This window comes from Triticum aestivum, chromosome 3D (genome assembly GCF_018294505.1).
Source record: "Triticum aestivum cultivar Chinese Spring chromosome 3D, IWGSC CS RefSeq v2.1, whole genome shotgun sequence".
In the NCBI taxonomy this organism is placed as follows: domain Eukaryota; kingdom Viridiplantae; phylum Streptophyta; class Magnoliopsida; order Poales; family Poaceae; genus Triticum; species Triticum aestivum.
This window is the reverse complement of record NC_057802.1, coordinates 597,032,799-597,104,887: the sequence shown is the minus strand read 5'-3', so window position 1 is coordinate 597,104,887 and position 72,089 is coordinate 597,032,799. Positions and strand designations below refer to the sequence as shown.

The window sequence follows — 72,089 nt, the reverse complement described above, 5'->3', positions numbered from 1 at the left end:
TCCCTATAAATAGAGGGGTGAGGGGAGGGCTGCAGCACGACATCCTGTGACACCCAAAAATTTTGACCTTGTTTTATTAATTAAAATTTTGCCAGGAAATTAAACTTTTCCATTTGTCTAGATTTTCCCTTTTGATATTGTGGGTTTTTACCTCAAGTGGAAACTTTCCAAAAGTATTATTGGACTTGTATACTCTCCCTATAAAACAATTCTTTATCAGTGGATTTAATTGCAAGATTTGCTTTTCCCTAAGCTTTATTCTTTTAAAATGACTTTCATAAAATTGGAGCCTCTTTTGCACTGCAACCATTTGATTAATGCATTTAAAAATTTCACCAAAATTTGGGGATGTCATGTGATGTTTCCACATCACTTTTATGCAAAAATATCTTTTGGTTATTGGAGATTTTGAGCTCTACATCAACTTTTCAAATCTGGTCCAGTAGGCATTTTTGAACTACAACCTATTTAAATATTCCTTTAAAAATTCTTCCAAGTGTTTGGAGATTTCAGTAGATACATATAATTCAAATTCATGCAAAAACCCAGTGTTGTTCTTTGAAAAATTTGAGTGAATCAACCTCCTTTTCATTCTGGTCCAGTTTGGTGATTTGTACTGCAACCCTAGTTTATTTTGCTCTAGTGCTCCTGAGCTTTTTCCTGCTTGTAGCCCGCCCTACAAAACCCTTAAGTCCAGGAGAGTGGACCCATTGGAGGATTTTAGGTGCATGCAATGAGACCTTTTTCTTTCTGTCCAAAACTGAAGTTTTGCAAAACTTGCACTAGCAAGTTTCTGGTTTTGCCCAAATGATCTTGCCATCATCACCTACATCCAGGGAGACCCTGACCTGGAGTTTTTGGCCACTCCAAGAGTTGCCTAGGTACACTTAGCATTCTGTCGAACACTTGGTGTGCACAGTCAGTTTTGACATGAGTTTTAGTTTGCACTGTGTACTTGATCCTCTGACCCAGCAACCTTGTCCACTAAGATCCTAGCTACTCCTAACCTAGTCCTGTTATTTGCCAGCCTCCCTCTAGCACTCTAGGCTGCCCTGGCCTTTCGTCGAACACGTCCCGTGCGTGCTCTGGGCGCGCCCAGAGCGCGCGTTTTGCACGTGCGTGCGCACGGGTCGCCGCGTCGCCCTGCCCTCGCCCACTCGCCAGAACCCTCCAAGCCCCCCTGGCGCCCTACAGCGTCGCCGTCAGGGCTCCCTTGGCGGCACGCCGGCATCAGCAGCAGGCTCTGCCATGGACGGCGCCGCCCAAGCCACCCGCGCGCGCCAGCTGCCCCCTGTGGACAGCCCGAGATCATCCACATGCTCGTCGGCACGCGCTCGTCGCCGCCACGACGCCCTGCAGCTACAGAACGGCAACTCGCCGTCGTTCTTATCCACCACCGCGGAGCCAGCCCCGTCGCGCTATAAAAGGAGGCCCCGAGCCCCTCCGAGCACTCAGACGACCCCAGGCCACCCCCATAGCTTTCCCTTAGCCAGCAATCGGCGGATGGTGGCCGTCTTCCTCGACTCCGGTCGGTTCGGCCGTCGCCGCCCTCCGGTCCCGCGAGTCGCCAACCGGGCCTCCCCAGCTCAGCTAGCACCACCACTCGACTCCCCTCGACCTCACGGAGTCGCCCATCCTCTTAGCTTCGATCGAAAGCCACCACGGCCCAAACCCCCAATCATGCCCGAAACCTCCTCCGCCGCGGAGCTCGCCGCCGGCGACTCCCTTCACCCCCACAGCCCCCTCGACCACCAGGAGGACCGCCCTAGAGCCATGGATCCATCCCTGCCCTCCGGAGCCCGCGAGGAGCCGCCAATCGCCGGCGGCAATCGCCGGAGTTCCGCCTCCGTTTGGGCAGAGGAAGAGGAGGGAGGAGAGACTAGTCAAACCTGATCAGTGGGCCCGCTGGACCCACTGTCAGCGACCCAGCCCCGCCGACGCGTGTTTTAAGTGGAGACGTGTTTCAAAAAATACGTTTTCGCTGAACAGAAAGCGTAAGCCCCTCCGAAACGTTTTCTTTTTCTGTTTTATTTTAAAACAGAACTTTGACTGGCTATATCTTTTAAAATAAAACTCCAAATGAGTTGATTCTTTTTCCTACCTCTCTCAAATTTCATCTAGTTTATTTTAAGATTTATTTAAAAAATATTTGGGACAACTTTTTGTACTGTTTTTGAAATATTTGTTATATTGAATATTTTTTTAAATAGGAAATGGAGAGAGAAGAAAATTTCAAAAAGTGCACCCCCTTGCATACTCTTGAAGGCAAGCATTCTGAACTCTGGCATAATATTTTTGTGAGGTGTTTTGATACGGTTGCAACACCATTTTGACTTGGAGCATACGTTATTTTTATGTGACAATAAAGTCACACACATAAGTGCATATTGGAGATGCTTTACTGTTAAAAATTGATATGCTGGTGATAGTGATCAGCCTCGCGAGCTTTTCATGCATACCGGCAGGAAGCCGGGAAAGTCGTGGTCTTGGGTAGACACTTGCTTGTCCCTCGTTCCTCGTCGAGACGAGCGTGTCCGGTATGGCATGACGAGGTTTGATGAGCAGTGAGCCTGTCTGTTAATGGAAATATTTTTGGTTATGCTAATCATTCGGAGAATACTTGGACCTCCTGAGTCGGCCGTAAGTCGAGTCTTGTTCAGTAGCTTCCCCTACTTGTTTTGTACTACCACTTGTCCCTGCCGCAGGTAGGGTACGGTTCAGTAAGTTGTCAACCCCTTACCAAAGCACACACCGTACAGAGAGGCCATGGTGGAAGATACCGGAGGCCTCCGGTAGGCATGCCATCTGGTCCGGGGGCATGGGTGTTTCCGGTTGGGACCGAGAGGGGGGCACCCCTTAGAGCGCGCGATATAAATTTGATCCCATGCTACGTCGAGGTTGTAGCCTCCCCACTTAGAGTTTGGCTTGACAGGTGTTGTGGGTGATTCCAGACACCAGTAAGTTAAGCTGGTGTGTGCAGGTCAGGCGTGTTTGCAATTAAAAGGCCGTAGGCGGGATTAGTCCCGATGGACTAAGTAAATCCGTTACTCGTGGGTATAGAGTACACCCTCTGCAGAGGTTAAATCTATTTTGGATAGCCATGTCCATGGGAAAGGACTACAGTCTGAGATGGATTTTAGTGACGGTCTTCGGATGGAGAAACGGCTAAACTAGAACCTGGTGACGGTCTTCGGATGGAGAAACGGCTAGACTAGAACTTTGATTATGACCTATGACGCATGAGGATTGTGATTATTATTATTGTGAACTAACCAGTACTTTATTTGAATTATTGAGTATCCCTGGGACGGTTCTACCTCCTGGATATTCCAGGTGATTATTCTTATATAAGCCCTCTCTCTGGTGTCGCTCAGACGCCCGACTGCGGCATACTTGTTATTTAATTATTCTTTATAAGCCCTTTATGTGGTGTCGCTCAGACGCCCGACTGCGGCATGCTTCTTATTTAATTATTCTTTATAAGCCCTTTATGTGGTGTCGCTCAGACGCCCGACTGCGGCATACTTGTTATTTAATTATTCTTTATAAGCCCTTAATGTGGTGTCGCTCAGACGCCCGACTGCGGCATACTTGTTATTTAATTATTCTTTATAAGCCCTTTATGTGGTGTCCTCAGACGCCCGACTGCGGCATGCTTGTTATTTAATTATTCTTTATAAGCCCTTTATGTGGTGTCGCTCAGACGCCCGACTGCGGCATGCTTGTTATTTAATTATTCTTTATAAGCCCTTTATGTGGTGTCGCTCAGACGCCCGACTGCGGCACTGTTAATTTATTTGCACCCTTTCGAGGAGTCATTTCAGACACTCGATCAGTGCATTCTATTTTTACTCCCGTATTGCATGTTCATATTTTTCCTGCATGCGTGCAACACGGATTTTCGTTTATTTCGTGACAGACGTTATGATCACGAATACTTCGGAGCATGATTATCCCTTGTTACATTATACCCGTGTTCTTGATGTTTGCGAGCACATTCAAACGTACTCACAGGCTTGTCCCTGGCTATTGTCTTGGCCAGATTCCTTGCGTGGAGAAGAGCGTTACAACAGCAGCCCCGGAACCCTTGTAAAGGTCATAGCAGCCTCGCGAAGATAGGAGTTATCCTGGTCAGCTGTTCTTGTGGGAAATGGAGTCCCATAGACGCAGATGTACCACAAACCGCTTCCGCCATCAACTACTAGAAACCAAGTGTTGTACTCATAGGCCACAATGGTCTTGTACCACATATTTTGTACTTTGCTTGGAATCCTTGTATCAAGTTGGTGCCTCATCAGCTAACAGAAATCCTGGGGCTGGTGAGCACAAAGGCCATTTTCTGGGAAATTAATATCCCGAAAATCCGGCCCTTACACATCCAAGGCGCAGCCCCTCCCCTCCCCAACACCTCTCCTCCTCCGCGTGTGCTTGGCGAAGCCCTGCCGGAGAACTGTCACTCCACCACCACCACGCCGTCGTGGTGCTGTTGGAGCCTTCTTCCTCAACCTCTCTCTCCTCGTTGCTGGATCAAGGCGTGGGAGACGTCACCGCTCCGTACGTGTGTTGAACGCGGATGTGCCGTCCGTTCAGCGCTTGTATCATCGGTGATTTGGATCACGACGAGTACGACTCCATCAACCCCGTTCTCTTGAACGCTTCCGCTCGCGATGTACAAGGGTATGTGGATGCACTCCTCCCCTCTCGTTGCTAGTAAACTCCATAGATTGATCTTGGTGATGCGTAGAAAATTTTAATTTCTGCTACGATCCCCAACACCCCCTCCCTTCCCCAAGTTGAAAACCTACTAGGAATAGGATTCCTAGTAGGAATCCTACTTGGGGTGCGCCCTACAGGGGTCGGTCGGCCACCCCCTTGCTCCTTTATATACGGGGGCAGGGGGCACCGTAGAACACACAAGTTGACAATTGTCTTAGCCGTGTGCGGTGCCCCCCTCCACAGTTACACAGCTCGGTCATATCGTCGTAGTGCTTAGGCGAAGCCCTGCGCCGGTAACTTCATCATCACTGTCACCACGCCGTCGTGCTGACGAAATCTCCCTCGGCCTCAACTGGATCAAGAGTACGAGGGACGTCTCCGAGCTGAACGTGTGCTGAACGCGGAGGTGCCGTACGTTCGGTGCTTGGATCGGTTGGACCGCAAAGACGTTCGACTACATCAACCGCGTTAACTAAACACTTCCGCTTTCGGTCTACGAGGGTACATGGACACACTCTCCCCTCTCGTTGCTATGCCTCACATAGATAGATCTTGCGTGATCATAGGAACTTTTTTAAAATTACCGCGTTCCCCAACAGTTTCTGCTTAAAACCTCGCGCGGATGGGCGTAAACGAACATAGCCTCAAGCAGCCATGGTCAAGTTAGGAATACGCGCATCGCATATGTTTTAGGTTGTTTGAAGGACCTCACCAAGAGTTTGTCGAAAATAAGCAGATTGGGGAACCTTTACTCTTATTCTGTCTATGTCACATCTAAGATGATGCCATTCTTTTTTAATTGTCCAGCCAACCTGATGTTTTCTTGTTTGTTTGTTTTTTTATAGGAAAAGGTTAGGTTCAACTGGTGGAAAACTCCAATGCGTCATCCGCCTCACCTTAACAACAACACGTGTCTCATGTGGGTCCACTCACATCTCCCTTCCCAACCTTATCTCTTATCGAACCTCTTCCCTCCACTCATTTCCTTCCTTTATTTTGCAACCGCCTGGGCATCAGTACTCTTCTACAAACCACAAATGTTATTTGCTAGGGCCGGTGGAGTCCTAGGTCCAACCATCGGTCATGATAATGGCGGTGAGCTGCATGCCTGGAGCATTGAAGCTGGAAGCGGCACCACCACGAGCATCACATCCACGACAGGCGAGGCGCCTGAAACATGGGCGACTGCCATCCGACGCCAACGCCCACCTCGGCCGTGGCCGGGCATGGCCACCACCACCTCAAGTTCCTCCTGCCACCATCTCCTTCATGTCACGGTCACTGTTTGCAAAAAAAGTTCTGCAACATGACCGTTGTTGCAAAAAATTCTGGAACATGACCCTGTTGCAAAAGGATTTTATCGGTCTTTAAAATTTCTGCAACAAGACCTTTATTGTGAGAAAATTCCGCAACAGCACCTCTGTTGCAAAAAATAAAATTAAAAATACTTGTGCAAAAATTTCTGCAACATGCCCTCTGTCGGATAATTTCTGCAACAAGACCTTTGCTGCAAAAAGTAAAAACATATAGGCTTGGGTAATTGCGTTGCTGCAAAGGAGCCGGTGCTTACGCGGATGGATCGGACGGTCACAAATGTGTCCATCTAATGGTCAGCGTGGCGGCGGATGCTTTCTTATTATCCATCGGCCGACGCGTAGCATTGCCCTTTTTTATTCGGCTCAGTTTCTGCAAAAAAAACCCCGCAAATAATAGAGTGCACGTACACGTGTTGAACTTCCGACCTCCTACTCCTAAACGCTAACTTATAGCGGCTAGAAATAAGGGATGTTCTCGAATAATCATCTTTACTCCTAATGTCTCAGTCCGTAGCTCGTTCGTTGGTTTCGTTCATTTTCCACCAAGCGATCGATATATACCCCACCAAGCGATCTCCCTTCCATCGATTTTCCACCTCCATCCGAAAACCAACACCGGTTTTAATTCATCATCAGACCCACACGTCCCATGCCAAAAAAAATCAAACCAACCCTTCCATCCTTCTAGTGATCGCGCACTTCCATATAAGACATCATTCAAATCATATCGAAGGGTGGGTTTAAAACCTTCCATCCAAAACATATCGCACCTCTCGCCGTTGAGGTTCAAGGACGAGAAAATGGCAAGACAACTTCATGAAGACACGATGATGGAGATCATGGTGTCATGCCGGTGACAATGATGAACATGGCGTCCCGAAATGGAGATCAAAAGGAGCTAAATGATATTGGCCATATCATGTCACTATTTGATTGCATGTGATGTTTATCATGTTTTACATCTTATTTGCTTAGAACGACGGTAACATAAATAAGATGATCCCTCGCTAAAATTTCAAGAAAGTGTTCCCCCTAACTGTGCATCGTTGCGAAGGTTCATTGTTCCGAAGCACCACGTGATGATCGGGTGTGATAGGTTCTAACGTTCGCATACAAAGGGTGTAAGCCAGATTTACACACGCAATACACTTAGGTTGACTTGACGAGCCTAGCATGTACATACATGGCCTCGGAACACAAGAGACCGAAAGGTCGAACATGAGTCGTATAGCAGATACGATCAACATGAAGATGTTCACCGATGATGACTATTCCGTCTCACGTGATGATCGGACACGGCCTAGTTGACTCGGATCATGTATCACTTAGATGACTAGAGGGATGTCTGTCTGAGTGGGAGTTCGTTAATAATTTGATTAGATGAACTTAATTATCATGAACTTAGTCTAAAAAAACCTTTACAATATGTCTTGTAGATCAAATGGCCCACGCTAATGTTGCCCTCAACTTCAACGCGTTCCTAGAGAAAACTAAGCTGAAAGACGGTGGTAGCAACTACACGGACTGGGTCCGTAACCTGAGGATTATCCTCATAGCTGCCAAGAAAGCATATGTCCTTGAAGCACCGCTAGGTGATGCACCTGTTTTCCCAGCAACTCAACACGTTCTGAACGCCTGGCAGTCACGTAGTGATGATTACTCCCTGGTTCAGTGCGGCATGCATTACAGCTTAGCACCGGGGCTCCAAAATCGTTTTGAGCAGCACGGAGCATATGAGATGTTCCAAGAGCTGAAAATGGTTTTCCAAGCTCATGGCCGGGTCGAGAGATATGAAGCCTCCAACAAGTTCTACAGTTGTAAGATGGAGGAGAATAGTTCCGTCAGCGAACACATACTCAAAATGTCTGGGTTGCACAACCGCTTGTCTCAGCTGGGAGTTAATCTCCCGGATGATGCGGTCGTTGACAGAATCCTTCAATCGCTCCCACCTAGCTACAAGAGCTTTGTGATGAACTTCAATATGCAGGAGATGGAAAAGACCATTCCTGAGGTATATTCAATGCTGAAATCAGCGGAGGTGGAGATCAAAAAGGAACATCAAGTGTTGATGGTGAATAAAACCACGAAGTTCAAGAAAGGCAAGGGTAAGAAGAACTTCAAGAAAGACGGCAAGGGAGTTGCCGCGCCCGGTAAGCAAGGTGCCGGGAAGAAGACAAAGAATGGACCCAAGCCTGAGACTGAGTGCTTTTATTGCAAGGGAAACGGTCACTGGAAACGGAACTGCCCCAAGTACTTAGCGAATAAGAAGGACGACAATACCAAAGGTATATGTGATATAAATGTTATAGATGTGTACCTAACCAGCGCTCGTAGTAGCTCCTGGGTATTTGATACCGGTGCGGTTGCTCATATTTGTAACTCAAAGCAGGAGCTGCAGAATAAGCGGAGACTGGCGAAGGACGAGGTGACGATGCGCGTCGGGAATGGTTCCAAGGTTGATGTGATCGCCATCGGCACGCTACCTTTACATTTACCTACGGGACTAGTTTTAAACCTCAATAATTGTTATTTAGTGCCAGCTTTGAGCATGAACATTGTATCTGGATCTCGTTTAATGCGAGATGGCTACTCATTTAAATCCGAGAATAATGGTTGTTCTATTATATGAGAGATATGTTTTATGGTCATGCCCCGTTGGTCAATGGTTTATTCTTAATGAATCTTGAACGTGATGTTACACATATTCATAGTGTGAATGCCAAGAAATGTAAGGTTGATAATGATAGTCCCACATACTTGTGGCACTGCCGCCTTGGTCACATTGGTGTCAAACGCATGAAGAAACTCCATGCAGATGGACTTTTGGAGTCTCTTGATTATGAATCATTTGACACGTGCGAACCATGCCTCATGGGCAAAATGACCAAGACTCCGTTCTCCGGAACAGTGGAGCGAGCAACCAACTTATTGGAAATCATACATACTGATGTGTGCGGTCCAATGAGCGTTGAGGCTCGCGGTGGCTATCGTTATGTTCTCACCCTCACTGATGACTTGAGTAGATATGGGTATGTCTACTTAATTAACACAAGTCTGAGACCTTTGAAAAGTTCAAGGAATTTCAGAGTGAGGTTGAGAATCAACGTGACAGGAAAATAAAGTTCTTACGATCAGATCGTGGAGGGGAATATTTGAGTCACGAATTGGGCACACACTTAAGGAAATGTGGAATTGTTTCACAAATCACGCCGCCTGGAACACCTCAGCGTAATGGTGTGTCCGAACGTCGTAATCGCACTCTATTGGATATGGTGCGATCTATGATGTCTCTTACCGATCTACCGCTATCATTCTGGGGTTATGCTTTAGAGACTGCCGCATTCACTTTAAATAGGGCTCCGTTGAAATCCGTTGAGACGACACCGGATGAATTATGGTTTGGAAAGAAACCTAAGCTGTCGTTTCTTAAAGTTTGGGGATGCGATGCTTATGTCAAGAAACTTCAACCTGAAAAGCTCGAACCCAAGTCGGAAAAATGCGTCTTCATAGGATACCCTAAGGAAACCATTGGGTATACCTTCTACCTCAGATCCGAAGGCAAGATCTTCGTTGCCAAGAACGGGTCCTTTCTGGAGAAATAGTTTCTCTCGAAAGAAGTAAGTGGGAGGAAAGTGGAACTTGATGAGATGACCCCTCTCGAACCAGAAAGTAGCGCAGCACAAGAAAATGTTTCTGTGGTGCCTGCGCCGACTAGAGAGGAAGTTAATGATGATGATCATGATCAAGTTACCACTGAACCTCGCAGGTCCACAAGGACACGTTCCGCACCAGAGTGGTACGGCAACCCTGTCCTGGAAATCATGTTGTTGGACAACGGTGAACCTTCGAACTATGAAGAAGCAATGAAGGGCCCAGATTCCAACAAATGGCTTGAAGCCATGCAATCCGAGATAGGATCCATGTATGAAAAGAAAGTATGGACTTTGACAGACTTGCCCGATGATCGGCAAGCGATAGAAAATAAATGGATCTTTAAGAAGAAGACGGACGCGGATGGAAATGTTACAATCTATAAAGCTCGACTTGTCTCTAAGGGTTATCGACAAGTTCAAGGAGTTGACTACGATGAGACCTTCTCACCCGTAGCGAAGCTGAAGTCCGTCCGAATCATGTTAGCAATTGCCGCATTCTACGATTATGAAATATGGCAAATGGACGTCAAAACGGCATTCCTTCAGGAAGAATTGTATATGATGCAGCCGGAAGGTTTTGTCGATCCTAAGAATGCTGACAAAGTATGCAAGCTCCAGCGCTCAATCTATGGACTGGTGCAAGCATCTCGGAGTTGGAACATTCGCTTTGATGAGATGATCAAAGCGTTTGGGTTTACGCAGACTTATGGAGAAGCCTGTGTTTACAAGAAAGTGAGTGGGAGCTCTGTAGCATTTCTCTTATTATATGTGGATGACATACTATTGATGGGAAATGATATACAATTCTTGGAAAGTATAAAGGCCTACTTGAATAAGTGTTTTTCAATGAAGGACCTTGGAGAAGCCGCTTACATATTAGGCATCAAGATCTATAGAGATAGATCGAGACGCCTCATAGGTCTTTCACAAAGCACATACCTTGACAAGATGTTGAAGAAGTTCAATATGGATCAGTCCAAGAAGGGGTTCTTGCCCGTATTACAAGGTGTGAGATTGAGCACGGCTCAATGCCCGACCACGGCAGAAGATAGAGAAAAGATGAGTGTCGTCCCCTATGCCTCGGCCATAGGGTCTATTATGTATGCCATGCTGTGTACCAGACCTGATGTAAACCTTGCCGTAAGTTTGGTAGGAAGGTACCAAAGTAATCCCGGCATGGAACACTGGACAGAGGTCAAGAACATCCTGAAATACCTGAAAAGGACTAAGGATATGTTTCTCGTTTATGGAGGTGACGAAGAGCTCGTCGTAAAGGGTTACGTCGATGCTAGCTTCGACACAAATCTGGATGACTCTAAGTCACAAACCGGATACGTGTATATTTTGAATGGTGGGGCAGTCAGCTGGTGCAGTTGCAAGTAAAGCGTCGTGGCGGGATCTACATGTGAAGCGGAGTACATGGCAGCCTCGGAGGCAGCACATGAAGCAATCTGGATGAAGGAGTTCATTGCCAACCTAGGAGTTATTCCCAATGCATCGGGGCCGATGACTCTCTTCTATGACAACACTGGAGCTATTGCCCTTGCAAGGAGCCCAGGATTCACAAGAAGACCAGGCACATCAAGCGTCGCTTCAACTCCATTCGTGAAAATGTTCAAAATGGAGACATAGATATTTGTAAAGTGCATACGGATTTGAATGTCGCAGATCCGTTGACTAAACCTCTTCCACGAGCGAAACATGATCAACACCAGAACTCTATGGGTGTACGATTCATCACAATGTAACTAGATTATTGACTCTAGTGCAAGCGGGAGACTGTTGGAAATATGCCCTAGAGGCAATAATAAAATGGTTATTATTATATTTCCTTGTTCATGATAATTGTCTATTGTTCATGCTTTAATTGTGTTATCCGGAAATCGTAATACATGTGTGAATACATAGACCATAACATGTCCCTAGTGAGCCTCTAGTTGACTAGCTCGTCGATCAATAGATGGTTACGGTTTCCTGACCATGGACATTGGATGTCATTGATAACGGGATCACATCATTAGGAGAATGATGTGATGGACAAGACCCAATCCTAAGCATAGCACTAGATCGTGTAGTTCGTTTGCTGAAGCTTTTCTAATGTCAAGTATCATTTCCTTAGACCATGAGATCGTGCAACTCCCGGATACCGTAGGAATGCTTTGGGTGTACCAAATGTCACAACGTAACTGGGTGGCTATAAAGGTGCACTACAGGTATCTCCGAAAGTGTCTGTTGGGTTGGCTCGGATCGAGACTGGGATTTGTCACTCCGTATGATGGAGAGGTATCTCTGGGCCGACTCGGTATTGCATCATCATAATGAGCTCAATGTGACTAAGTATTTAGTCAAGGGATCATGCATTATGGAACGAGTAAAGTGACTTGCTGGTAACGAGATTGAACGAGGTATTGGGATACCGACGATCGAATCTTGGGCAAGTAAAGTACCAATTGACAAAGGGAATTTTATACGGGATCGCTTGAATCCTCGACATCGTGGTTCATCCGATGAGATCATCGTGGAACATGTGGGAGCCAACATGGGTATCGAGATCCCGCTGTTGGTTATTGGCTAGAGAGGTGTCTCGGTCATGTCTGCATGATTCCCGAACCCGTAGGGTCTACACACTTAAGGTTCGATGACGCTAGGGTTATAAAGAAGGTTTGTATGTGATTACCGAATGTTGTTCGGAGTCCCGGATGAGATCCCGGACGTCACGAGGAGTTCCGAAATGGTCTGGAGGTAAAGATTTATATATGGGAAGTCACCATACGGTCATCGGAAATGTTCGGGGGTGTACCGGTATTGTACCGGGACCATCGGAGGGGTTCCGGGGGTCCACCGGGAGGGTCCACCTGCCCCGGAGGGCCTTATGGGCTGTAGGTGGAAGGGAACCAGCCCTTAGTAGGGTGGGCGCCAACCCCCCTAGGGCCCATGCGCCTAGGGTTTGGGGGGAACCCTAAAGGGGGGCGCCCCCCTTGCTTGGGGGGCAAGCTCCCTCCCCCCTTGGCCGCCGCCCCCCTCTAGATCTCATCTAGAGGGGCCGGCCCCCTTCCCCCTTCTCCCTATAAATAGAGGGGTGAGGGGAGGGCTGCAGCACGACATCCAAGGCGCAGCCCCTCCCCTCCCCAACACCTCTCCTCCTCCGCGTGTGCTTGGCGAAGCCCTGCCGGAGAACTGTCACTCCACCACCACCACGCCGTCGTGGTGCTGTTGGAGCCTTCTTCCTCAACCTCTCCCTCCTCCTTGCTGGATCAAGGCGTGGGAGACGTCACCGCTCCGTACGTGTGTTGAACGCGGAGGTGCCGTCCGTTCGGCGCTTGGATCATCGGTGATTTGGATCACGACGAGTACGACTCCATCAACCCCGTTCTCTTGAACGCTTCCGCTCGCGATCTACAAGGGTATGTAGATGCACTCCTCCCCTCTCGTTGCTAGTAAACTCCATAGATTGATCTTGGTGATGCGTAGAAAATTTTAATTTCTGCTACGATCCCCAACACCCCCTCCCTTCCCCAAGTTGGAAACCTACTAGGAATAGGATTCCTAGTAGGAATCCTACTTGGGGCGCGCCCTACAGGGGTCGGTCGGCCTCTCCCTTGCTCCTTTATATACGGGGGCAGGTGGCACCCTAGAACACACAAGTTGACAATTGTCTTAGCCGTGTGCGGTGCCCCCCTCCACAGTTACACACCTCGGTCATATCGTCGTAGTGCTTAGGCGAAGCCCTGCGCCGGTAACTTCATCATCACCGTCACCACGCCGTCGTGCTGACGAAACTCTCCCTCGGCCTCAACTGGATCAAGAGTACGAGGGACGTCTCCGAGCTGAACGTGTGCTGAACGCGGAGGTGCCGTACGTTCGGTGCTTGGATCGGTTGGACCGCAAAGACGTTCGACTACATCAACCGCGTTAACTAAACACTTCCGCTTTCGGTCTACGAGGGTACATGGACACACTCTCCCCTCTCGTTGCTATGCCTCACATAGATAGATCTTGCGTGATCATAGGAACTTTTTTAAAATTACCGCGTTCCCCAACAGTTTCTGCTTAAAACCTCGCGCGGATGGGCGTAAACGAACATAGCCTCAAGCAGCCATGGTCAAGTTAGGAATACGCGCATCGCATATGTTTTAGGTTGTTTGAAGGACCTCACCAAGAGTTTGTCGAAAATAAGCAGATTGGGGAACCTTTACTCTTATTCTGTCTATGTCACATCTAAGATGCCATTCTTTTTTTTAATTGTCCAGCAAACCTGATGTTTTCTTGTTTGTTTGTTTTTTTATAGGAAAAGCTTAGGTTCAACTGGTGGAAAACTCCAATGCGTCATCCGCCTCACCTTAACAACAACACGTGTCTCATGTGGGTCCACTCACATCTCCCTTCCCAACCTTATCTCTTATCCAACCTCTTCCCTCCACTCATTTCCTTCCTTTATTTTGCAACCGCCTGGGCATCAGTACTCTTCTACAAACCACAAATGTTATTTGCTAGCGCCGGTGGAGTCCTAGGTCCAACCATCGGTCATGATAATGGCGGTGAGCTGCGTGCCTGGAGCATTGAAGCTGGAAGCGGCACCACCACGAGCATCACATCCACGACAGGCGAGGCGCCTTAAACACGGGCGACTGCCATCCGACGCCAACGCCCACCTCGGCCGTGGCCGGGCATGGCCACCACCACCTCAAGTTCCTCCTGCCACCTGCCACCATCTCCTTCATGTCACGGTCACTGTTTGCAAAAAAAGTTCTGCAACATGACCCTTGTTGCAAAAAATTCTGGAACATGACCCTGTTGCAAAAGGATTTTATCGGTCTTTAAAATTTCTGCAACAAGACCTTTATTGCGAAAAAATTCCGCAACAACACCTCTGTTGCAAAAAATAAAATTACAAATACTTGTGCAAAAATTTCTGCAACATGCCCTCTGTCGGATAATTTCTGCAACAAGACCTTTGCTGCAAAAAGTAAAAACATATAAGCTTGGGTAATTGCGTTGCTGCAAAGGAGCCGGTGCTTACGCGGATGGATCGGACGGCCACTAACGTTTCCATCTAATGGTCAGCGTGGCGGCGGATGCTTTCTTATTATCCATCGGCCGACGCGTGGCATTGCCCTTTTTTATTCGGCTCAGTTTCTGCAAAAAAAAAACCCCCGCAAAGAATAGAGTGCACGTACACGTGTCGAACTTCCGACCTCCTACTCCTAAACGCTAACTTTTAGCGGCTAGAACTAAGGGATGTTCTCGAATAATCATCTTTACTCCTAATGTCTCAATCTGTAGCTCGTTCGTTGGTTTCGTTCATTTTCCACCAAGCGATCGATATATACCCCACCAAGCGATCTCCCTTCCATCGATTTTCCACCTCCATCCGAAAACCAACACCGGTTTTAATTCATCATCAGACCCACACGTCCCATGCCAAAAAAATCAAACCAACCCTTCCATCCTTCTAGTGATCGCGCCCTTCCATATAAGACATCAATCAAATCATATCAAAGGGTGGGTTTAAAACCTTCCATCCAAAACATATCGCATCACAAAAACCTTCCATAAACAACTACAATGAAATTGTCACAATCAAATCTTTTCACTATTTTCATCGCAATCAAACATATACCGATCAAACACACTCTTTCCATGACCTCTCTCTACTCCTAAAGGAGGAGTCTGCGGCCGTGATGGTTGGTTTGTAAGTCGTCCTTCTTTCGTCTCGCCCTCGCCTCATTCATTCGTCTAGCCCTCGCGTCATTCATTCGTCTAGCCCTCTCCCTCTCGTTCGGCTAGCGATCTCGTATGTATAGAAAGAAATAAAGTTTCCCGTGATAAGTGGAACTTACCTCTGGTCGAGGTCTTCCACATCTCGTCATATTCCTCACAATTCCCCACTTGCCGCTCCCCGTGCCGCCTTTGCCCAGGCTTCGTACCTGTGCATGCTAGACGGGGCTCCCCAGTCCTCTCCATGCGGCGCCTCCTCCCCTTCCATGCCGCCGTGGTCTCCACTGGTGGCTCGCCGGCAGCAGCCTCTCCACACAAATAGGATGGGGATCGTGCACTTCTTTGGATCCATATGGTGACATCGACCAAGTGCAGCAGTTGTTACATATGACTTTTCCGTCGATAGAACATGAAACGCAAGTACATGTACATGAACTGGCTGATCGATCTTGCCGGACGGCCAGAAGCAGCTGGATCATTTTTGATCTGCCGGTTGCAGGATGCACGAAACACCCACGCACATGTACGACTGTACGCATGCAGGAGACACAAGACGTTTTATGGAAAAAAAATCCACGGATCCACCTTCTTTTTGTCGTTGACGCTGCTTGCGTCGGTCATGGCCATGGCACCTCTCGCCGTTGAGGTTCAAGGACGAGAAAATGGCGAGACAACTTCATGAAGACACGATGATGGAGATCATGGTGTCATGCCGGTGACGATGATGAACTTGGCGTCCCGAAGATGGAGATCAAAAGGAGCAAAATGATATTGGCCATATCATGTCACTATTTGATTGCATGTGATGTTTATCATGTTTTACATCTTATTTGCTTAGAACGACGGTAGCATAAATAAGATGATCCCTCGCTAAAATTTCAAGAAAGTGTTCCCCCTAACTGTGCACCGCTGCGAAGGTTCGTTGTTCCAAAGCACCACGTGATGATCGGGTGTGATAGGTTCTAACGTCCGCATACAACGGGTGTAAGCAAGATTTACACATGCAATACACTTAGGTTGACTTGACGAGCCTAGCATGTACAGACATGGCCTCGGAACACAAGAGACCGAAAGGTCGAACATGAGTCGTATAGCAGATACCATCAACATGAAGATGTTCACCGATGATGACTAGTCCGTCTCACGTGATGATTGGACACGGCCTAGTTGACTCGGATCATGTATTACTTAGATGACTAGAGGGATGTCTGTCTGAGTGGGAGTTCGTTAATAATTTGATTAGATGAACTTAATTATCATGAACTTAGTCTAAAAAACCTTTACAATATGTCTTGTAGATCAAATGGCCCACGCTAATGTTGCCCTCAACTTCAACGCGTTCCTAGAGAAAACTAAGCTGAAAGACGATAGTAGCAACTACACGGACTGGGTCCGTAACCTGAGGATTATCCTCATAGCTGCCAAGAAATCATATGTCCTTGAAGCACCGCTAGGTGATGCACCTGTTTTCCCAGCAACTCAAGACGTTCTGAACGCCTGGCAGTCACGTAGTGATGATTACTCCCTGGTTCAGTGCGGCATGCTTTACAGCTTAGAACCGGGGCTCCAAAAGCGTTTTGAGCAGCACGGAGCATATGAGATGTTCCAAGAGCTGAAAATGGTTTTCCAAGCTCATGCCCGGGTCGAGAGATATGAAGTCTCCGACAAGTTCTACAGTTGTAAGGTGGAGGAGAATAGTTCCGTCAGCGAACACATACTCAAAATGTCTGGGTTGCACAACCGCTTGTCTCAGCTGGGAGTTAATCTCCCGGATGACGCTGTCGTTGACAGAATACTTCAGTCGCTCGCACCTAGCTACAAGAGCTTTGTGATGAACTTCAATATGCAGGGGATGGAAAAGACCATTCCCGAGGTATATTCAATGCTGAAATCAGCGGAGGTGGAGATCAAAAAGGAACATCAACTGTTGATGGTGAATAAAACCACTAAGTTCAAGAAAGGCAAGGGTGAGAAGAACTTCAGGAAAGACGGCAAGGGAGTTGCCGCGCCCAGTAAGCAAGCTGCCGGGAAGAAGACAAAGAATGGACCCAATCCTGAGACTGAGTGCTTTTATTGCAAGGGAAACAGTCACTGCAAGCGGAACTGCCGCAAGTACTTAGCGGATAAGAAGGCCGGCAATACCAAAGGTATATGTGATATACATGTTATAGATGTGTACCTAACCAGCGCTCGTAGTAGCTCCTGGGTATTTGATACCGGTGCGGTTGCTCATATTTGTAACTCAAAGCAGGAGCTGCGGAATAAGCGGAGACTGCCGAAGGACGAGGTGACGATGCGTGTCGGGAATGGTTCCAAGGTTGATGTGATCGCCGTCGGCACGCGACCTCTACATTTACCTACGGTACTAGTTTTAAACCTCAATAATTGTTATTTAGTGCCAGCTTTGAGCATGAACATTGCATCTGGATCTCGTTTAATGCGAGATGGCTACTCATTTAAATCCGAGAATAATGGTTGTTCTATTTATATGAGAGATAATGTTTTATGGTCATGCCCCGCTGGTCAATGGTTTATTCTTAATGAATCTCGAATGTGATGTTACACATATTCATAGTGTGAATGCCAAGAAATGTAAGGTTGATAATGATAGTCCCACATACTTGTGGCACTGCCGCCTTGGTCACATTGGTGTCAAACGCATGAAGAAACTCCATGCAGATGGACTTTTGGAGTCTCTTGATTATGAATCATTTGACACGTGCGAACCATGCCTCATGGGCAAAATGACCAAGACTCCGTTCTCCGGAACAGTGGAGCGAGCAACCAAGTTATTGGAAATCATACATACTGATGTGTGCGGTCCAATGAGCGTTGAGGCCCGCGGTGGCTATCGTTATGTTCTCACCCTCACTGATGACTTGAGTAGATATGGGTATGTCTACTTAATGAAACACAAGTCTGAGACCTTTGAAAAGTTCAAGGAATTTCAGAGTGAGGTTGAGAATCAACATGACAGGAAAATAAAGTTCTTACGATCAGATCGTGGAGGGGAATATTTGAGCCACGAATTTGGCACACACTTAAGGAAATGTGGAATTGTTTCACAACTCACGCCGCCTGGAACACCTCAGCGTAATGGTGTGTCCGAACGTCGTAATCGCACTCTATTGGATATGGTGCGATCTATGATGTCTCTTACCGATCTACCGCTATCATTCTGGGGTTATGCTTTAGAGACTGCCGCATTCACTTTAAATGGGGCTCCGTCGAAATCCGTTGAGACGACACCGTATGAATTATGGTTTGGAAAGAAACCTAAGCTGTCGTTTCTTAAAGTTTGGGGATGCGATGCTTATGTCAAGAAACTTCAACCTGAAAAGCTCGAACCCAAGTCGGAAAAATGCGTCTTCATAGGATACCCTAAGTAAACCATTGGGTATACCTTCTACCTCAGATCCGAAGGCAAGATCTTCGTTGCCAAGAACGGGTCCTTTCTGGAGAAATAGTTTCTCTCGAAAGAAGTAAGTGGGAGGAAAGTGGAACTTGATGAGATGACCCCTCTCGAACCAGAAAGTAGCGCAGCACAAGAAAATGTTTCTGTGGTGCCTGCACCGACTAGAGAGGAAGTTAATGATCATGATCATGATCAAGTTACCACTGAACTTCGTAGGTCCACAAGGACACATTCCGCACCAGAGTGGTACGGCAACCCTGTCCTAGAAATCATGTTGTTGGACAACGGTGAACCTTCGAACTATGAAGAAGCAATGGCGGGCCCAGATTCCAACAAATGGCTTGAAGCCATGCAATCCGAGATAGGATCCATGTATGAAAACAAAGTATGGACTTTGACAGACTTGCCCGTTGATCGGCGAGCGATAGAAAATAAATGGATCTTTAAGAAGAAGACGGACGCGGATGGAAATGTTACCATCTATAAAGCTCGACTTGTCGCTAAGGGTTATCGACAAGTTCAAGGAGTTGACTACGATGAGACCTTCTCACCCGTAGTGAAGCTGAAGTCCGTCCGAATCATGTTAGCAATTGCCGCATTCTACGATTATGAAATATGGCAAATGGACGTCAAAATGGCATTCCTTAACGGCTTCCTTAAGGAAGAATTGTTTATGATGCAGCCGGAAGGTTTTGTCGATCCTAAGAATGCTGACAAAGTATGCAAGCTCCAGCGCTCAATCTATGGACTGGTGCAAGCATCTCGGAGTTGGAACATTCGCTTTGATGAGATGATCAAAGCGTTTGGGTTTACGCAGACTTATGGAGAAGCCTGTGTTTACAAGAAAGTGAGTGGGAGCTCTGTAGCATTTCTCTTATTATATGTGGATGACATACTATTGATGGGAAATGATATAGAATTCTTGGAAAGTATAAAGGCCTACTTGAATAAGTGTTTTTCAATGAAGGACCTTGGAGAAGCTGCTTACATATTAGGCATCAAGATCTATAGAGATAGATCGAGACGCCTCATAGGTCATTCACAAAGCACATACCTTGACAAGATGTTGAAGAAGTTCAATATGGATCAGTCCAAGAAGGGGTTCTTGCCTGTATTGCAAGGTGTGAGATTGAGCACGGCTCAATGCCCGACCACGGCAGAAGATAGAGAAAAGATGAGTGTCGTCCCCTATGCCTCGGCCATAGGGTCTATTATGTATGCCATGCTGTGTACCAGACCTGATGTAAACCTTGCCGTAAGTTTGGTAGGAAGGTACCAAAGTAATCCCGGCATGGAACACTGGACAGCGGTCAAGAACATCCTGAAGTACCTGAAAAGGACTAAGGATATGTTTATCGTTTATGGAGGTGACGAAGAGCTCGTCGTAAAGGGTTACGTCGATGCTAGCTTCGACACAGATCTGGATGACTCTAAGTCACAAACCGGATACGTGTATATTTTGAATGGTGGGGCAGTCAGCTGGTGCAGTTGCAAGCAAAGCGTCGTGGCGGGATCTACATGTGAAGCGGAGTACATGGCAGCCTCGGAGGCAGCACATGAAGCAATCTGGATGAAGGAGTTCATTGCCGACCTAGGAGTTATTCCCAATGCATCGGGGCCGATGACTCTCTTCTGTGACAACACTGGAGCTATTGCCCTTGCCAAGGAGCCCAGGATTCACAAGAAGACCAGGCACATCAAGCGTCGCTTCAACTCCATTCGTGAAAATGTTCAAAATGGAGACATAGATATTTGTAAAGTGCATACGGATTTGAATGTCGCAGATCCGTTGACTAAACCTCTTCCACGAGCGAAACATGATCAACACCAGAACTCTATGGGTGTACGATTCATCACAATGTAACTAGATTATTGACTCTAGTGCAAGTGGGAGACTGTTGGAAATATGCCCTAGAGGCAATAATAAAATGGTTATTATTATATTTCCTTGTTCATGATAATTGTCTATTGTTCATGCTTTAATTGTGTTATCCGGAAATCGTAATACATGTGTGAATACATAGACCATAACATGTCCCTAGTGAGCCTCTGGTTGACTAGCTCGTTGATCAATAGATGGTTACGGTTTCCTGACCATGGACATTGGATGTCATTGATAACGGGATCACATCATTAGGAGAATGATGTGATGGACAAGACCCAATCCTAAGCATAGCACTAGATCGTGTAGTTCGTTTGCTGAAGCTTTTCTAATGTCAAGTATCATTTCCTTAGACCATGAGATCGTGCAACTCCCGGATACCGTAGGAATGCTTTGGGTGTACCAAACGTCACAACGTAACTGGGTGGCTATAAAGGTGCACTACAGGTATCTCCGAAAGTGTCTGTTGGGTTGGCTCGGATCGAGACTGGGATTTGTCACTCCGTATGATGGAGAGGTATCTCTGGGCCCACTCGGTATTGCATCATCATAATGAGCTCAATGTGACTAAGTAGTTAGTCACGGGATCATGCATTACGGAACGAGTAAAGTGACTTGCTGGTAACGAGATTGAACGAGGTATTGGGATACCGACGATCGAATCTCGGGCAAGTAAAGTACCGACTGACAAAGGGAATTGTATACGGGATTGCTTGAATCCTCGACATCGTGGTTCATCCGATGAGATCATCGTGGAACATGTGGGAGCCAACATGGGTATCCAAATCCCGCTGTTGGTTATTGGCTAGAGAGGTGTCTCGGTCATGTCTGCATGATTCCCGAACCCGTAGGGTCTACACACTTAAGGTTCGATGTTGCTAGGGTTATAAGGAAGGTTTGTATGTGATTACCGAATGTTGTTCGGAGTCCCGGATGAGATCCCGGACGTCACGAGGAGTTCCGAAATGGTCTGGAGGTAAAGATTTATATATGGGAAGTCACCATACGGTCATCGAAAATGTTCGGGGGTATACCGGTATTGTACCGGGACCACCGGAGGGGTTCCGGGGGTCCACCGGGAGGGTCCACCTGCCCCGGAGGGCCTTATGGGCTGTAGGTGGAAGGGAACCATCCCTTAGTAGGCTGGGCGCCAACCCCCCTAGGGCCCATGCGCCTAGGGTTTGGGGGGAACCCTAAAGGGGGGGCGCCCCCCTTGCTTGGGGGGCAAGCTTCCTCCCCCCTTGGCCGTCGCCCCCCTCTAGATCACATCTAGAGGGGCCGGCCCCCTTCCCCCTTCTCCCCATAAATAGAGGGGTGAGGGGAGGGCTGCAACACGACATCCAAGGCGCAGCCCCTCCCCTCCCCAACACCTCTCCTCCTCCGTGTGTGCTTGGCGAAGCCCTGCCGGAGAACTGTCACTCCACCAACACCACGCCGTCCGTTCAGCGCTTGGATCATCGGTGATTTGGATCGCGACGAGTATGAATCCATCAACCCCGTTCTCTTGAACGTTTCCGCTCGCGATCTACAAGGGTATGTAGATGCACTCCTCCCCTCTCGTTGCTAGTAAACTCCATAGATTGATCTTGGTGATGCGTAGAAAATTTTAATTTCTGCTACAATCCCCAACACCCCCTCCCTTCCCCAAGTTGGAAACCTACTAGGAATAGGATTCCTAGTAGGAATCCTACTTGGGGCGCACCCTGCAGGGGTCGGTTGGCCTCCCCCTTGCTCCTTTATATACGGGGGCAGGGGGGCACCCTAGAACACACAAGTTGATAATTGTCTTAGCCGTGTGCGGTGCCCCCCTCCACAGTTACACACCTCGGTCATATCGTCGTAGTGCTTAGGCGAAGCCCTGCGCCGGTAACTTCATCATCACCGTCACCACGCCGTCGTGCTGACGAAACTCTCCCTCGGCCTCAACTGGATCAAGAGTACGAGGGACGTCTCCAAGCTGAACGTGTGCTGAACGCGGAGGTGCCGTACGTTCGGTGCTTGGATCGGTTGGACCGCAAAGACGTTCGACTACATCAACCGCGTTAACTAAACACTTCCGCTTTCGGTCTACGAGGGTACGTGGACACACTCTCCCCTCTCGTTGCTATGCATCACATAGATAGATCTTGCGTGATCATATGAACTTTTTTAAAATTACCGCGTTCCCCAACACTTTCTGCTTAAAACCTCGCGCGAATGGGCGTAAACGAACATAGCCTCAAGCAGCCATGGTCAAGTTAGGAATACGCGCATCGCATATGTTTTAGGTTGTTTGAAGGACCTCACCAAGAGTTTGTCGAAAATAAGCAGATTGGGGAACCTTTACTCTTATTCTGTCTATGTCACATCTAAGATGATGCCATTCTTTTTTTTAATTGTCCAGCCAACCTGATGTTTTCTTGTTTGTTTGTTTTTTATAGGAAAAGCTTAGGTTCAACTGGTGGAAAACTCCAATGCGTCATCCGCCTCACCTTAACAACAACACGTGTCTCATGTGGGTCTACTCACATCTCCCTTCCCAACCTTATCTCTTATCCAACCTCTTCCCTCCACTCATTTCCTTCCTTTATTTTGCAACCGCCTTGGCATCAGTACTCTTCTACAAACCACAAATGTTATTTGCTAGCGCCGGTGGAGTCCTAGGTCCAACCATCGGTCATGATAATAGCGGTGAGCTGCGTGCCTGGAGCATTGAAGCTGGAAGAAGCACCACCACGAGCATCACATCCACGACAGGCGAGGCGCCTGAAACACGGGCGACTGCCATCCGACGCCAACGCCCACCTCGGTCGTGGCCGGGCATGGCCACCACCACCTCAAGTTCCTCCTGCCACCTGCCACCATCTCCTTCATGTCACGGTCACTGTTTGCAAAAAAAGTTCTGCAACATGACCCTTGTTGCAAAAAATTCTGGAACATGACCCTGTTGCAAAAGGATTTTATCGGTCTTTAAAATTTCTGCAACAAGACCTTTATTGCGAAAAAATTCCGCAACAGCACCTCTGTTGCAAAAAATAAAATTAAAAATACTTGTGCAAAAATTTCTGCAACATGCCCTCTGTCGGATAATTTCTGCAACAAGACCTTTGCTGCAAAAAGTAAAAACATATAGGCTTGGGTAATTGCGTTGCTGCAAAGGAGCCGGTGCTTACGCGGATGGATCGGACGGCCACTAACGTGTCCATCTAATGGTCAGCGTGGCGGCGGATGCTTTCTTATTATCCATCGGCCGACGCGTGGCATTGCCCTTTTTTATTCGGCTCAGTTTCTGCAAAAAAAAAAAACCCCGCAAAGAATAGAGTGCACGTACACGTGTCGAGCTTCCGACCTCCTACTCCTAAACGCTAACTTATAGCGGCTAGAACGAAGGGATGTTCTCGAATAATCATCTTTACTCCTAATGTCTCAGTCCGTAGCTCGTTCGTTGGTTTCGTTCATTTTCCACCAAGCGATCGATATATACCCCACCAAGCGATCTCCCTTTCATCGATTTTCCACCTCCATCCGAAAACCAACACCGGTTTTAATTCATCATCAGACCCACACGTCCCATGCCAAAAAAATCAAACCAACCCTTCCATCCTTCTAGTGATCGCGCCCTTCCATATAAGACATCAATCAAATCATATCGAAGGGTGGGTTTAAAACCTTCCATCCAAAACATATCGCATCACAAAAAGCTTCCATAAACAACTACAATGAAATTGTCACAATCAAATCTTTTCACTATTTTCATCGCAATCAAACATATACCGATCAAACACACTCTTTCCATGACCTCTCTCTACTCCTAAAGGAGGAGTCTGCGGCCGTGATGGTTGGTTTGTAAGTCGTCCTTCGTTCGTCTCGCCCTCGCGTCATTCATTCGTCTAGCCCTCTCCCTCTCGTTCGGCTAGCGATCTCGTATGTATAGAAAGAAATAAAGTTTCCCGTGATAAGTGGAACTTACCTCTGGTCGAGGTCTTCCACATCTCGTCATATTCCTCACAATTCCCCACTTGCCGCTCCCCGTGCCGCCTTTGCCCAGGCTTCGTACCTGTGCATGCTAGACGGGGCTCCCCAGTCCTCTCCATGCGGCGCCTCCTCCCCCGCCATGCCGCCGTGGTCTCCACTGGTGGCTCGCCGGCAGCAGCCTCTCCACACAAATAGGATGGGGATCGTGCACTTCTTTGGATCCATATGGTGACATCGACCAAGTGCAGCAGCTGTTACATATGACTTTTCCGTCGATAGAACATGACACGCAAGTACATGTACATGAGCTGGCTGATCGATCTTGCCGGACGGCCAGAAGCAGCTGGATCATTTTTGATCTGCCGGTTGCAGGATGCACGAAACACCCACGCACATGTACGACTGTACGCATGCAGGAGACACAAGACGTTTCATGGAAAAAAAATCCACGGATCCACCTTCTTTTTGTCGTTGATGCTGCTTGCGTCGGTCATGGCCATGGCACCTCTCGCCGTTGAGGTTCAAGGACGAGAAAATGATTGTGGCCACAGGTGCAAACCTTTTGATCGACGTCAAGCTGCAGCCATATATGATTCCTCCGCATGCTTTGTTGTCGCATGCCGCAACGAGCGCTCGCCTCGAAAGCCCAACTTGGCTGACCTCGGCAACGGCGGCGACCAGGCTGGACGGCGCGGAGGAGGCAGCGGCTGTACGTGGCGCGGCAACTAGACGAGGACGACCTCAAGGTGCGACCTACCGATGAGCTCGTCACGGTGACACGGCCGGCGTCGTCTGTCGGGCCCTCGATGGCGCCGATGCTATGTAGTTAAGGACGTGGCGGCGGCCGCCGGCCTTATGGACTCGCCTGCCACGATCGGCAAGAGAGAGGAAGGAGGATATGCAAAATGGATTTTATGGCGGTGCTAGGCTAGAGCCGCGGGAGGGAGATGCTCACGGCACGGGGAGCTTCAACCTGACCAACCGCTTCAGGCCCTTCACTACCAGAATGTACGTAGTTGCCGACGGCCACATCTATGCCGATGGCCCCCGTCGGCATAGATGGACATATCCCGACGGCCTAGGGCAGGCCGTAGGCGTAGAAAAGCCGTCGGCATATGTCAATCTATGCCGACGGGGGCCGTCGGCATACTACCGCCGTCGGGACCGCTCGAGATACGCCTACGGGGTCCGTCGGCATAGCCCGGGCCCGCCTACCCGGTCAGCGGTGACCGTTTGACGGCGTCGGAACTACGCCGACGGGGGCTAACGGCGGCCGTCGGCATAGATTTGCTGACATCACCGATCCACGCCGCCTCCACGTCATCGATCCGAGGCCCGTGGTGTGGCAGAGGTATGCCGACGACATAGCCGTCGGCATAGGCCTGGCCCATGCCCTCTACCACGTCATCAATCCGCGTGCTTCGCCACATCATCGATCCATGGAATTGTAGCTCCGTGTGCGCAGCTATGCCGACGGCCTTGCCGTCAGCATAGAATTTGTGCCAATTTTTTCACAACATAAATGTGCCATATCTAAACAAAAAATATACCCCAATGGTATATCGATTGCCCCCCTCACAGACGACGCTACCGCCGTGTCACGGAGGGGGGAAACGGTTGACACAGAGGGAATCTGGTTAAAGGGGGGAATCGGGGTGTAGCTATGCCACCGAAACATCGCACGGGTCCTGATGCATGTGTGAAAGTGTTGTGGCATGCGTAGACGCCCGTCTTGGAGCTCCGTGGTGTGGCCCCCCTCCACGGACGGCAATGCCGCCATCACTTGGAGGGGGGAATCATGCGGGTGCGGTAGAACCGGAGGGAATCTAGTGGTGGGTTGGGTCTAGACCGTGTTCGGGGATGTTGCTATGGGCTGACCTATCGCAACCAGGTGGAAGAGTCCATTGGTCAAAGCCCGTCCGGCGATAGTCAAAGGCCTAGATCTCCTAGTCAACTGGGATTCGGGGTGGCCTTCGGGGTGTAGCTATGCCACCGAAACATCGCATGGGTCCTGATGCATGTGTGAAAGTGATGTGGAATGCGTAGACGCCCATCTTGGGGCTCCTTGGTTAGCCCCCCCCCTCCACGGACGGCAGTGCCGCCGTCACTTGGTGGGGGGAATCGTGCGGGTACGGTAGAACCGGAGGGAATCTAGAGGTGGGTTGGGTCCAGACCTTGTTCGGGGATGTTGCTATGGGCTGACCTATCGCAACCAGGTGGAAGAGTCCACTAGTCAAAGCCCATTCGGCGAAAGTCAAAGGGCCAGATCATCTGGTCAGCTAGACTAGGGTTTAGTCCAGTCCGGTGGCCTTCGGGGTGTAGCTATGCCACCGGAACCTCGCACGGGTCCTCATGCATGTGTGAAAGTGTTGTGGCATGCGTAGAGGCCCATCTTGGGGCTCCGTGGTGTGGCCCCCCTTCACGGACGGCAGTGCCGCCGTCACTTGGAGGAGGGAATCATGCGCGTCAGGTAGAACCGGAGGGAATCTAGTGGCTGGTTGGGTCCAGACCGTGTTCGTGGATGTTGCTATGGGCTGACCTATCGCTACCAGGTGAAAGAGTCCACTGGTCAAAGCCCGTCCTACGATAGTCAAAGGGCTAGATCTCCTGGACAACTGGGATTTGGGGTGGCCTTCGGGGTGTAGCTATACCACCAAAACATCGCACGGGTCCTAATGCAGGTGTGAAAGTGATGTGGCTAGCGTAGACGCCCGTCTTGGGGCTCCTTGGTTAGCCCCCCTCCACGGACGACGATATTGCCGCTGTCACTTGGAGGTGGGAATCGTGCGGGTACGATAGAACCGGAGGGAATCTAGTGGCTGGTTGGGTCTAGACTGTGTTCAGGGATGTTGCTATGGGCTGACCTATCGCAACCAGGTGGAAGAGTCCATTGGTCAAAGCCCGTCCGACGATAGTCAAAGGCCTAGATCTCCTAGTCAACTGGGATTCAGGGTGGCCTTCGGGGTGTAGCTATGCCACCGAAACATCGCATGGGTCCTGATGCATGTGTGAAAGTGATGTGGAATGCGTAGACGCCCATCTTGGGGCTCCTTGGTGCCCCCCCTCCACGGACGGCAGTGCCGCCATCACTTGGAGGGGGGAATCGTGCGGGTACGGTAGAACCGGAGGGAATCTAGTGGCTGGTTGGGTCCAGACCGTGTTCGGGGATGTTGCTATGGGCTGACCTATCGCAACCGGGTGGAAGAGTCCACTGGTCAAAGCCCGTCCGGCGATAGTCAAAGGGCTAGATCTCCTGGTCATCTGGGATTCGGGGTGGCCTTCGGGGTGTAGCTATGCTACCGAAACATCGCACGGGTCCTGATGCATGTGTGAAAGTGATATGGCATGCGTAGACGCCCGTCTTGGGGCTCCTTGGTTAGGCCCCCCTCCACGGACGGCAGTGCCGCCGTCACTTGGAGGGGGGAATCGTGCGGGTACGGTGATACGTCCATTTTGCATCATGCTTTTATATTGATATTTATTGCATTATGGGCTGTTATTACACATTATGTCACAATACTTATGCCTATTCTCTCTTACTTTATAAGGTTTACATGAAAAGGGAGAATGCCGGCAGCTGGAATTCTGGACTGGAAAGGAGCAAATATTAGTGACCTATTCTGCACAACTCCAAAAGTCCTGAAACTTCACGGAGATCAGTTTTGGAATATATAAAAAATATTGGGCGAAGAAAGCATCAGAGGGGGGCCACCAGCCAGCCACAAGGGTGGAGGGCGCGCCCTACCCCCTGGGCGCGCCCCCCGACCTTGTGGGCCCCCTGGCAGGCCTCTGACGTCCATCTTCTGCTATATGGTGTCTTTTACCCTAGAAAAGGAAGCTTTCAGGACAGAACGCCGGCATCTCGAGGTGGAACCTGGGAAGAACCAATCTAGGGCTCCGGCAGAGCTGTTCTGCCGGGGAAACATCACTCCGGAAGGGGGAAATCATCACCATCGTCATCACCACCGATCCTCTCATCGAGAGGGGGCCAATCTCCATCAACATCTTCATCAGCACCATCTCCTCTCAAACCCTAGTTCATCCCTTGTCTCTGATCTTTGTCTCAAAACCTCAGATTAGTACTTGTGCTTGCTAGTAGTGTTGATTACTCCTTGTAGTTGATGCTAGTTTGTTTATTTGGTGGAAGATCATATGTTCAGATCCTTAATGATATTCAATACCCCTCTGATCTTGAACGTGAACATGCTTTGTGAGTAGTTACGTTTGTTCCTGGGGACATGGGAGAAGTCTTGTTATAAGTAATCATGTGAATTTGGTATTCGTTCGATATTTTGATGAGATGTATGTTGTCTCTTCTCTAGTGGTGTTATGTGAACGTCGACTACATGATACTTCACCATTATTTGGGCCTAGGGGAAGGCATTGGGAAGTAATAAGTAGATGATGGGTTGATTGAGTGACAGAAGCTTAAACCCTAGTTTATGCGTTGCTTCGTAAGGGGCTGATTTGGATCCATATGTTTAATGCTATGGTTAGGTTTACCTTAACACTTCTTTTATAGTTGCGGATGCTTGCGAGAGTAGTTAATCATAAGTGGGAGGCTTGTCCAAGTAAGGACAACACCCAAGCACCGGTCCACCCACATATCAAATTATCAAAGTAACGAACGCGAATCATATGAGCATGATGAAACCAACTTGACAACAATTCCCATGTGTCCTCGGGAGCTTTTTGCTTTATCTAAGAGATCGTCCAAGCTTGTCCTTTGCTATAAAAAGGATTGGGCCACCTTGCTGCACCTTGTTTACTTTTATTACTTGCTACCCGTTACGAATCACCTTATCACAAAACTATCTGTTATCGATAAATTCAGTGCTTGCAGAAAATACCTTGCTGAAAACCACTTGTCATTTCCTTCTGCTCCTCGTTGGGTTCGACACTCTTACTTATCGAAAGTACTACGATAGATCCCCTATACTTGTGGGTCATCAAGACTCTTTTCTGGTGCCGTTGTCGGGGAGTGAAGCGCCTTTGGTAAGTGGAAATTGGTAAGGAAACATCTATATAGTGTGCTGAAATTTACTGTCGATTGTCACTATGGAAAATCATCCTTTGAGTGGCTTGTTCGGGGTAGCTTCACCCCGACCAGAAGAGCAAAGAGTTGATCCTCAACCTACTGAACCTACTGAAAATATTTATTATGAAATTCCTTCGGTATGATAGAGAAACTGCTAGCTAATCCTTATGCAGGAGATGGAATGTTACATCCTGATATGCACCTAATCTATGTGGATGAAGTTTGTGGATTATTTAAGCTTGCAGGTATGCCCGAGGATGTTGTCAAGAAGAAGGTCTTCCCTTTATCTTTGAAGGGAAAGGCATTGACATGGTATAGGCTATTGGATGATATTGGATCATGGAACTACAACCGATTGAAATTCGAATTTCATCAGAAGTTTTATCCTATGCATCTGGTTTATCGTGATCGGAATTATATATATATAATTTTTGGCCTCGTGAAGGAGAAAGTATCGCTCAAGCTTGGGGGAGGCTTAAGTCAATGTTATATTCATGCCCCAATCATGAGCTCTTAAGAGAAATTATTATTCAAAAATTTTATGCTTGGCTTTCTCATAATGATCGATCCATGCTCGATACTTCTTGTACTGGTTCCTATATGAAGAAGGATATTGGTTGCTTCTTAGCCATTTCATATGTAACCTTAACTCGGTGTGAAGTGCTAGGAAGTGTATCCCACTTGGTTCTTCAACCTCCTTGATTGCCTTGGTTTAAAACTGAGGTTCAGTATTAGAAAATAAAAATATCATGATTTCTATGACCGTAGGGAGCAGTCCAAGGCTCAGAGCTATGTTATCTTGTATGTTTTCACACACATTGCTATCTTCATGCTTCTTATCTCTTTGATTTCGTGCCGGTAACTTTGGCTGCTGAAATTAGTTGACGTTTGAATTGCTTCTGAATTATATCATGACGGTGTCTCAGTGGATTGACTTGTTAAAGGTCATTTGATTATATATGGATATGGTACTATTTCTAGCAAGCCAGACTTTACTAGGAAAAAATGTGGATCCTTAGTTCCTCCTGCATGGTTCAGAAAAAAAAAGTGGATCCTTAGTCAGTTACTTCTGTAGACAAAAGTATGTCATCTCACTTCAATGTAGCAATTGTGGGACTTTTGTTCCTTTTCAGACGTTTCATCTAATCGTTGTTCTCTTTTTTGTAGCTGCCTTATAGCGGTCGGAACCTGTACCGCTATCACGATGAGTACCGCTCACGTTATCATACATATAAAATTGATTCTCATTATGTCAAGTACTATGCAGAAATTTCAGAGAATATCAAGGTATACATTATGTGATCAAGCCGTTGGAATTTTAAATACTACAAGTGTCCAAGGCTCAGAGCTATGTTATCTTGCAACAGTGGATTACAGAGTATTTGCATCTGGATCGCAGGACCAAGGATGTAAGTATCCCCCCCCCCCCCCAGGAAATCACGAAATTAGTCCATATACATACGCATGAAGTGCTTCTTAGCCATTTCATATGTAACCTTAACTCGGTGTGAAGTGCTAGGAAGTGTATCCCACTTGGTTCTTCAACCTCCTTGATTGCCTTGGTTTAAAACTGAGGTTCAGTATTAAAATAAAAATATCATGATTTCTATGACCGTAGGGAGCAGTCCAAGGCTCAGAGCTATGTTATCTTGTATGTTTTCACACACATTGCTATCTTCATGCTTCTTATCTCTTTGATTTCGTGCCGGTAACTTTGGCTGCTGAAATTAGTTGACGTTTGAATTGCTTCTGAATTATATCATGACGGTGTCTCAGTGGATTGACTTGTTAAAGGTCATTTGATTATATATGGATATGGTACTATTTCTAGCAAGCCAGACTTTACTAGGAAAAAATGTGGATCCTTAGTTCCTCCTGCATGGTTCAGAAAAAAAAAGTGGATCCTTAGTCAGTTACTTCTGTATACAAAAGTATGTCATCTCACTTCAATGTAGCAATTGTGGGACTTTTGTTCCTTTTCAGACGTTTCATCTAATCGTTGTTCTCTTTTTTGTAGCTGCCTTATAGCGGTCGGAACCTGTACCGCTATCACGATGAGTACCGCTCACGTTATCATACATATAAAATTGATTCTCATTATGTCAAGTACTATGCAGAAATTTCAGAGAATATCAAGGTATACATTATGTGATCAAGCCGTTGGAATTTTAAATACTACAAGTGTCCAAGGCTCAGAGCTATGTTATCTTGCAACAGTGGATTACAGAGTATTTGCATCTGGATCGCAGGACCAAGGATGTAAGTATCCCCCCCCCCAGGAAATCACGAAATTAGTCCATATACATACGCATGAAGTGCTTCTTAGCCATTTCATATGTAACCTTAACTCGGTGTGAAGTGCTAGGAAGTGTATCCCACTTGGTTCTTCAACCTCCTTGATTGCCTTGGTTTAAAACTGAGGTTCAGTATTAAAATAAAAATATCATGATTTCTATGACCGTAGAGAGCAGTCCAAGGCTCAGAGCTATGTTATCTTGTATGTTTTCACACACATTGCTATCTTCATGCTTCTTATCTCTTTGATTTCGTGCCGGTAACTTTGGCTGCTGAAATTAGTTGACGTTTGAATTGCTTCTGAATTATATCATGACGGTGTCTCAGTGGATTGACTTGTTAAAGGTCATTTGATTATATATGGATATGGTACTATTTCTAGCAAGCCAGACTTTACTAGGAAAAAATGTGGATCCTTAGTTCCTCCTGCATGGTTCAGAAAAAAAAAGTGGATCCTTAGTCAGTTACTTCTGTATACAAAAGTATGTCATCTCACTTCAATGTAGCAATTGTGGGACTTTTGTTCCTTTTCAGACGTTTCATCTAATCGTTGTTCTCTTTTTTGTAGCTGCCTTATAGCGGTCGGAACCTGTACCGCTATCACGATGAGTACCGCTCACGTTATCATACATATAAAATTGATTCTCATTATGTCAAGTACTATGCAGAAATTTCAGAGAATATCAAGGTATACATTATGTGATCAAGCCGTTGGAATTTTAAATACTACAAGTGTCCAAGGCTCAGAGCTATGTTATCTTGCAACAGTGGATTACAGAGTATTTGCATCTGGATCGCAGGACCAAGGATGTAAGTATCCCCCCCCCCCCCCCCCCCCCCAGGAAATCACGAAATTAGTCCATATACATACGCATGATGACTAACTTCTTTTCACTTCAGTGAATAGACAAGGATACTAGAGCATGGAGGCAAGCATTGAGGATTGCAACTGGCTTTCCCCATATGACTGTTCGTTTAGCTGCTTTTGCTTATAATGTAAGATATCTTGTCTTTTGTTAATTGAGGTGTTGATCGCTGGTATTACTCACAATCTGGTCAATTTGATCCAGGAGTACATTCTTGAGATGGATAAGGATGCGTCCCTCAAGGACATATGTCTTCTCTATTTTGAGATCTGGAGGCGTGTTGCTAAGAAAAATGTTGTTATCCTACTACATCAAACATTTGTGTGATAGACATGCTTTGTGAATATGCATATTTCTTACGGCTTCACAAATATTTCAGTTAAGTTACATGGAAGCTGTGAAGGAAGTATATGAAATGCACAAGTTTGTTGTACACAAAGGGGACTAGATGGTGAGCTGAAAGGGGTTCCTGTCATTGCAACAATAAAAGAATACGTAAGTTGATGTCTTAATTTGTGGCTGTTGTGCATATTTGTATACCCCCCTAACTGTGAATTTATGTTGTCAAAAAGAAATATGCAACATATTGCCAATGTCTAATTTCATCCGTTTATCTTTCAGATGCACTATGTTGCCCGACAGGGTGGCACTGATGCGAAGGTAAGTAGGGTATTGTAGATTTGACATGGTGATACATATTTAACTGCAATATGTTGCTAATATTGATATGGCCTTTGTGTAGACCGAAGAGGATAAAGCTCGGGATGTGTTTAGGGAGTTATCTGTCAGTATGGTATTGTCTTGATGAATCCGCTATGGTTTTTTGTTTTGTTTTGAGAAAAAAATCCTCCATGAATTTATATGTGGTCATGATTGTCGTTTTTATATAACTGGTTCTCTTGTTCAGCATAAAACAATGAACATGGCTTAGTACGCTCAGAAGAAGTTGGATTTAGCAGATGAGCTGAAGTTGGACAAAGAGGTATGCTAATAACTGTATTTATTGTCAAAATATGGTTGTGTCCCGAGATTTAAGGAAAAAAAGAACATAAACTTATGTGCGCGCACTTTGTAGGGTGGAGTTGTTCCGTTGGAAATACCCTTCGAGTTCTGAGTAAGGGAAAGACTAGATTTGGCACTTTTGGCCTAAAATAAATGTCTTTGATCCATTATCTCATCTCACAGTAGCACATAACTAATATGATGATTGTATTACATAACCAGCATCGCAGTCTGAAATTGCGGATGATGCTTGGCTCTAGTTTACATTTGTGGTTTCTAAAAACAAGGGAGTGCTTTGTGGTCAACAAGGTCACCTGAGTCGTAATCCTAATGCTTGCAAGTTTAACCGTGGTAGAGGGCAGTTGTATGGAAAAGGTGGACATAGTAAAGTCGTAGAAACAAAGTGGGCTATGTTGCCACTCTGTTAGTAGTGGAAGAGGCGGCATCAGACTTGGTTCAGATTTCAGCCACTGAATTATAGAGGAGCCAACGAAGCTGAAACAGAGTGTTTAAGGATTAAAGAAAAAAGACGAAACGAAAGGAACTAGCAGTGACAACTTTACAAATCATGCTCGCTCAGATCCAGGTACATCAAATCAACCTCTTGCATTTATATGAAAATCCCATTCATAATGGACACTACATTCGGGTGCATCTATGCATGTCACAGGCTCTTCAAGTGAGTTCGTATCATAGACTTCATACCCAGACACACATACAGAAGATGGCACAAACTTCTGATGGAACTGTTCAGCCTATAAGAGGCACTGGTGTAGTTAAATGCACTCCAATCAAATTACATTATCTCCGGTTTTATATGTTCCCTCCTTTTCAATTTAACTTGGTCTCAATAAGCTCTTTGGTTCATCACATGGATTGTCGAGTCTCTCTCGATCGTGAAAATTGTTTGATCTAGGAGAGACAGACTGGAAAGAGACTTGGATTGGCATCAGGCATAATGGGCTATAATCTTGGACTGAAACGCAATGGATGATGCAGTCTGCATTGCATTGCAGTGCGTTGATGGGTAATTCTACATTGTCGGTTGGGGCATGTGTCTTTTGATACTATGATGAAAGTATTCCCCGAGGGCATTAACAATGGTGACATATAATGTACAGTCACCATTCAAAAGGATGCGGAGTGGTATTACTATAAATTATTAAATTTTCATGACAAGTAACAATACGTGAGATATTATCTAATATTGAGTTAAAATGGATTTCGATAGTTTACGAAGCAAATCTTACGAGTTAAGGCGGCCGCGTATGAGCTACCTCCTTCCTGACAAGACCACGATTCCCCTCTTTCTCCATCCGTCGCTTTGATGACGGTAAAGGGGCGGAACCCTGTTGTGAGAATGTGAAGTGGTATTGTTTTTATAATACACTAATTTTGACAAATTTATTAGTAATGTAAATTTTTGCAGCAACATGCGGGATATTATTTTGCATAGAAGAAGAATGCGTGCGACCCTCGGTATAACTGGTGCCTCGGGCTTTGTGTTCTACTTCATCCATTTCTATACAAATCTTTCCAGAGATTCCAATATGGACTACTTCTACATACGTAGCAAAATGATAGAATCTACACTCTAAAAATATATCTATATATCTGTATATAGTTTATATTAAAATATGTAGAAAGACTTATATTTAGAAAAGAGGGAGTACTTATTCTATAGCAGATCTGGACCACGAAACTTTGATCGGACGGCTCACACTCACTTCCTTCTCGGTTCGAACAATTCGCACGAGTCGAGAGACCGGGATGCCTCCGCGGGCGCCGGCGCCGGCGGCGTTCCCGTCCCTGGACGGCTACTACCTCCACCACCTCCGCTCCTGCTCGACGCTGCGGCACACCGCCGCCGTACACGCCCACATCGCCCGCGCCCACCCGTTCCCCTCCCTCTTCCTCCGCAACACGCTCCTCACCTCGTACTGCCGCCTCGGCGGCCCCGCGCGCCGCCTGCTCGACGAAATGCCCCGCGCCAACGCCGTCTCCTTCAACCTCCTCATCGACGCCTACTCCCGCTCCGGACAGGCAGACGCCTCCCTCTCGACCTTCGCGCGCGCCCGCCGTTCCGCCAGCGTCAGGGCCGACCGGTTCACGTACGTGGCCGCGCTCGCCGCGTGCTCGCGGGCCGGGCGCCTGCGGGAGGGCAAGGCCGTGCACGCGCTGGCCATCCTCGAGGGGCTCGCCGGGAGCGTGTTCGTCTCCAACTCGCTCGTCAGCATGTACGCCAGGTGCGGCGACATGGGACAGACGAGGCGGGTGTTTGACGCCGCCGAGGAGCGGGACGACGTCTCGTGGAACGCGCTGGTCTCTGGCTACGTGCGTGCAGGTGCTCAGGATGACATGCTGAGTGTGTTTGCTCTGATGCGCCGGTGCGGTATGGGCTTGAATTCTTTCGCTCTTGGAAGTGTCATGAAGTGTTGTGCTGGCAGCGATGACTCTTTGAGGGATATTGCCGCGGTGGTTCATGGATGTGTGGTGAAGGCTGGGTTGGACTCCGATGTGTTTCTTGCGAGCGCGATGGTTGACATGTATGCCAAGAAGGGCGCATTGAGTGAAGCTGTTGCGCTCTTCAAGTCGGTGCTTGATCCCAATGTGGTTGTGTTCAATGCCATGATTGCGGGGCTGTGTCGTGATGAGGCTGCTGTCGGTATGGATGTCCTGAGAGAAGCGTTGAGTCTGTATTCAGAGGTGCAGAGTCGAGGAATGGAGCCTACCGAGTTCACATTCTCCAGCATCATACGAGCGTGCAACTTGGCAGGTGACATTGAATTCGGAAAACAGATACATGGACAAGTACTGAAGCATTGTTTCCAGGGAAATGACTTCATTGGGAGTGCACTGATTGACTTGTACTTCAACTCTGGCTATATGGAAGATGGGTTCAGTTGTTTCAGATCTGTTCCGAAGCAAGATGTCGTCATGTGGGCAGCGATGATTTCAGGGTGTGTTCAAAATGAGCTTTTCGAAAGGGCACTGACCCTGTTCCATGAATTATTAGCTGCTGGACTGAAACCTGACCCTTTCACTATATCGATAGTGATGAATGCTTGTGCCAGTTTGGCTGTTGCAAGGACTGGTGAGCAGATTCAGTGCTTTGCCACAAAATCTGGATTTGGTCGGTTCACTGCCATTGGAAACTCCTGCATACATATGTATGCTAGATCAGGGGATGTTGATGCTGCAGTCCGGAGGTTTCAGGAGATGGAATTACACGATGTTGTGTCTTGGTCTGCTGTAATATCAAGCCATGCACAGCATGGCTGTGCAAGGGAGGCTTTACGGTTTTTCAGTGAAATGGTAGATGCAAAGGTGGTGCCAAATGAGATTACTTTTCTCGGTGTCCTTACTGCATGTAGCCATGGAGGATTGGTTGATGAGGGACTCAGGTATGTCAGATCATCAATTTTCAATTATTCATACATACATCTTTATCTGAAAAAAAGAACTGTATATGGTCGGAACTTTGAGGTTTTTTGTGTTGCTGGAGTGTGACTTACTGTCTTATACTAGAATTATACATGTTTCTCATTTGTCCATTCCTTTCATCGTATCATGCAGGTATTATGAAATCATGAAAAATGAGTATGCATTGAGTCCAACCATAAAGCATCGCACATGTGTTGTTGATCTCCTTGGCCGAGCTGGGAGACTAGCTGATGCTGAGGCTTTTATAAGGGATTCAATCTTCCATGATGAACCTGTCATCTGGCGGTCTTTGCTAGCATCATGTCGTATCCATCGAGACATGGAGAGAGGTCAACTTGTTGCAGATAGGATAATGGAACTACAACCCAGTTCCTCAGCATCCTATGTAAATCTCTACAACATTTACCTGGATGCTGGGGAACTCTCCTTAGCTTCAAAAATTAGAGATGTGATGAAAGAGCGAGGTGTGAAGAAAGAACCTGGTCTGAGTTGGATTGAACTAAGGTCCGGGGTTCACTCTTTTGTTGCCGGTGACAAGTGCCATCCAGAGAGCAACACAATATATGCGAAACTGGCAGATATGCTTTCCAAGATTGATAAACTGACAGCCACTGATACTTCCGGCACAAAGTCAGATGACATCACTAGAAACGAGCAAAGTTGGATGAATTGGCATAGTGAGAAACTAGCTGTGGCATTAGGATTGATTCATTTACCACAGTCAGCACCTATACGAGTAATGAAGAACTTGAGAGTCTGCCGTGACTGCCATTTAGCTATGAAATTGATATCGAAGAGTGAAAACAGAGAAATAATCTTGAGAGATGCGATTCGCTTCCACCACTTCAGAGATGGCTCATGTTCTTGTGCGGATTACTGGTAGTGGCTACTGGTTGGTGCAGTGGTTCCAAAGGTGAATCCTTGAAGATAAACCTGACACGTTGGCATACCTATTTAGTTACCATAGTTAGGAGTGAAAATCATTTTTCAGCAGATGAGCAGAGGCCTAGGGAACGTAAGCTCCTGAAGCTTTATAGCCTATAAGTTATTCAGGGTGTATGGTGCCAGTGTGGTGTTCTGATTCTTTAAAAGACAGTTCTCTGTATTGCTTTGCTCCCATTTAGGATTAAAATCTGTAGGTGCATATGGTAGCCTTGCGATGATTTAAACCTATTACATTTCGTTCAGCAGGAAGAAAGGCGCCTTAAACTCCTCAAAAGCGGCCTCCTCCAAACTGAATGGTTGAGTACACTGAACCACCTCCAAGGCATCGTGCTGATTCTCCTATTCTCCATCCCCTGTTAGGCATGGTGACAGAAGACCAGGATCTCCAATTGGAAGACATCCTCTCCTTCGCCACCTATAAGGCACACGTCGCCAATGCGGTGAGTTTTGGAAATTTCATTCTTGTATCTAAGGTATTGTAATATACTGAGGAATTGCTGACACTAGTCTCGCAACTGCCACCTAGGAGGGTTTGTGGCAGCTCATCACCTCGTAGGTACTCACCTGGGCCTCTTAAAAGGCTGTAAGTAAATTTAAGCTTGTTTTATTGCTTGAGTTTCTTGTATAGATCGCTTATGTGCAATCTGCCTACCTTGTCCAGGAATACAAAAGTATGCTATACATGGTTTGAGGCCTCTGTATACTACAGTATAATTTACACTGGCTTGATGTGTGCCATGTGTCAGGAAGCATTACCTTCAGTTACGCATAGCGTTGCCTTGCCATGTTTATACTTCACTATGCGATTTTGCTCAAGATCATGTCATTATTGTGTTCGTTATTGCTAATGCCTGAACATTTGGATGGGCACGGTCCATAACCATGTGCCAGTTATCTGGGTTTGCTAATTGTTTCACAGTTTTGTGTGTGTTGACCAATTGGGTGCTGTACTTGTGTTGTGTGAGAAGGTGTTAACTTGCCATTTCTTGCAGGTGGAACTTATCTTGCTTTTATTAGCAGTTACGGAGGCTGAGGAGCCCTTCGAGAAGGTCACCACCACCACCACCACCTCCACGTCGTCATAGTCGCTCCCCTCACTTTTCACACTTTGTCCAGATCAGTTCTCCATATAAGTAATGAAATCGTTGCTGCCCCTCTGCATGGTAAAACTTTTTTATTTTTGAAAGATAATTTTTTTTTGAACTGACTCTGCCTTGCAAATCGTACAACGGAGTCCATCTCCTTTTGCAAATGATATACCTAATTCTCTCTGTGGTAGCAGAACCAGAGGACCTCCTCCATTGGGGCTCGCGTGGAAGGTGAGATACTGAGATTCATCCAACTCTACATCACCTAGTCCTCCGAGGAAGGTGAGTGCAAACATGTGTAGGAAACATGAGTAGTTGAATGCTTGCTTGTGTTTTGTTGGTCATGTGATGCAACCATAGAGCGCATCAAGGAGCTGCAGTCCTAGAAGGTCGGTGACTCTTTCTGGTTTTCTCATGTTTTATATAAAAATAAAAAATAAAACACACCAATGTACTACGGATCTACGGATCTTGAAAGAATTATTTTTTCTTCTTGTGAAACTAGAAGGAGCATCTCGAGCGACAGTGAGCAGCTCTCGCCTTCCCCGAGGCATAGGTACTAGAAGGAAAATTCCCTGAAAACCCTGCTGGTACACACACTAGTGCCAAATAAGGCCTGGCGTGTGCCTGTACCTTGCTGTGTGAGCTCAGGAGGTGACCGAGGGGGCGAACGATGACGGATCTGGCTGGATATGCTTGGCGGAGTCTTGGATTTTGTACCAGAGACTTTGACTGTGTATTGATTGATCAGTCTAGCTAAATCTAAATCTCAGTCGACTGAGACTTCAGTCGACGCTACACTCGTTAGATCTTACATTGAGATCCGTGCAAAATTTTCTTCTCAGTTTTTTCTTTTTCTTTCTTACATGTTATATCGCTTGACTGAGACTTTGTTAAGCCTCGGTAAACTGAGAACTAGCCACACCCTTGATTGATATTTGAAGTTGTTTCCACTCGTTTGAAAATCTGGACATTATTCAGTCTGTCACATTTGAAGATCGATGAGTTTTTTTTACTAGTTGATCGTTCGATCTGCTCGTGTGTGAAGTTGATTTTATATTTTTGTTCATGTGGATTGTTGGTGTCACATTTGGAATGCGTTTGGTTCTTCATGTACCAGTGCTGTTGCTGTTGTGTTTCGCTCGGATGTTTGGTCAGCGTTGGGAGCAACCAAACCTGTCTAATGTTTTGTTCTGGTATATGTACCCACGTGAAAAAGATGCCCGTGGAGGTTCAGTTTTCCTTTGGAATTCGTGGAGGTTAAAGTTGGGACCGGACTCGGAGAAAAACCAAACCGAGCTCGTCGCATCGCATCACATATATATGTACGTACCCTACATCAAAGAGAACCACAGATATCTCCCAAGTTCCTCCCATCGCATTGTCGCTTTTCACCTGCGCGTGCCACCGATCCATCAAGATGGACGCCGGCGACGGCGATGGCAATGGCAATGGCATCTGCTTCCCCTACGACGTGCTCCTCGACATCCTCCGCCGCCTGCCCGGGCACGACATCGCCGCGTCCCAGTGCGTGTGCCGCTCGTGGCGGGCCATCGTCGACGCCCACGGGCTCTCCCTCGAGCGCTACTTTCCCCGCCGGGCCTTTCCGGGCATCTTTGTCAACAAGAGCGGGTGTCGATCCGAAATGTCCTTCTTCGCCCCGCCGGGCACGCAAGGCAAGCCTGGCTTCCCGCGCCCTTCCTACCCACCCAAGGGCACCGTACGCCAGTCCTGCAACGGCCTCCTGCTTCTCCATGAGGAGGGAGAGTACTACGTGCTCAACCCGGCGACGGCACACTCTGTTCACCTGCTGTACCCATCGGCCTGGCGGAATCATGATTTCATGTCCCTCGCCTTCGACCCGGCCGTGTCGCTGCACTATCATGTGTTCTTATTACAGAAGGGGAAGACGTTTAAAACTCAGGCAAGGTTCTATCACTCGGGCAAGTACAAGAGGAGAGGGCGAGGAGCCGAAAGAGAAGGTGGTGCCTATGTTAGTGTACTCGTCCCTCACAAGGCAGTGGGAGCACTGGGAGTTCGCACCTGGCTGTTGTGCCCCGGGGCACAGGGGCGGAGCCAGGATTTAGACATAGGGGGGGCCAAATGACGACGTTGAAGCCAAAAAAAAATTGCATCACAAAACTACCCAATAGTTGTATCCAAATATCATTCATATTTCAATTTGCCTGGACACACAGTTTTTTATATGCCGGAGGCAATGTCTCTATAGCTAAATAGGTCAATAATGTCCAACCTCAACCTGCCGCATCAAGAGTTATGACTCGGTTGCAGAAAGGTATAAAAAACCCTAAGGTGCGGAAAGATGGTACTATACCGTATGGCATGTTGTGTGTTTCAGGTGAACCAACAAGATTGGACGATGCATTAAGAGATCAAAGGTGGAAAAATGCCATGGATGAAGAGTACAATGCACTCATGAGGAACAAGACTTGGCACTTGGTACCGAATCAGAAAGGAAAGAATATCATTGACTGCAAGTGGGTGTACAGAATCAAAAGAAAGGCAGATGGCTCCATTGACAGGTATAAGGCACGTCTTGTTGCTAAAGGCTTTAAACAACGTTATGGCATTGATTATGAGGATACCTTCAGTCCTGTTGTAAAGGCTGCAACTATAAGACTTGTGCTAGCTATTGCTATATCTAGGGGATGGAGCTTAAGACAGCTAGATGTGCAGAATGCTTTTTGCATGGTGTTCTGGAAGAGGAGGTCTACATGAGACAACCACCGGGTTATGAAAACAGGCAAAAACCTCACTATGTGCGCAAACTTGATAAGGCTCTCTATGGTTTGAAACAAGCACCTAGAGCATGGTACTCCAGGTTGAGTATGCAATTGAAACATCTTGGTTTTATTGCATCAAAGGCTGACACGTCTCTCTTTATATATAACAAGGCAAATACTGTTATTTTTGTGCTCATATATGTTGATGATATTATAGTTGCAAGTTCTTCAAAGAATGCGACTGATGCTCTTTTGCGTGACCTGAGTTCAGAATTTGCCTTAAAGGATCTTGGTGATTTGAACTTCTTTCTAGGCATTGAAGTTAAGAAGGTTCAAGATGGCACAATGTTGAAACAGGAAAAATATGCCACTGAACTTTTGGCTCGGATGGGAATGAAGGACTGCAAACCTTCACCCACACCATTATCCTCTTCAGAACAATTGTCAGCACATGAAGGGGAGCCACTTAAAGAGGAAGAAAGCACTAGATATAGAAGTGTGGTTGGAGCTTTGCAATACTTAACCTTGACACGACCAGATATTTCATTTGCTGTTAACAAAGTATGCCAATATCTGCATGCTCCTACCTCAGTTCATTGGACAGCTGTTAAGAGAATCATACGGTATGTTAAGCACGCTGTAGGATTGGGACTACAAGTCAGATGTTCAAATTCTACACTTGTTAGTGCTTTCTCTAATGCAGATTGGGCAGGCTGCAGTGATGATAGAAAATCAACAGGAGGTTTTGCTGTTTTCTTTGGTTCTAATCTTATTTCATGGAGTGCCAGGAAACAAGCAACTGTGTCAAGGTCAAGTACTGAAGCTGAATACAAGTCATTGGCAAATGCTACTGCTGAAATTATTTGGCTTGAATCTTTGCTCGAGGAATTGGGAGTGAAGCGACGTCGTATCTCATGTCTATGGTGTGACAATTTGGGTGCTACTTATTTGAGTGCCAATCCAGTCTTCCATGCCAGAACTAAGCATATTGAGATAGACTTTCACTTTGTACGAGAAAGGGTTGCTGAGAAGAAGTTGGAGATACGTTTTATTCCATCCAAGGATCTTGGCAGATGGGTTTACTAAAGCTCTTCCAGCAAAACCGTTTGAGGAGTTCAAGAGAAATTTAAATATAGGGTAGTTTAGATTAAGGGAGGCTGTTAGAATACCGTTTAAACCTTTTGTAATCTAAACTTCCCTCTATCTCTTCTTCTCTTTTCCTATCCTGATTCCTCATGTATCGATGAGTCCTAGCGATCATCGTAGACTTGTACGCCATGACAGGGGCTGTTCCTGTCTTCCATAAATAAACGCACGCGGCTCCCATCGGGAGTAAGAGTGCTTCCATCAAATCTTACAATGGAGTCTTGGATGAGGGAGCCAACGCTGGCCGGAACCACCAGGCTGGAAGGGGGTAGGTGGGGCTGCACCTGCCGTCGGAGGGTGGCACCGCCTCCGGACCCGCGAGCATTGGATCTAGCAAAAGGAGGAGGCTTTGAGGCGTACAGGGTATGGTCGACGACGAGGCAGAGACCACCGCGAGGGGAGACGACGGCGACAGGCGACGACGGCAAGCTGGGACTGGAGGGACGTAGATCCAAACTTCCGTGGCCGTAGCCGTGAGGACATTGACGAGCCAAGCAAGTTGGAAGGGACGCAACCGCTGGTCGCCGAGGCCGAGGCCACCCGGCATAGAACGCCGGCAAGCCTAGGACACCGGAAAACGTGGGTACAAGGCTGCCAGGGCCGGAGCAGCGCCGGCAAGGACCTGTCACGGGGTGCCCCACGCCTGCCAATACCACCGAAGCCTCGCCACCGCCGCACGAAAGCTATCACCGGAGATGCCTTTTGCTTGAAACCTGATAATTAAGTCCCACACGTGTGGCATGAAAATATGACAACTCCAAATGTTTTTTATGACAAGTTTAGTGACGTGAGGATGGCAACTTTAGTTGTCAAGCATAGGAACTTTCAGTTTTTTTTTGTGTGTGTTTTCTTTTCTTTACGGATGGCAATTTTAGTTGTAAAAAGTCAGACTGGGGTGTTTCGTATATACCACACATATCACACTTATCATTTGGGTTTTGTTTTGCTTAGTCGAGGGGTTCGCATCCGACGCTGGAGAGCTAACATGAAAAGTGTCGAAGCTCCGAAGAAAGCCCTGGCTGGAGGCGGCCGACGATGCGCGCCACGTCACGTGGTGGCAGTCTCCATGTATTCCGGTATGATTACATGGCTTCATCGGTGTTGAAGAGGAAGCTGTATAGACAACTCAAAAGAAAAAAAGGAAGCCGTACATGTTAAGGTTTGTTTAGATGCCGTGGAGATTAAGTAATTTGTTTATACATATACCTCATATATATATGAAGCCCCCGGAACGATCAATGGTCTTCCACGGAACTAGCCGCTAGCTCAAGGACCCAATCCGTCACCGATATGGACGTACGCTGGCGGCGACGGCGATGGCCTGTGCTTCCCCTATGACGTGCTCCTCGACATTCTCCGCCGTCTGTCCGGGCGCGACGTTGCGGCGTCACAGTGCGTCTGCCGCTTGTTCCCCCGGCGGGCCTTTCCCGGCCTGTTCGTCAACAAGATTGGATGTTGCTCTGAAATGTCATTCATCGCCCCCTCCGCCACGCGCTTCGGGCGCCCCGTCTATTGCGACCTGGCCACTGTATGCCAGTCATGCAACGGCCTCTTGCTCCTGGGGGAGGGGGACGACTACTACTATGTGCTCAACCCGGCGACGGCACGGTACGCCCACGTGCCACTCCCGACGGCACCGTGGTATAGATTTGCCATATGCCTCGCCTTCGATCCGGCCGTGTCGCTCCACTACAATGTGTTCCTCTTTCAGGAGGGTGGCCTCCTCAAGGTGAAGCCGTTACCGACCACACAGATGCAAGGTGAAGATCTGCCACTCAAGCAAGTGCAGCTAGAGGTGGTTGACGAACCTACGGATCATATGCTGCCAATGTTAGTGTACTCATCCTACACAGGGCGATGGGAGAACACAGAGTTCACACCTGGGCGCTGCGCCCCGGGGCACCTGTACAACGTGGTGGCCAGACCGCCCGAGAGCCATGGGCGCGTGTTTTGCTCATCTGAATACTGGCGCGGGTCGCTCTACATGCACTGCCACAATAGCATCCTCGTGATCCTACGCCCCGCAAAGGTGACTTATGATATGGTCCAGCTCCCCGGGGAACCCTGCAGCGCAAGGAGCTTCTATGATGACCTCCCACTAAATTCTGTCTTAGCAAGCTACGAGAGGGGCATACACTATGTGGCGACCAATGGTTCACAACTGCGAGTGTGGATGCTAACGGAATCAATCGATGATCAACTGGATTCGACACTGGCACACGACATCAGCCTCAACCTGGACTGCCATATGATTCACACTCTTAAAATACAACCGAAGGTCAAATGGAGGATTGTGGGAAGCAGAGGTGGATCAGTCAGCTTGACCGACAATGATGTGGAGGATAAAAAGGAGAACGGAGCCGGAGCAGATGGCTCTGAATATTCCTGGAACTCGGATGAGGACAACTTCATCGATGTGGGTGAAGGCGCTGCTCACCAAGAGCTCCGCACAATTCGTGCCTACTGCGGGATCATGGGGTTTCACCCGTATAAGAATGCACTCATCCTCCTACTTAATAGTGTGATGGTAGTGTACCATCTCGACACGTCGAGGATGCAATATCTAAGCAACGAGCACGAGCTCGTCGAAGACAGCGAACAACATGCTTGTTGTGTCAATGATTCATTCGTTTACCGACCTTGCTACAAGGATGTATTGTCGGCGGGGAAACTGTCCATATCGTCCTAATGATATACGGTTCTGCTACCTAGCTCTTGAGACGCCTTGTTGCTCTTACACTTATCATTCCTACTCTCCTAAATGACCATGCATATGTTCTTTGCCGATGAACAAGTACATATTCTATTTATTTTAGAAGAGAAAGTTGATTGGTTGCTTGATTTGTTGGACGGCGTCAATTTTTCTACGATGGGTTGATTAAACTCTTATGTCATTTGCGGCTACGATATAAAGATCATGTGTCACAAACATCCCACCACTTGTTTACATGACGACCAATGGTTCACAAATACGAGTATGTATGCTAACCGAATCCGTCGATGGTCAACAAGGTTGGACTCCAACACACAACGCCAGCTGATGTCCTACAAATGCACAAGGCCATAATTCATGATAAATAAGTGCCGAACTCACAGGGAGCAGAAAGGATGACACTACCAACCCAGCAGTTGTGCTATCACCGTGTCACGGACGCAACTATGCTATGCAGAATTGACATATGAATGGTATGAATGGCTCAATGGCACATGATATATGGAGTTATTACGCAACGAATGAGCTTTAAAAATGAGTCTAAAATAGAGTCATCACCAACCTCAACCTGCACGCCCATATGATTAGGTTAAATTACAATTGAAGGTGAGAAGAGTGATTATTGGAAACAGCGATGGACTGAGTGTGACCGACGAGGAAGTGGAGGGTGAAGAGGAAAACGAAGCCGAAGGACAACTTATTCGATGTGATCAAAGGTGATGCCCACCATGAGATGTTCAAAAGGGGTGCCTCCTGCTGGATCATGGGATTCCACCTGATGCGAAGCATCCTACGGTCATCCCCATATACACTACAACTACTCTTCAAGCCCCAAGTGGATATATAACGAGAGCTCGAGCATATGCCATTGGACTCAAGGAGCCGAGAGGAGAGCCATGGAGCAGCTAGGAGCAATCACTGGAAGCAGAACAAGGAATGGAGCAACCCGAAGCTACAAGCACCGGCCGTTTGGAAGCCACCAGACATCCGGCACGGCCAGAGAACAAGCTCCTAGGCAAGCCACCGAAGGCTGAGACTACAGCGACTGGACAACCGGCAACCCCCGGACGTCCGACACTCTACAGCGGCCGGATGACCGCCCGCCCACGGAAATCCGGCGCCTCTTGTCCAGAAGTGTACCGTTGGAAGTCCGACGTCTACCGGATGCTCGGTCCCTCCCAGGCCATCGGACGACCATCAGCTACTGGATATCCGGTGCCACTTGACCAGAGCCGAATTGTCAGATGTCCGGGGCCCTCCGGACGACCGTACATTCATGAGCCACCGGACGACAGGTAACCACCAGACGTCCGACCCTGCCTGTGCGCAGCCAACCGGGTTCTCACCCATGTATCTCTCCCTCCCCCCTAGACTATATATATACCCCTTCACTTGGACTCGCTATCATCGGCGCACATGCCGTGATTCCTTCTTGAAGGCTTAACCTAGGAGTTGTATATTTTTCATTTATGTTATGTCTTGTATCATAGGGTTAGTAGCTATCTGGGGGAGTTATTCTCGCGAGGTATACGACCTCAGGGTTTGTTTTTCGCTTTATTTCCAGGTTGATGGTGTTCGATTGCTGGATTTTGCACTTTTAATAATGTATGTCTGCATGCATCGTTCTAGTGCAGAGGCAGGGGTTATCCTCCTTTTCAAAGAGAAAAAATGATTGGATTATCTGTGAGGAACAAATCAAAGCCGGACATGAGTACTGGACCAAACAAAACAGTTCTTGGTGTTCATCGGTATGGGAAACACCACCTGCCACAGTTCATTCCAGCACACAGAAGGTGGAGTCAGAAACGCCAAGCATGTGTATTCCATATGGATTGGAGTGACACTTCCTTAATATCTGTGGGGCACTATTCAGTTGTCACATTTGACAATCAATGAGTTTTTTTTACTAGTTGATGGATCGATCTAATCGTTGTGAAGTTGATTTTATTTGTTCATGTCAATTGATGGAGTCACATTTGGAATGCGCTTCGTTCACATCGAATGATTGATGGGCGATTTGGCCGTGATCGCGTGCACCGCGGCTAGGAAATCGTCCTGTGATTTGCTAGTAGTACAAAATCTCAGGAGATTGTGGGTGATCACTACATGTTGATTTAGGCTTAAATTTCGCTGGCGCTAAATCAGTTCTATGGCGATATTGATCGGTGGTGTTCGCTTAGATGTTTGGTTTGGTGCCCTGCCTCCAATATGTATTTGTTTAGTGTCCAGAGCAACCTGGGTAGTCTTGTGGATCATCGCCTTGGTACGGAGTTCCGGGTCCAAGAGGGTCCATTTGGTTGCTCGCATAAAGCCCAACCAGGCCGCACGAGACGAAATTGGCTTGTTTGGTCGCCCGCATTCACTATTTGACCTACATAGTATGGAAAATTAAAGCACCTCCCAGCTAAGCCCACTAGGAAGGGCTGAATCGACAGTTTCCAGCGTGCGGCGATGCAGGGGAGGGGAGCGTGGCGCCGAGCTCATGTGACCATGGAGATAGCGCACGCTCGCATGCGTCTTCAAAAAAGCGACGGGAGGAATTGGGGTTACCTCCCACTAATTCGGTAGCTCTATATAGCCACCTTAACCTCACCTCCCAAACGCCCGCCACCATTCCCTCCTTTCGAGCCCCCCCCCCCCCCCCCCGCGCGTGGATCGGCACCGACAAGCAGGTAAGTGGCGCTTCTTTTATGACCAGCGGTACACGACAGCGCGGTGGATCGTGTCCTCACCTTCTCCAATATGTTTCGCGCCTACTTCGAGCTACACAGGTGGCTGTGAGTTCGATCACCCCCTCCTCTACTCGTTCTAGCTACATCCGTGAGCATGTGATAGGAGTATATCTGTGACCATGTTGTAGCATTTTACACTGCCGATCTATGAGAATGCGATGTTCTGTTAGCTAGTGGTGATGGATTTGTAGCATGCTAGGTGTTGTTTTCATGTCAGCAAAGATTGGTAGCTAGTGGTGATGGATTCAAAGCATGCTTGTGTATGTATGGTAGTGTGTTGAACTCCGTGGATTGGTGGCATGCTAGTTGATGTGTGCTAGTCATATGTGTCGTTGAACAATGACCCGTGTGTTCTTTGCTTATCCATGTGTAGTGCTTGTTCATACTGTTTATGTGTATTGCTTTTCATACTGTCCATGATAATATGCTCCACTCTTGCTGATGCTAACATTTGTAGGACACGAGAAAGCAGTAGTTTATTCAGGACCTTGTCTTGTCCCAGAGCCAGTTCCCGATGTCCTATGTCGAGGACTCCCAGCCTATCATGGATGAGCATATGCCTCATGATTCAGATGTCTTCAAGGGGTCTGCTATGGCTCCACCTTTTATACCTACAACATTTGTGCTCAATGTGCCTAATGTTGTTGCTGCTGCATAAAAGACAACCGTCAAGGCAAAGAAGGATGGGAGGGGGAACTCCATGAAATGGCAGCCGTTCCTGTCCACCTTTGTGCTTAACAAGATGTGTGATATCATATCTAGTGGGGTGAGGACTGAAAAGAGTTTCAAGGAGGTGCATTTGTACTCTGTTGTCAAGTAGGTGTTTGAGTTTTGTGGCCAGGAGGGCACCGCGACCTAGGTCTACAACCACCTCATGAAGTGGAGAGCGAGATGGATCCAAGAGTCTAAGCTTAGATACCTTAGCGGCGCGTCATGGGATCAGAGCACCCGCTCGATTGTTTCAAAGGCAGAGCACTACGAAGGCCATGTCGTGGTTAGCTCACGCACCACTTGTTTAAGCATGTTAACCATGGCGATCACAACTAACCACACTATGTTTCTCTCTTAGGACCACCCCAAGGACATAGAGTTCCTGAACACACGCATTTAGAACTACACCCAGATGCAACACATCTTTTCCTTTGCCTGGCAACCAGCAAGCATGCCATGGGCTCGGGTGAGCTGCTAGGTATGCTTATGCATGCCTGAGTATCTAGACACCCATGAATCAGAGACCATCGTCCTTGATGGTCCTGATAAGGGTGGTGTTCATGTTCTTGTGTTTGATAGGAAGAGGAAGAGGGGCGGATTGATGTAGGACGAAATGAGTGTCTTCACCAGCATGACTGAGGCCGTCAAGGAGGTGGCAACCGCCATTAGGGACAGCAAGTCGGTCGGCGTCCACTCTGACCTCTACAACTCCATCATGGACCAAGGTGTCTTCATCCCAGAGGCTCCGATGACTGCTCTGATCCACCTGCTGGATAACAAAGCTTGGGGTGTTGGGTTTGTAGCCATAGCAGACGCCCATATGGCGCTTTGGCTCAGGAGCTGGCTTGGTAAGCACTACTACTAGTGTTGTTTTTGGTGGTGGTGGTGATGGTGTGCATGATCCTCGACGATGATGGCGATGACGATGACAATAATGATGTATATTTTGTGGTAGCTATGGCTTGAAAATTGGTGCTAGCCTGCATATTTTGATGAGATAGTATATATTAACCCTGTGAGAGCAAATTTGAGGTGGTGGGATACCACCCTCTTTTGGATGTGGTGGTAGGATGACACCATAGTAGTTAGGATGAACTTGTTATGTCTTATGATCATGCATGCTTAAATTTCTTGTGTTTCATGTCTAGTGTGCTCGTTTGGTTGCTGCTTTAATTGTTCCTCTTCTGTCATGGTAGGACAAGTGGTATGCGGTGTACAAAGAGAGGGTTACATGGGCTTACAATTCATGGGAAGGATGCCAAGAACAAGTGACCCGTTACAAAAACAACTCTTACAAAGGGTTTAGGACTAGGCAGCAGGCAGTGGATGCTTACTCCATGTTCGTGCAGAAGCATGCAAGCAATGTTGAAGTACGCAAGGCTCCTGCACAGCTTGGACTGTTCGAAATGAAGAACATCATCATCATCATCCATTTTGTCATGATTGTAGTGCTATTTTATTGATGTGATCATGTGTAAGTGTAGTTGGTAAGCTCAACACATAGCAAGGTAAGCAGACCTCGTTGCCTATATGCAACCAAACAACGTGTTGTAGTATCAGCCCAGCCAATGCAGGCAACCAAACACATGGCATACACTCACTGCTATGATGCAGGGAAGCAGCATGAAGGCAAAAATGCGCATATGTTGATTTTTTACCTGCATTTGCTCAACCAAACCTAACTGTGACAAGTATACAATGTAGGCAATTGATGCGAACAATCAAACGTACACAACCTGAACTATCCAACTGGACTCCGGCTATGCGGATTGCTTTCTTCATTTCAGTTGGGTAATTCAACCGTCCACCTTCCATACAACTTGAGTTGGCTTTGATCGATTGCTTGGTGTCACGCTATTTACTACACATGAGGTGCTTCTGCGTGGCAATTTTTTTAACGGGCTTTACCGTCTTTCTTTATCTTCAAAACACAAAGCTTTGCTTGGCGAAATAACTCCTGCCTAAGAGAGACTGGAGATTGCATGATGCCTCTACAACATGGTGGTCAAACTGCCCAATAGCTATGGGGGAGGGTTTTGTTCTTCTGAATACTGGTGCGGGTCAACACCGTCCAGTCCTCGTGATCCTACGCCCTTCAAAGAGGACTCTTGATAAACAAATTTTTTATTACTTGATCGATATTTTGTCCAGGCAAAAACGTACATACGCAAACAAGCTATACATGTATTCCGGTGTATATACGTACATGCTTTCATGGGTGGGTGGAAACGTACACAAAAACAACGCTGTGGAGGTCAATTTGGGCTTGGTCCCTGAAAATAAAAAGGAAACAGTTTGTCTAATTCATATCTAGATTTTTTTAAGGATGTCACATCTAATCTCCCACAAGTATATAATACAGCAACAAGAAACAAAAAAAAACTAGGACAAAAAAAAGACCACAAACAGAGTGGACATCAACTTAGATGTGACATAACTATGTCACATCTAGATGTGTCCTAGACAGACCCAAAAGGAAAAACAAGACTTTCTATCACCCGTGGAACCGTCGTTCACCGATTCGTCACCATGCACGCCGGCACCGCGAATCCCACCCAACTTTGACCATAGATCGCGCCGCGGATCCGTCAATTCGATCCACCACGATGGACGCCGGCGACGGCGACCCCAACGGCATCTTCTTCCCCTGCGACGTGCTCCTCGACATCCTCGGCCGCCTCCCTGCGCGCGCCCTCGCCCGGTGCAGATGCGTCTGCCACGCTTGGCGGGCAGCCATCGGCGACGCCCATGACCTCCTCCTCCCGTGCTACTTTCCCGGCGTGCCTTCCTTGGCATCTTCTTCACCAAGATCGGTTGCTGGTCCAATTCTGCTTTCTTAGCCCCGCCGGCTCCGCGGGGACGACGCCCTCCCAACGACGCGCCGGACTTTCGGCTTCCCGGGTTTTGGAACGGCCGGGTTTCCGTGCATCACTCCAGCAATGGCCTTCTTCTCCTCGAGAGCTGGGGAGGCTACTCCGTGTGGAACCCAGCGACGGCACGGCGCGCTCGCCTGCCACTCCCAGAGATGCCACCGACGGGTAAACATTTTGTAGAGCATAGGCTTTGGGACACCCCCTTATCTAGCCACTCATTTTTGCATCGCGATTCATGCGAGTACATTTGTCTTTTTTGTTTCTCCCATATAGAACAACATATGAACTTCAAACTTGGCAGCTCAACAAAAGATCCTTACTAGAATGTGGGAAAAAACTTTCAGAATTTTTCGTGCAATATAAATACTAAAAAGTACATGTTTTAATACCAAAAATCTAATTTCGTATATTTATGTTTGACAAAAAAATCTGAAAGTTTTTTCTCACATTCTAGTTAGAATGTTTTGGTGTCTTGCAAAGTTTGAAGTTAATATGTTGTTTTATTTTGAAGAAACAAAAAAGAGAAAATCTGATGTACAAATTTAGTTGTCTAGCACGGATCTCAAAGCAATGTTGGAGGGTAAGGATAAGAGGTGTCTAGAAACCTGAGCTTTAAAAATCCACGTCCCCGACCTGTTCCTCGCCTTCGATCCTGCCGTGTCACTTCACTATGAGGTGTTCCTTTTCAAGAAGAAGGACCCGCCGCGCGTCCCCGAACCACCTTCGTGGGTAGACCAACAACAAACGTACTTGCCCAGATTATTTGGAGAAGATCAATTGTTCGAAGACGAACAAGATGACGACATGGATATGGAGCAGGGCAAGGTTCCACCACTCGACCAAAAGGAGGGGGTCGAGGCATTGAAAGAAAAGGTGGTGCCTTTGACAGTGTACTTGTCGTGCACAGGGCACTGGGAGAATCGGGAGTTCGCACCTGGAGATTGTGCCCCAGGGCACCTCTATGACATGGTCACCATTTTGCCGAGTCGCAACGATGAAATAGCACGGTCATCTGAGTACTGGCGCGGGTCACTCTATGTGCATTGCTACAATAGCGTCCTCATGATCTTACGACCCTCAAAGGGGACTTACGATATGGTCCAGCTTCCCGGGGAACCCTGCGGTGCAAGGGACGTTAACTCCTTGTCCAAAAATTCTGTCTTAGCAAGCTACGAGAGAGGGATTCACTATGTAGGGATCAACCAGTTGGAGCTCCAAGTATGGATGCTAAACGAATCAATAGCTTGTCAACTAGGATGGACACGGTCACATGAGGCCGATCTCAATCCGCCTTATCATATGATGGACTGGCTTACAATACAACCGAGGGCGACATGGGAAGTGGTTGGAAGCAACAGTGTACTACTTGACCTGTTTGAAGATGGAAAGCATGGAGAAAGCATAGACCGTGAGGAAAATTTTCAGCATGACATGGAGGATGAAAACCATGATGGTGTCGAGGAGGAGGAGGACATAGATGAAGTAGAAGAACTAGGAAGTAGAGGTGGCTCTGAATATTGCTGGAACTCCGACGAGGACAACTTCATGGAATATTCATGGAACTCTGACAAGGACAACATCATGGATGTGATTGAAGGCGCCGACCTTTTTGGTCGGCCATCATGGTTATTTCATTGTAAAATTATGGGATTCCATCCATACAAGCACGCACTTATTCTCCTGCTTCACAGTTTGGTGGTAGTGTATCATCTCGACACGTCAAGGATGCAATATCTAGGGGAAGAGAACACGCTCATCGAAGGGCAACTTTGTTGGGTCTACGGCTCATTCCCTTTACCGGCCTTGCTACATGGATGTGCTGCCGTGGTGAAATTGTCCCCGCCGTTCTTAGAACGGTAGACAATCCTGTTATATATAGCACTTCCAAGGCTCTTTGTCCTTACGGTCAAAAAAGGCTATGTATTTTGCGCTTGGACTTCGGGTGTTGTTTAGGTGGTGGTTCGTGCTGCGCTATAAGGAATTGATCACTGCAGCGGAATCTTTTTTTTATCTTTTGGCTGTGTGTATCCGTAATGATTTTATGACATTGCGTTGTTGTAGAGGCTGGATGCAATTGGTATCTCCGTGATATTAATATATTCCCCTTGTCGGAAAAATGTGTTGATTGCCTGTACTGGAAGTAGTGCGTACTTTTATACATGGTTCTGAAGTTGTTTCGTCAGCTACGCTGTCACTTTTCAATAAATACTAGTTGATGGATCAGCTCTTGGTGCGTTGAGTTGTGTCATTTGGGTTGTGGGTCAGTTTTTTTTTTTTTTTGAACAAGGAAAGGCGCCCATGGCGCCAAATTTCATTCAGCTTAATAACAAGTATACAGCGTGGAGTACAAAGCCCTGAAGGTTGAGGCTAGAAAGAAAAGATATTACAGGGCATGACATGTTTCTGTGAGCCAAACCAAAGCAACTGAAGACAGGTCCCGACGCTCAAGTGAGAACCTGATGAGCAACATTATGAGCAATCCCATTGATCTCCTTAGATATGTGGTACACCTGCGCATGAAGATCCTTTGTTGTTCTGAATAAATCAACAAGAGAAGTTCTGATAGTCCACGGAACAGAGTCATCTGTAGTACTTCTGGTTACAGCCGCCTTCGCCAGAGATAGGCAGTCGGTAGGAAAAGTTGGTTGGTCCACCTTCAAAATACGAGTCACTTTGGCTGCAAGCAAAAGAGCAAGAGCCTCAGCTCGAAGAGGAGATTGCGTGATCGGAGCAGAAGCTTGAATCTGCACTTGAACATCCTTTTGATCCTGCAAAAAGTTTAGAAAAACTCCAATTCCTGTAGCTCTCGTGCCCTGCACTAAACCAGGAATTTTTTAACATTTGTAAGAGGCGTCAGAGTAAATTTTTGCTCCTGTGACAAGTAAATCAGTCCTAAGAGTGCAACCCTGAAGCGGCATCACATTTGTAATCCTTTTGAGTGTGATTTTGATCATTAACAAGAAACTAGTGAGCTCTTTCAAAGATCGGTACTATGGAGAAAGCATATGCATGAAGATATTTTTCATAATAATATGACCGAGGACGAAAACTTTGAAGGTGTGAAGGAGGAGAAGAGAGGGATGACAACTATGAAGATGTGGAAGAGGAGGAGGAAGGAGACGAAGTAGAAGAGGAGATGTGCGGAGGTGGCTCTGATTATTCCTGGGACTCTGATGAGGACAGCTTCATCCCCGTGGATGGAAGCGCCAACCACCTCGGTCCACCAGCATGGCGCTATTGCGCAGTCATGGGATTCCATCCTCACAAGAATGTGCTCATCCTCCTACTTCAATCGTCAGTGGTAGTGTATCACCTCGATACGTTGAGGATGCAGTATCTAGGTGATGACTGCGAGCTCGTCAAAGACAACGTGCAACAAGCTTGTTGCGCCTACCGTTCCTTTCCCTACCGACCTTGCTACGTGGATGTATTGCCGGCAGAAAAATTGTCCCGGTCACCTTTTTAGAGTGTCCTGTTATATATAGCTCTTCAAAATGCACAATTGCTTGGTTATGTCGTATGCTATTACATTTAGTCTGTCAGTTGGATTGAGTATATTTTGCTATCATTACCTATTGTTGTATGTACCCGGTACCCAAACTAGTCAGCTAAGCTCAAAACGTATGCACGTACCCAAACTCGCGCAGGAAAATTGCAGACCGGCCGGCCGGACGTCCTCAATCCATCGCTATATTCTTATGCCGTTGGGCTCTAACTAACCCCGACTGCATGCATCCACATTCATCAGCTTGCTTATGGGAGGCAGCTAGCCAGCTAGGATACTTAGTTAGACCAACTTACACATTCATTAGTGTTGAAAAAAAAATTTGCGACCAGGAAGCTGCGATTGCGACGAAAAATGCTATGACCGGTGAGCTCAGAAGCTGCGACCGACATGACGACGAGCCGGGGGTGCTGCAACCAGCATGGCACTGAGCTACAACCGTCAAGTGATTTTGTTGCAGCTAGCCCAGGTCTGGTTCACGTGTGCGCGTGCGTCTGCTAGCTGCTTGCCTGCTCGCAAGTTAGCTACTGTAGATCACTTAAGCTGCTTGCCTGCCTGTTTGCAAGTTAACTTTGTACGTAGGCGTACACTCCGGCGATTTCTGATCTAGTGTTCTAAATCCAACACGGGCGAACACAGGCAGCGCCGGTGGCCGGCGAGCAGCGCGAGGTACCTTTTATATGCGTGTCTTCAGATTGAAGGTTCAGACCAGGGCATCGTAATCCAACGCACGCGTGCTGAATTTGGGCCGGTCAAAGCGCTCCTAGCGTTGGCCAAAACAAAAGTGGCTAGGGTTTCACGCCGTGCCTCCGATCCACGTTGCCACTCCACTCCGCGGCCCCTACCACATCTTCTGGCGCGTCCCGTCGCCTCCGGACGCGTCTCCGACGCCAGCAGATCAACGCCGCCCAGCTTGATCGATCTCCTACCCCGTCTCGTTAGATCTAGATGGGCGATGATGGAGATGAGGCAAACAAGGCGTGGACAGGGGAGAAGAGGCGCCGCAAGCACCTGCCCCCATCATCTTCCGATGCTCCTGCTACTGCCCACGACAATGGAGACATGGGGGACACCATCCAAGGGTGCCAAGATCCGATTCCTCATGCGACAGACATGGAGGGCACCATCCAAGCGGGTCAAGATTATGATCTGCTGCTGAAAACAGAGGCGGCACAAGAAGAAAGCGAGCAGCGTTTCGGGCCGCACTTCCTAGAGGAGACTAGGTTAGCTATTACGTGACCGTGTAGGCTAGGACTCCTAAGGAAAACATTTCGCCTCGGCGCGCCGGCCGAACTCTCGGTCGGCGCCTTGCCACGCACGCGCCACACAGTCAAAGAGCCAGCACGCAGCCGCATCTTCCTCTCTCCTTCCTCCCTTTTTTCTCCTGTCGCTCCATCTCTCTCCTTTTTCTCAGGGACCGCACCACCGCTGTCAACCGTCGCCACATGGAGGCCTCCCAGGGCGCCGCCACCACGGGAATCAGCGGTCTGGTCGTCCTTGGCCAGATCCGCTCGGATCCGCGCACCGGAGCTCTGTCTGCTTCACCAGAACCGGCCACTACCCGGCTGGAGTTGGAACTGCGACGCCCACAAGCTGGAACTGGCATCTGTCGGTGCTGCAACTGGCTATGGCGACGAGGAGTGAGGATGCTGAGATGACGAGGGTCGCGAATGCTACAACACTCGGCCATTTTAGGTTCTTTGAAACAGCAAAACACAACACTGGTAGGTATCTGAGATAAACAAAAATGTGATATGTTTTTTTCCGACAATTGGTAGTTTTACGCTATTCAATCGGGAAGAAGACAATGACTTGACCTATATCAATTGCTGGTAAGACAATGACTTGATCACTGAATTTGACCACTACTGGGGCCGTCGGCATAGGCCTTCTGCCGTCGGCTTAGATCTATGCTGACGGCCCCCGTCGGCATAGATCACACCAGCGTAGATGTGTCAGACCGTCGGCAATGATTTTCACCTGACGGCAACCGACGGCGCCGTCAAAGGCGCTGACAAACCATGGGCTGCCACGTGGCAGAGATATATCTCTGCCATGTGGCAGCCCCTGTGAGCTCGTGGCAGCAGAGGTATGCCGACGCCGTCGGCATATCTCTGCCACGTGGCCGCCGCTGGGCACTCCTGGGCATTTGCCGTCGGCATAGATCTGTGCTGTTTTTTGAAAATTTTCTCTGTTTTCTCTGTTTCAGTTCAATTTGACAGCATTTAAAACCAGAAAATATGAGATTATGCATATAACAACAGAAATATGACAGATCATCATCAAGTTCATCATCCAAAGATAGTCAAGATCATCATCATCATCTAAATATACTCAAGTTCATCATCTAAAGATCATCATCGGCGAAACTTCATGAATATAAGTATTGCAAGACATGGAACATCATCATCGTCATCTAAAGAAACTAACACTGATCGATACCATCCACCAGAAGAAAACGTGACCGCAACTATGACGGCCACATGCACGGGTATCATCATCGACATCAGGCAAGACCACCGCCGCCAAAACCACCACCGCCAAGACCACCACCGCCAAAACCACCACCGCCAAGACCACCTCTGCCAAAACCGCCACCGCCAAGACCAGCACCACTCTGCCAGATCGGAGTGACTGGGGTCGACGAAGCAGGAGTCGAGCCACTGGTCCCCTACATGTTTGAGAGAAGATTCTAACGGTAAATATGATATGATAGTGTTGAATGAACGAGAACTAGTTTGTCAGTAGTTAGGCAAATGTACTAACCGGACTATCACTACCTAGTGCCACCCATTCATCGAACGTGGGCACGTGTGGTGGTTCTCCCGCAGGTGGTGGTGGGGGTCCCGTTTGTGGTGGATCCGTGCGGTTACTCCAAGACGCCAACATAGCATGGATGTTAGTTAAACAAGCAAACTAGAAGGTCAGAAGGAATGAAAGTGCAAAAATTTAGCTTGTTTTTAAGAGGGCAAAACTAACCGTCATCATCTGACGGTTGTAATCATCGTTTGCCTTCACTCGTTGCAAGTACTCCCGCACCTCGAGATTCCTATGCTCGACAAAGGCCTTATATGCCTACAAAATTTAGGTTGTTTCTAAGTGAGCAATGCTTAAAATAAACTGAGAAAGTTAGAGAGAAAGAAGATAAAGGGGAAGTACTTACAGCATGCTGGCGGGCTAAGGGAGGCTGCGAACGCCCCATACTCTCTAACGGGCTCGGGTTGGTAGCCCGAAGCCGTGTGTACGAGACCGAAGGAGTGATCAAGCCATCGAAACACGGATACCGGCCATGGGACTTCCCCTGGATGGCCACCACCGCTGTGTCATCGATCTGAGACTGGACGACGTCAGGAGCATCCGGACCAGGATGCAACCTCTGAAACTGCTGAGTGTAAGACTCCAGGTGCTCCTCGGTCTTGCCGTAGTACTGGCTCTCACCGTCCTTGCGATCACTCCGCTCGCGGACCAGCTTCCACGACTCAATGTCTGAGAGCGGCCTCTTCAACTTGTCATCCTGCAACGTCAAATAGAAGTTAGCCATACAAAAGAACATGACGGTAAATAAGAACAAAAAATGCATCATGCATATAGATATACCTTCATGGCCTTGAAGCCCCAGTGGTTCCTGTTTCCTTGGCCGTGCGTCCCGTCTTTTCCACGGTTAGCCCGGGCCTTGCTGCTCTTGGCAGCAAACTCTGCATCATCGCCGAGCCACCTATCCACCAAACTCGTCCATCCGTCATCCTTTCCATAGCACCAACGAGTAATAACCTATGCAAATTTTGGAAGCATGACATGTGTGCACGAAACATATAATTGACTGCTTGAAACAATGAAAAGTCAATAATAGTTACCTTCATGAACTGCTCCCTGCTCAAGGTAAGTCGTTGCTTCTGCGCTTGAGTTCTGGTCATCTTTTGATGAAGGTAGGTGTGGTAGTACTGTGAGACGGCAACCCAGCGCATCTCATACTGCAACTGACGAGCTTTCTTCTTCGCAGCCGCTAGCAAGACCACGCCGGCTCTGGCCTTGTGCTCGTCAAGAACTCTATAGAGTTGTTGCAATCATGCATAAAACCAGAAGCAAACAAGGCCTGAGTTGAGTGACTCAATGATAAACTATGAACAAAATTGAAGACAAGTGATTCAGAAGAGAACTTACCCAAAATTTGGTGGTCACGGCCTTAGCGGCCGTCCCGTACTCCGCTTGGCTGTAAGCCCCGTAGTGGGCCCAGCTCGTGGCCAAAACCCGCAGATCCGGGTCCCTGTCTGGCCGCAGGCAGAATAGGCCTGGCCAAAACTCCTTCAACAGGACAGTGATAAGGCCTTTCGATTTACGGCCCTCTCCGTGAAGGATCCAGTTCCTGCGAAAGAATCAAAGGATTGGCATGTGTACAATAAGAATGTTGTCATGTGTTGAAAATATGATTGAGAGGCACTTACTCTGTCCCCGCAGGTTCAATGAGCCACTTGTGCGCCTCGATAGAAGGTGGTGTAGGTACTCCAGCAATACCACGCAGCCACCCCTTCGGAGCACCAGGCGGCAAGTCACCCCACAACTCGGGGTCAACCTCCCCTCCACCACCCTCCTCGCCCTCCTCCTCCTCACCCTCCTCCTCGGCCTCCTCCTCCTCGCCCTCCTCCTCCTCCTCACCATCAGGAACATACTCCTCCTCCTCAGACTCAGAAGGTGCCTCAGTATAGGAGGGCATCAAAGAATATCCTCCTATTTCGGACACGGCTCGGAGTTTTTTGCCCCGGGTGCCTCTCCCCCACCTCCTCCTACTCTAGGGGCTCTCCCCCACCCTGTCCTCCTCTAGGGTCTCCTCCCCCGATCCCTCAACCTCCCTATGAGGTGTCATCATCGCGTAGTCGGGGGGGGGGGGGCTTGCGGGCTCGTCCACTCCGAGTAAGTGATTTGAATTTGTTGAGGAAATCGGCGCCGCTGGACTTGCCCATGATTAGCAAACCTGCATTAACAAGAGAATACACAATTAGTAAGGATATCAAATAAACAAGCATACAGAAAAGAACATTAGTAACAGAAGAGCACATTAAGCACACATAAAAGAACATTAATAACAGAAGAGCACATTAAGCACACTATTGTAATCTACCTCAATCATCATTAAAAGAACTTACATTTTCTAGAACCCATATGAATCATCACTATTGTAATCTATTTGTCGACCGGTCTCATCATCACTATCACACATATCTTCTTTGTTGTCTGACGGAGGTGGAGGCTCTTCCTCATCGTCAGCGTCTTCATTTAACTTTTCAAGCATAATTATGTCTCTTTGATTCACAACTGCCTCACCATCAATCCGTGCGTCGTCGTCGTTTGGGTCCAGGTCAACATAACCCAAGTCATCATCCTCCTTGTTTTGGACCACGTCATCATGTTCCTCTTGAAAGAACACTCCCTCGTATGTCATGGGGTTTATGTTGTAGTAATCATCATCGTTTGGGTCCGGTAGCTTACCATGTGGCGACACCTTGAACACAACTTCCCAACCCTTTAGGTACTCTTTCTGGCATGGGTAAGGCTGATAATATACTTGTGTGGCCTGGGTAGCGGCGATAAAGAGATCAGCTCCGGCATAGATGGTTGATGGTTTAACTTCAACTAAACCAACAAAAGGCGTATGTCTCAGACCCTTTTTGGGGTCGAACCATCGGCATTTGAACACAGTGAGACTTAGGGGTTCACGGCCACGTTTGAATGTAAGCTCGTATATTCCTACCCTTCAGTAGTAATCTACTCTATTATCTCCTTCGGTGAAGACTCCGGTATTTATAGTTTGGGAATCATGTCGACTGTTCTGGTGCTCCTCTGTATCGAAGCAATACCCATTGACATCATACTTTTCGTATGTCTTGACGGCAGGGTCAAAACCCATGGAAACCCATCTCAATTGTTCATCCATTGATTCGTTCAGATCATTTCCCTACAAGTTTAATTGAAATTATAGGGTGCATGAGTTTAATTGGAATTGTAGGGTGAAATGGGTAATAGGGAAGTGTGCAATTTTACTTTCTCCATGAACCACACAACAAAAAATTTCCTTCCATCAGCACCCTTTTGGAGAAGAGCAAGTGCCTCCGCTTCAGTACGAGGAAGCATTCCCGTCCACTCTTCATCAACAAATCGACTACAATAAGAAAAGCGGTATAAGAACTAGGCAAGGTGAACATAATGAATTGACTAAAAGAATGGTGCAAAGGTATTACCTCATCCACTCATCCTCAACTTCCTTGATGTTGTGCAAGATATAGAACATGACATCCTCCCACTCATCTCGTGGCATGATATAAGGTGTTGAGCATCCATCCCTGCCACCTTGCTTGATGAATAGAGGCAGCTTGGGTTTATACTTGGGTTCTTCTGTATTGTATCGAGACACCTTATTGTGCAGCGTGGGAACATGGTCCAGATAGTACGCTGTCCTGAGGTCTGCCACCTCCTCTAGGATAACTGCCACAGCTATGGAAGCTTCAATCTTAGCTTTGTTTCCACATTTCTGTCTCAGATGCTTGTTCTGTCTCTCAGGTCCGTACTGTCAATGATTCTGCACAGCCCCCCCAACAATACCTCGTTCGCGAGGTGCAAAACAAGATGTGTCATCGGAGTAAAGAAGCCCGGCGGGAAGATCTTCTCTAACTTGCATATCAACTTCGGCGCCTTCTTATGCATTTCTTTTATCATCTCAGGACATAGTTCTTTAGCACAAAGCGTGCGGAAGAAATGGCTTAACTCCGCAAGCACACGCCAGACACGCTCGGGAACATAGCCCCGAACCATCACTGGCATAATCCGCTCAATCCATACATGATAGTCATGACTCTTGAGCTCGGTCACTTTGCCCGTTGAAAGATTGACCCCCTTACTTATATTCGATGGATAACCATCAGTGAACTTCACGACGTGTTTCAGCCACTTGAATGCCTCTATCTTATGATCCTTTTTAAGTACGAAGTCAGCATATAGCTTGAACCAAGATTTTCGACTGCCTGTGGGAGGCTGCATGTGTAGACGTGGTCCTTCCGTTGATCGACTCGAGCATTAACATTATCCTTTGTCTTATCAGAAATGTTGAGGATCGTGCGAAAAAGGGACTCTGCGACATTCTTTTCGGTGTGCATCACGTCGATTTTGTATGGAAGTTTGAGGTCCTTAAAATAGGGAAGCTGCGTGAAGGGGGTAATGTGAGGCCAGTTGTGCGTCTCACCATATCCTTCAAAACATTTTTTCCCTTTACCTTTTCCTTTGCCCTCGCCCTCTCCCTCGTCTTCGCCTATGGCTTTGCCTTTGCCTTTGCCTTTCCCTTCGCCGGCAGGCTTAAGAGCTTTCAGCTGAGCAAGCACATCCGCACCAGAAAACGTTGGAATCTTGTTTACTTCATGGATAACTTTTCCTTTTGTGAAGTTCTTCTTGTCTTCCCTATCAGGATGGTCTGGAGGGAGGAACTGTCGATGCAGGTCAAAGGCAACATACTTGCACCCTTCTTCAGCCAAATGAAAATCAAGGCCTGCATGCACACTGGGCAAGGCATCTTCCCACTTGTACACCATCCGCAGAATAGGGCATAGCCGGGAAAGTCATGCATGCAATACTGTAGCCAAACTTTCATCAAGAAATTTTTCTGCAGATGCCGGTCGTATGTCAACCTCGGGAAGTACCAAGAATGGTGCAAATCATCCACCAACGGCTGCTTAAACACCCTCAAATTCTTCCACGGATATACAGGCCCCGGAATTATAAGCGACAGGAACATGGTCTTGGGTTGCATTATGGCGCCGGGAGGGAGATTGAGCGGAATAACAAATACGGGCCAGCAGCTGTATGGATTAGATGACATACCATATGGATTGAACCTATTACCTGATATAGCAATTCTGACATTCCCAGCCTCGGCTGCTTCCTCCGGGTATTCTATATCGAATGACTTCCATGCTTCACCTTCTGATGGATGTACAATTTTATTTGGATTGTACTTTTTCCCTTCCTTGTGCCACTTCATCATTTTGGTAGACTCCTCGGTGATGAAAAGGCGCTGCAGTCTTTTTATAAAATCAAGATACCGAAGAACCTCCACAGGGATTTTTAGCTGCTGCTTCTGACCCTGCTCATCGACCACCTCAATATACCGAGAGGAACCACACTTCCTACAGTAACTGTCATTCGCATACTCATGCCGAAACAAAAGGCAATTCTTTGGACAAACATGTATTTTCTCATAATCCATGGAGAGCGCCTTCATGATTTTCTTCGTAGCGTACATGGTTTTCGGCAGTTCATGGCCCTCAGGCAGGCTGTTAGCCCATACTCCTAGAAATGCTTCGAAGCAACCTCGGCTACAGCCGTACTCAGCATTGACTTCCATCAGTTGCGAGATGGAATCCAACACAGAGAGCTTGGCACCCTCATAAAGAGGTTTCTCTGACGAGCCCAAGATATCCAGGAAGGCCTTTGCGGTTTCCTCCGGCTCCTCTGGTTCATTCGCTGAATGTGATGGAGGTGTCGGCTGTGCAGCAAAGACATCATCTAGCATGTCTCTATCCCCATCGTCCTCATAACCAGCGACGCGTTGTCATATCACCTCCTCTCTACCACGGTCCCGCTGGGCAAAGTTTATCAGCATATTAAAGTTGGGCATAAATCCATGCATGCGAAGGTGCTTAGTCATCTCACTCTTATCTCTGCGCATACGTCTCTTACATTTGGCACACGGGCATTCTGGCACAATCCTCATTGGACTACGGGATATCTCTTTCAAAAACACATCAGTTTTCTCGACCCACTCTGTTATTACTTGATTCCGACGGAAAAACCCACTATACATCCACTGATTATCTGCCATCTCTGCTTTATTGGAAGCCACACAACAAAATTAAGGATTCATTTAAATTACTCACATCAATATTTTATTTTTTACAGGGTTGACGAGAAATGACATTTAATCCACATACATCTCTAATAGGTAAAGATGGGTCCTAATCCCACCCGAGAATGTGTAGATTGAGTACGTTGTCCATGCTCTACCCCATTCCGAGACAAAATTTCGGCAGCACCACCCCTCTATTCTCCAAATACACGTCTCAGCAAAATGTCGAGAGAATGTGCATCCGGAGAACAATAGGGAGGCACCGCCGAAATCCTGTCTCGGAACGGGGTAGAGCATGAACAACGTACCCAATCTGCACATCCTCGGGCTGTCCGTGGAAAGAGCTGGACAATCCGAAAGAGCTGCGGTGATAAATATGCAATTGAATGCATATATGTCGATGCAACCATTTCGGACGGGAGACGCCTAGGTTACGCGACTTGATGTGAAAATGAAATCTAGTGACATGAAAAAAAAGCAGATGAGGTCATGGAATTGTTGCTCACCCTCGGATGTAGAGGATGTAGTTGATCAGAGGAGGGACGACCGTGGACCAACACCTCCAACGTCAAAGATCACTCCACGGAGATGAAACACCACAAATCCTGTAAAATTGACCGAGTGAATTTTTTTTAGCTCATCACATATCACATAAAGCATTGACACTATATTATGAACCAAAATCTCAAATTGCAAAAAAAGCTTTATTAACTATTTTAGAAACTAAGTGTCTCGAATTGCTTCTTATATATGAATCAACATGACCTAACACTAACTTGACCAAGCACTAACTTGACCAATATCCATCCATCTATCACAAACTTGACCAACATTTATTCATCTATATTCACAAACTTAGTAAAAACTATCTAGCATGTATCTAAATACCTAATAAAACTACACACAAAAAATACATTTTATCCATCTATCTATTCATCTAGCATCCATCCATCTATCCAGCATCTATCTACTCATCCATTCATCTACGAGCAGCGGCAACAAGGGTTCGTGGGAGGGGGGGGGCGGGGCGTCCGGCGGTGGAAGGCACGGGAGGGCCGGGGCATAGCACACGGCCGACCGGAGAAGAAGCGGCCGGCGAGCGAGCAGCAGGGCCGGCCGAAGCCGCGGCCACGCGTGCTGCTCGGGGCGGCCAGCGCGGGCTCCGGGAGGCCGAGCCGGGGTCGGGGAGCTGTGCGGCCGGCCCGGGAGGCGACGGTGCGGGGTCGGGGTGGGGTTGGAAGGCCGGGGCGGGGTCGACGCGAGGCGGGTGGACGGCGGCGCGGGTGTGAGCAGCGGCGTGAGTGGACAGCGGTGGCTGGTGGACGCGACGCGGGTGGACGGCGGCGGCGCGGGAGGATTGGGGGTTGCGCGGGGGGGGTGGTGGGTGGGAGCGAATGGATAGAAAACGAATGGAGGGGTGCGCCGCGAGTGGATAAGGCATAGTATGCTGACGGCTTAGCCGTTGGCATAGATGAAATCATGCCACATGTCATATATGCCGACGGCTAAGCCGTAGGCATATATATTTTTCTTTTTTTTCCTTTCTTTATGCATCAACTTTATTCTTTTTCTAAAAAATTATGTTTTCACTATGTTAATTATAAACTAGCCTTCCTATACCCTCCATGAAGGGGGTGCCGGCGACGGCACTGTCCGTGAGGGGGGTGCCGGAGGGCGCGGGGTCGGGGTGCTACCTCTTGATGAAAGTGCGTTATATCGACTAGAGGGGGGTGAATAGGCGATTTTTATAAATTCTTCACTGAGGAATTTGTGGGTGAGGAAATTCCTTCGCGAAGAACTACTTGCAGAGGAACAAGTACTCAAAAGTATGCATAGCAGAACACAAGCATAGTCATCATGATGAAATGAAAACAAGCACAGAGTACAGAAAGTGTAAACACAGGATAACACAGGATAAAGACAAACAGGCTGAGGAAATTGAACTGAGGAAATTGAGAAAGTTTTCAGTCAAAGTCTTCAAACACAGATATGAACAATTGCACAACACAGGAATGAGGAAATGAAAGAGTTGAGGAAATAGAACCAGTTGGCTTGGTGAAGACAATGATTTGGTAGACCAGTTCCAACTGCTGTCTCAGTTGTACGTCTGGTTGGAGCGGCTAGGTATTTAAACCTGAGGACACCTAGTCCCGGACACACAGTCCTCACCGTATTCTCCTTGAACTAAGGTCACACAGACCTCGTCCAATCACTCGTGGTAAGTCTTCAGGTGACTTCCGAACCTTCACAAACTCGGTCACTCGGCGATCCACAATTTCCTCTTGGATGCTCTAGACCATGACGCCTAACCGTCTGGAAGAAGCACAGTCTTCAAAGGTAACAAGCGTCAGATCCACACAGGATCAATCTCTTCAGTGATGCTCAATCACTTTGGGTTTGTAGGTGTTTGGGTTTGGGGTTTTTCCTCACTTGATGATTTTCGCTCAAAGTCCTCGAAGGATGGGACGCTCTCAAATGACAAGTGTCAATTTCTCTCGGAGCAGCCAACCCGCTAGTGGTTGTAGGGGGCGGCTATTTATAGCCTAGGGAGCAGCCCGCATGATAAGACATAAATGCCCTTCAATGATATGACCGTTAGGTGGGTAGATATTTTGGGACAGCTGGCACATAGCACAGCAACGGTCGAAAATTTGAGGTTCAAATTCCTCAGGGCTATCATGTTCCTCACTGTGTAGGCAATCCGCACTGGCGAATTCCTAACTCCTCAGTTAGAACAAATTCCTCAGAGACCAGAAGAACTTCGTCTCTGTCACTGAAGAATATGACTGAACTATATGAGATTTCCAATGGCTTCACTCGAAGGGATTGATAGGTGTAGGATTTTGAGTTGAGCATCACATGGAAATTTTTCCTTAGTATTTCCTCGACCCCCTTTAACAGTACGGTGTTTCCTATGACTCAAGAAAGAGAAAATGAAACTACGAAAACAAAAGTCTTCATGCTTCATGTTCCTCAAATGAATACCAAGTCTTCTAGGTCACACCAATTTCTTCACTTTCAAAGTCTTCAGAAATCTAAAGTCTTCAGTCGAAGAACTTCATTTTTAGGGGTTGACTTTCTCTGTAATTATCAAACTCCTCATAGACTTATAGATCGGTGTACACTCACAAACGCATTAGTCCCTTAACCTATAAGTCTTCAATACACCAAAATCACTAAGGGGCACTAGATGCACTTACAATCTCCCCCTTTTTGGTGATTGATGACAATATAGGTTAAGTTTTCAACGGGGATAAACATATGAAGTGTAAATACTGATATTGAGGAATTTGATTGCAAGATATAGAAGAACTCGCCCTGAAGATGTGCATAGTGAGGAATTTGCTTTTGAAGCAATGCACACTTGAAGAGTTGAATCATGGAGATCTCCCCCTATATCTTGTAATTCATACACGCATTTGACATAATATATGAAGAATTTGAAATGCATGATGAAATATGGTGACTGATGTAATTCAGCATGCGTGCAATAACATTAATGAGAAATAAGCATGCAGAAGAAACAACAAAAGTATCAGGCCACCATAGAGTTTAAGTTTACAACTCGATCCAACAAAGTCATCAGAAGAACGAGAGTTGTAACTTTAGAAAAAAACGCCCATAAGATAGACTCGCTTGAAGACTAACTCAAATTTCTCCCCCTTTGTCATCAAATGACCAAAAGGGTCGAAAATGAGGACTAACGCCCCTGAAGAATATCAAGGTGATGAAGGAGCGTCAGCGTTGTTGGGGTCGGTTGTTGGAGTAGGGCCTGCCGCAGTGTCGTCCAAATCTTTATTTTCATCAGTGTCACGTGATGAAGAATAGGAGCTGGCCACCAAGGAAGGAACCTTGACCTTCTTGTACTTCTTCGGAGGAGGTGCAGCCCAGTCAAGATCATCCTTGAGACCCATTGTCTTCAGATCTTCTTCACTATAAACTTGAGACAGAACAGCCCAGGTGCGGTTGAGGATTTCATGAAGGTAGTAGTGGTTTTTCTTCACTGCATTGTGGGTAGCAGTCATGTTGTGAAGAATTGAACCAAACTGACGCTTGACCCATTTATGATTGCGATCAACCTTCTGGTGAAGACTGAGGAGAAGCTCACGGTCAGTCATCACCCTGGGTGTTGTGCCTTGCGGATTTTGCTTGGGTGCGTTGGCGAAATTGTCCATCCAATGGACGAAAGCCTTCATCAATTACAGCAGTAGCCTTGCCCTTTTCATCAGCTGAGGAAAATGTCCGTTTGAGGACTTCAATTGGGGGCAAGAAGCTGCAATGGTTTAGTGTATCAGCTTTATAGTTGAGTGAAGACCTTGTCCTGATGAATCTCATAATCCAAGGTGCATAAGGCTTCAACTCAAATGGTGACATGGCGACATTAGCCAGAGTCCTCATGAAAAAATCATGGAAGTTGATGGGAATGCCATGAATGATATTGAAGAGCAGATTCTTCATGATGCCAACGACTTCTTCTTCATTTGAGTCTTGGCCCTTGATTGGACTCAATGTCTTCGTCAGAATGCGATAGACAGTCCGAGGCGCATAGAGCAATTCCTTCAGAAGGAATTTTGTTCTTGGGGCCTGACCTGGCTTCAAAGGCTTCATCAGCACTCGCATATAGTGATTGGTTAGCTCAGGTTCATTGTAGACGCAACAAGCACCTTCAAGGGGCGGACTGAGAGGTAAGGCACGAAGCAATTCAGTAGCTGGTGCCTTGTAGTGAGTGTTTTCAGACATCCGGTCCAGCACCCATGAATTCACATCTTCAGAATTTTTGGTGATGGGCAGCGTTGCATAGAATTGAAGAATAAGTTCTTCGTTCCAATCACAGATGTCAGTGCAGAAATTTAACAGTCCAGCGTCGTGAAGAACACTGAGGACTGGCACGAAGAATGGCAGAGATTCCATGTCCACGTGAGGAATGTGCTTATGATCGAAGACTTTGTCTTTGTCGAACAGCAGTGAGGAATAGAAATTTGCCTGGCTGGCAGTCCAGAAACGCCTCTTCCTTATGCGAGCAGAGTCATAAGGGTTGTAATCGGTGAAGAATACATGCTCGCCAAAGAAGGCATCAGTCTTGAATTTTTGCTTCCTGGAGAATGGATCCTTTGGTTTGGGCAGAGGAGTGTCAGTGAGTTGCATCACAACCTCAGGAATCACAATTTCAGGTTCTTCAGGCTGAGGAATTTCTGGTTCCTCTTCAGTGGCAGCCTGGTTCTTGAATTCTTCATTTTTAGTTTCTTCAGCACTAGCGGCTGGAATGTCTTCATGAGCTTCATCAGATCCCATTTGAACTGTAGTGACTGGGGACTGAGGAATTTGCTGCAGTGGAGTGAAGAGTGGAGAATTGGGGTGCTGACTTTCCCAAAAGTCATCATTCATCACAGGTGTGGTATAGCCAATGTCCACATCTTCATCTTCAATTTCTTCAACGCCGGCCTCTTCAGCAGTAAACTGAGGCACAGGCGAGGAAACAACTGGGGTTGAAGGGATTTTATCCACTTCAATTTCTTCATCCATCTGCTCTGACGTAGCAGCAGAAGGAGTTTCTTCATCAGATCTGCTAGGGATCACATATTCTTCACCAAAAGGAAAAAGGTCCTTTGATGGCATGGTTGAGATTGGAACAGCATCAATCGGGTTTGCAAAAGAGCTGGTCATAGGCTTCATTTTCTTCGAAGCAGAAGAATTTGAAGAAGCTGATGCTTTCCTTTTCTTCACTGATGCACGCTCTGCAGCCTTGGTCTTCTTCACATATGATGCAGATGGAAGGATTGGAGTTGGAGTAGGCGCAGGTGGAGCAGAGGAATTTGGTGCAGTTTCTTCAGGCACAACTGATGCAGTTGCCTTGACCTCTTCATTTTCTTCAGGCGCACCACTAGTGGGTGCCCTGGCAATTTCTTCAGTGGCTGGAATGCAGTCATCAGCCTTGGAACTCACATTATCTTCAGCAGCCTGATTGTCATCAGCGGTGCTGGCATGTTCTTCAGTTTGCTGAGCAGATGCTTCAGCCGGAGTGACTTCAATATGCACAGGGGCAGTGGCACTTGAAGTGAGTGTCTTCGTTAGATTGACGAACCTGACCTTGGCTCCTTTCCAATCAGCATAGTAAGCGTTGAAATCATCGCTGAGGACTTTGATTTCAGACTGGAGCTTTACGAGTTCATCAGTTGTCATAGAGACAACGTTGTTCTTCAGAAACTTCTCCTTCCTGTACTGTGCTTTCTTGAGTTGCCTGGCCATCTCATATTTCCATTTTTCTTCACTGATGAAATGGGTCAGCATGTGACTTTGGCCAGGTGTCAACTTGAAATCAGGCATAGGAGTGTTTGGGTCCTTGTGCCAGATATCAATATAGTCGAGGATCAGCTTTGGATCCAAAACAATGGCACTTCTGTGCCCTTGGCTCTAGCAGCCCTAACTTGCCTGTCTCTGATGATTTCAGAAAGTTCTTCATCATCAGCTTCGTCTTCATCAGACGGTACTTGGAAGGCGACTTGCTTCTTCTGAGGACTTGGGCGAGAGCCTCGTCCTGCAGTGGTCTTAGTCTTCAGCGGAGAGGGTCCTGTTGAAGAATATGGTGCAGCTGAGGAACTAGCTGAAGCTCCTGAGGCAATAGATATGCCTGTAGTCTTTTGGCACGTGGCGAGATGCACAGGTGCTGAGGATTTTGTCGGAGCAGCTGAGGACTTTGGATGAGCAGGAGCGGCTTGAGGAATTGGCCGTGAGGGCTGAGCTGAGGAAATTGGCCGTGAGGGCATTGAAGAAGAGGCACTTGGCTTGTGCGCAGGCTTCTTTGCCATGGATTTCTTCGGCCTTACAAAGGCCTCAGCAGCAGCAGCAGTGGAATCTTCGTTGAATTTCTTCACTGCATCTTTGGCCTGTTTGGCCAACTTGGCTTGGCGCTTGGCCCATTCTTCAGGAAAATCCTCACCGCGCTTGATGCTAGTGGGATCTGCCTCTTGGCCAGGTGCCAATGGAGGTCTTGAGCATGGAGGAGTAACAACGAATTTCTTCATGTATTTTGGAGTCACATACCTTACTCCCTCCACTCTTTTGCCCATCTCCTTTCTATCCTCTGAATGCGCACCTTGCGCTGATTTTTATCTTCCTCAGGGGGTGTGCAGTACCCAGCATAAATGTCCTCAGGGATTTCAAAGGCAGTATTGACCTCAGGCTTCTTTCCTCCTTTCTGTGGCCTCTTTTCATTAGCCATTTTCTTTAGTTGAGGAATTTGAACAATTGAACTCTCTGAAGAAGTATGCAACTTTTCTTCAAGGAACGCTGCAAATGAGTTAAGTTGATGAGAACCTAGTGATTCAGTAGTGGACATGAGTACCTGTGAACATAGTATAGTTGCGAGGAATTTGGAGAGGTCATATGCGTTCTCAGAAGGTTTTTCAATAAGAACAAGTTTGAGGAATTTGACCAGATGAGTCTTGA

At 47.3% G+C, this 72,089-nt stretch overlaps 1 protein-coding gene across 2 annotated transcripts; it reads left to right on the top strand.

Moving 5' to 3' along the window:
• Positions 1–35,570: 35,570 nt before the first annotated feature.
• LOC123080802 (pentatricopeptide repeat-containing protein At3g13880-like) lies at positions 35,571–40,311 on the top strand. Of its 2 annotated transcripts, XM_044503755.1 has the most exons (7): positions 35,571–37,259; positions 37,432–38,212; positions 38,491–38,684; positions 38,771–38,827; positions 39,237–39,407; positions 39,527–39,721; positions 39,838–40,311. In XM_044503755.1, the coding sequence occupies exons 1-2, from the start codon at positions 35,626–35,628 to the stop codon at positions 38,180–38,182; spliced, it is 2,385 nt and encodes a 794-aa protein (XP_044359690.1). In that variant the 5' UTR covers positions 35,571–35,625; the 3' UTR covers positions 38,183–38,212; positions 38,491–38,684; positions 38,771–38,827; positions 39,237–39,407; positions 39,527–39,721; positions 39,838–40,311. The 2 variants fall into 2 exon arrangements, with proteins under 2 accessions (XP_044359690.1, XP_044359691.1); XM_044503756.1 differs by lacking the exon at positions 38,771–38,827 and having other exon boundaries at positions 37,432–38,178; positions 38,567–38,684.
• The last annotated feature ends 31,778 nt before the right edge of the window (positions 40,312–72,089 follow it).

Excerpts from the sequence above, each read along its gene's own strand:
- LOC123080802 (XM_044503756.1), top strand. The coding sequence starts at position 35,626 with ATGCCTCCGCGGGCGCCGGCGCCGGCGGCGTTCCCGTCCCTGGACGGC. Across the intron at positions 37,260-37,431 it reads TTGGTTGATGAGGGACTCAG|GTATTATGAAATCATGAAAA; the intron begins GTATGTCAGATC and ends CGTATCATGCAG. Across the intron at positions 38,179-38,566 it reads TGTTCTTGTGCGGATTACTG|GCATCGTGCTGATTCTCCTA; the intron begins GTAGTGGCTACT and ends ACCACCTCCAAG.